Source organism: Thunnus maccoyii, chromosome 21 (genome assembly GCF_910596095.1).
Source record: "Thunnus maccoyii chromosome 21, fThuMac1.1, whole genome shotgun sequence".
NCBI classification, from domain to species: domain Eukaryota; kingdom Metazoa; phylum Chordata; class Actinopteri; order Scombriformes; family Scombridae; genus Thunnus; species Thunnus maccoyii.
The window spans coordinates 22190642-22262730 of record NC_056553.1 but is presented as its reverse complement, the minus strand read 5'-3'; the positions used below and the strand labels follow the sequence as shown (position 1 = coordinate 22262730).

Genomic DNA, 72089 nt, shown 5'->3' with positions numbered 1-72089 from the left:
AATCAGGTGCCAAAATTAACAAGTTATGTACGTATGTGTTTGGGATTCACGGATTAAAAAAACACTCCAGTGCTCTATAACTCAGAATTACACCTTTACACTCAAATAAGCATTTTGGCCACCTGACAGAAGCTAAAATAAACCCCTGCTTACATTTATCTTCACCAACACTCACCAAGCTCCCAACTTCCTTTCTCCCGTCACTCGCTGCACTTTGTTCCGAACTCCTGTAGAGATAAGTTATGCAGCAGCTGCTACATTTTAAGTCCATAGTCTGTATTCAAAACAGGAAAATAAGAAAACATCTGTGAAAGACAGCACACACCTGGGCATGCATCTCTCTTTGAGTATGGTTGAATAAGATCTGTGCTGTGTATAATGGATTTTGGGGCTACCTGTGTGTGCTGATAAACAGCAGCAGACACAGGAAACGCAGCAGCGGCGGACCGTCAACTCCAACCTGCTCACAACGCCGACCGGCCTCCATCTGTTGCCACTTTTGAAAAGACCGGCTGAAAACACGTTTGTGTAATTTGGCATGTTCTTTCAAATGGAAATAATCCGCCTGTTTTTCTTTCCGAGGGGAGGCTCCCCTCTGTCGTGGCTTTCAAGGTAAGATTAAGAGGACGTTTTTATCGCGCAGGGTTTAGCTCTCTCTTCCTCTGGTGATTTCTCTGCCTTCAATCTGGCTGTTTGAAATACACAGAAGGCTTCTCTGAGCAGCACTCTTTTGCCCACTATCAACCTGTGAATGCAAAAACTGTTTTATCTACAAAGAAATAAATGAATAAAAGTAGATTACAAAGATGTTGCATAAAAATCAAAAGAAAATAAAAGACCTCCTTCACTATTCCTGCATCCAATTTTCTCTATCATGTGAATGGACAAAAAAATCTGCCTCCAGTCTTTTGAAGTATGGTACGCATGAATGGAAACATCTGAGCTGCAGCATTACAACTTAAATTCATCATTTTTAGGTGAATTTAGAGATATTAGTATAATTTTCATAACCAGACCATCACTGAAGACTGTTGTTCTATTGTACTATCTGGGATAGATTTAGAAGAAAAATGCACAAAAGGACATTGTTTTACATAGTGGTTTTCCAGCTCCACTTTTAGTTTACTGATAGCATATCATTTAATATCAAATCTGTTACTGCTCTTAACCTTAATTTTGAGGAACACAGAATGCCACAAGTTGCACCTTCAGAACAAGAAATGTCGACCTGGAGACATTTTTTTTCCACCTCCTGGCTAGAAAACAGGCTGAACAGATTGGAGCTCTGTTCCTCTGGCCAACATAACCAGCAGTGCAAACAAGTGTGACTCAGATAGGACCATATGATAAACAGTCTGATCCCACTGATGAGGAAAGTGGAGGTCAAACTCTGTGTATGTGTGTGTGTGTGTGTGTGCTGTCCTCACAGCTATGCTTTAAACGCTGTGTAAGGAAATATTTTCATTGAACACACAAGCACAGAAAGCGTCATGTCTGCAGTAAGTGAACATGACTCTTTTGCATCCCATTAGAGGCTCTCAGTGTCAGCACTGAGCCTCCATCACATTAGCATTTTGTTTCCAGGGCAGCTGAATACAACAGCACGCAATGTGATGTTACACCATATTCTGTGACCTGTCAGATTCTGTGACTAAACTGAATTTAATTTTAATTATAATAGCACAGTAATTAGATTGGGCAACAAATTGTGATAGCTGCAATAGCAGGAAGTTACAGTAGTGTATAAGTGTATGTACTCTATAGAGCTGTAACTACTCACTTACCAATATTAGATCAACCAGTCTTTTTTCCATAGTTGACCCTCCAATGTCAGAGAATCTGACAGGTCATAGATGATCTTAGTGTAACACCACCTTTGTTTAAACCACAATTTTTTAATCCGGGGACATTTTCACAGAAGAATTTCCCAAATTTGATCATTAAAATAGCGAGTCTTTCTAGACTTCAACCAACATATTGACTGTATTAATTTATTGCAGGTACGTCATTATCAACGTATATAGTGGCCATACTGTAAGTAACAAGAAATGTCAGAAATAAAGATATGTAGATTGAGGTAGTATAGTGCAGTGACTAGTTTGTTGTTGTTTTTTTAGCTGTAAAATGTCCTGTTTGGAACTTATCTTGGTAGCAACTTTTTTAGAGACAAATGAAATGATCCTTATCAAAATGTTCCTGTGTGTTATTTATTATATTAAGTTTAAAAGAATGTATATCAGCCAATAAATAGTGGATTTTTTTAAAACTATCAAATATCTGTGTTGGTATCTACTTTACAAAATCTGTATTGGTCAGGCTGTAATTCCCTCTTACAAGTGTAATGCTGGAAAAACATACAATCCTTTGCCACTAATGCTTCTGATTAGCACACTCTTATGAAAGTACTCCAGTGTGCAAACACTGGAGTACTTTCCTAAAGTTAAAAGAATGATCAGAATTAAAGCAGCAGAGGCCTGAGTTTTTCTCCCTTGTATGGTTAAAGTTAAAAAAACAAATGTGGTGCAACTGCGTCTTCCATTACAGGCTGCCTACTAAGTTTCACCCACGTTTTTACTTGTTTGTTTCACACCTGCCTAACGGAACAGATACGCCTCATTTTTAATCAATACATCTGTCTAGACAGACGTGTAATAGCTCACTCACGCTTCATGGGGTTACGTGTAACAAAAATGTTTGTGGATATTGTAGGTTTGTGAGCACACTGTAGCTACTGTGGCTGCACACATTTGTACATATATTATTCTGAATGAAGCTATAAGTGGGCCTGCTAGCAGCTACAGTCACATTTCTGCTACAACAGTGTAAGTTTAATCCTTATTTTAACATAATATCTGAACATTCCAGAAGTCAGATGTAAAATCACTGCCCAACTGTATCTTTTCTAACTAAATGGTTTGGAATGCAGGAGGTTCTCACCGCCGGTCATTCATGTCCAGGATGTGCAGCTGCTGACACGTAGCGGCAAACATCACAGCTTACAGTATTCAGGAACACACACAAGCATTCACACATGGACAAACACTCAAATCTCAGACAGCTGAGTCTGTGTGGGAAAACGCCAGCGTGTTCTACCTCTGTATCACAACCACATCACACACCGGACCCACGATAACACTACAGCAAGACTCTGGCGGAACGACACACACTCACGCTACGCTTCTCAGGGGTTTGGAAGAGAACCTGGGCTCCAGTCTAACCCAGTCAGCCGGTTCTGACCACGCTGCTGGAGCAGATGGGAAACAGCAACACTCAAAGTTCAAAATATAACTTTTCCAAATCAGTGCCTGTGTTTGCCTGTACCAATGGGATGCTGAGGTTTACTTTCTGAACTAATACGACGCTTCCATTCATTGATTGAGTTGCAAAAGTGCCTCTCAAGTACATTTCTGGTTTATTCAGGACACAACCTTGTCATTTTTTGTTCTTTAACCAAGGAAAAAAAGATATTGTTACCATTTAGTGATGGTCATGTTCACACTGTCTTATTACAAATGATGTGAGAGGAGTAAACATGAAGTCATGTGAACTAACAGGTAAATCATTAATTGGACAGTTTTGTCATCCTGCATCATCAGCACCACATGACATTTCACTTTCTGTTTATTGAGGCTTTGCTAATTGCAATGACTCTGACCTCCTTGCTATGACTTTATATATAAGGATATCAATCACACTTTCTGGAGAAAAAACAGCAATTACATTTCCCTCAAAACCTAAAATAAAAGCAAGGTAGTAGTTTATAAGCATATTTTAAAGGAGACAGAGCTGCAGTAGTGCCACTGTAGTTTGCCTGGGTGCCCTTCTTTCAGTTTGGCCCTTTGCCCCTTACAAACTTTGTGTACACCACTGGACTTGACAATGATGAACTGAGATGTTTTGTAGAATGCTGTTTACTGTGGCCATAACCAGTGTTGAGGTTGTGGCTAGCAAACAGACTATGAACGTCTTAGCAACAGCGATGACAGAAACAAAACAAACCTGTTCAAAACCACACTGACCATCAGTCTTGCTTTTTAGAATGTTTCTGTTGTGCAGATTGTCTGTGTTTTCCATCTGTTTCTAGAAAATCTACAGAGGCTTTTGCCTCAGCCTCATGTCAGATGACAGCTTGTCAAGTTGAGTGACAGGTGCAGGGGTGCTTTAACATGTGGACGCATGCACAGAATATGTAAACAAGCTGTTAACACACATTCTCATGCACGCACACAAACACACACACGCATGCTCCTGCACCTCTATTACTCCTCACCTTCTGGTCCCTGCAGGACAGTTGGATATGAGCCTTCATCTTCATCTAGTAAACACACACTCTCACTGTCAGGGTAACATGCTTTCCAAAATCCATGCTGAGCCTGAACTAATGCACACGGCCTCACAAACGAACACTCACAACACCCTACAGACAGGCGTACAAGTGCACACACGTTGTGAACCCCACAGAGGAAGTGAGATTAGCTTTTTGCTGCTACTGTAATTCAGTTATCCCTCACTGCTGGAGGCCAAATGGTGGGCAGGGAGTAGGATTCTGCTGTGTCTGTACTTTGTGTTGCTGGCGGCTTGCTTATCCCTCCTGTACACAGGTGAATGCCTTTTTGCCTGCCTGTCTACTATACACCTCATCCCCCACTGTCTTCCCACAAACCTTGGGACACCACGGGTGCCCCCTCACTGTTAAGCTGCCATCTTTAATCCACTGTTGTGACGGGGAATTTCTGACATGGTTTCCCCTCAGGAATTTTACCATCGGCAGGGTGTGTTCTCTCATGCCACCTCTGCTTCCAAACAAGCGCCACAAATGCTGAAACATAAGTCTAACTTGGCAGAAGGGGGGATTTTTTCAACCAAGACGGTGGTGGCGACACTGTGACAAGGCCCACCAATGCTTCACAGTAAAATAAAAGGAGCCAGAGAGTGCTTGCCATGCCATAACCAGCGTCATTAAGCTGCAAACTTGCACGCAAAAGCTCACATACCATCCGAGTAGTGAGTCACACATATGCATGCATGCAGACAGTGGGAGGCAGCTTTCTGGCGCAGGTTAGCCACAATCCGGGGATTTTCCTCCCCCCACTGTGGACCCCTTGCCAGGCCAGGCTTGGAAAGAGGTCACATTCTCCAAGGTGTGTCTAAACAGAGATGACATGTGGATGTGCTGGCACGAGACACCGCTCTCGGCTCCCTACCACCGCATCAAACACCACTGCCAGAAAAGCAGCCGCGGTTGTTTTCTTTCCCCCTTCTTTTTTCTTCTCTATTTCTTCTCTTTCCCCCCGAACAGCAGCTCTCTGCCAGAGAAAACAGAATCATTGTTTGCTTTAATGGTTGTTCCATTCCTCAGGTTTATCCTGATTTAAAAATACCAATAAAGTGGAGGACGGGCTTGACAACTGGAATGATGCTTATGTTAATTCGGGTACGCTATTGCTTCTATTGCCTGAGGAGTTCTCTCTGTCATTTTTCATTAAACAGTTTTTCTACTGACTGACATGTTTGTGGAAGGCGTTCGCCTCAGAACATGACAGCGTAGTATTTACAGCATATGATGTATCTGATCTTTCTCAGGGCAAACATCTAATTACACATTGACAGACAGATATAATAACACATGCATGAATTAGTAAAATGTGTCAAGAAAACACAAACTGTTCTTCACAAAAAAAAAAAAAAAAGGATTTTAAAAATGATCTGAATGGGTGGATGTTGATACTGGCCAGATTCCCGATTCATGAGAGCAGTGTGATTTGCGAGTGGCACCTTTCTGTGAAACAGGATGTCTCAATTTAGACTGACTAAAAACACAAGATGAGCAGCACATATCACAGCTAAGATGCTCCTTACAAGCGCCTACATTCAGGGCACAAAATTACCATCAACCACCAGACAAATGCTGGTAAAATATGCAAGTGGCTGGTAGATTTGTTTCACTCACCAGCCAAAAAACAATGGTAATCTATTGAGTGGCTGGTAAAATTTGAACATTCGCTAGCCATTTGGCCGGTGGCATCCTGCCTACATTTTTCTAGATATTCTAGATTGTATTTACTTCTTTGATCTCAAGTACATTTCTGAAGTCTTTTATCGATGGCACATTTTGCTACTAAACCAGCTCTTATGAGAGAAATATCACTTATCGTCTCCTTTTCTTATCACCCTCATCAGCATTAGACTTTTAAAGGTCGAATTATCTTAAAGCAGCATTAATAGATTTTGTTTTTGGTCAAGTGGGGGCATCTGCACAAGCTGTAAACTCAGACGTGACACCTTATTAAGTTGATGTTGTGAACATCTTATAGCATGTGGCTGCAGTTGGTACTCACTAGCAGACATGGAGCTACATTAGCATTCATTTCGAGTTGTGGTTCTGCCCAACTGGCAAATATCCAATATCCACTCTACTTTTATCTCTGGTTATCTCCATCAACTCATGAGTGAATAAAGGGCTCTTTAGCTGCTAAATGTTCTTATGTTCATTAGCTAGTTGCTAACTTTGACTGTGTGCCATTTGGTGCTGGGCAGGTAATGTACAGTGGGTTTATGTATATGGTATATATGGTATATATATATATTTTTTTTTTCTGCTGGCTGCTGCTGTTGTTGAAAACAGGGTAGATGAGAGCAGTAAGACTCAACCAAAACAGTAAAGTTTCACACCATAAAACCAAAACAATGAGCTGAAAGATACTAAAACACAAGAAAGCTGAGATGAACTGCAGAGTTAGGTGATAATTCTCTGAGGCTTCATCATCTTCATGAGGGACGCCATTCACATTACACATAGATCCATTGTTAATATAAATATATTGATTCAGCTTTAGAGTTCAGCTTTAAAAGGTAAAAATAAAACAGCTTTTCTCTCTCTATCCCTGATATTTCAATCAGGCAAAGAATGACAGGGACATCAACATATACAAAATTCTGGATGCTAAAAGAAAGCATCCTCAAAAACTACAACATTAAACACTATTAAAATAAGTAATAAGTAGTATCTTAATTTTTTGAGTCTCAAGCCCAACACTGCTCCTGTACCTTCCTTGCTGATAAGCTTTATAAAGCTGACAAGGCAGGATCACAGCTATCTGGTAAATGGAAATGTGACAAACACTACCCACACTCAGCGGATTGCTTTGGCTTGCATCATTTTGCGTCTCTGGCTGAATTAGTGCTTACTGGGTGGTAATAAAGCAACTGCGAGCTGTAACATTGACTTCAGGATGAAGACAGCACAGCGTGGACTCCAGGGAACCTATAGCCCTAAGCCCACAGGTATGTCTACAGGTCCTGGCCAAGACCTGAGTGGGTGTCAGGTTCGTCGCAGATCTCATCAGATTCAGCCCTGTCCTGGTTTTGATTTACTATATCCCTGGAAGAGAGCACGAAACTTCACCTGCATTTGGTTTACACTGACAAATCAAACCCAGTTGTGGTGGGAGGGCACGGAGTTAACCAAAATAGGGACTTTAATCATTTTTATGGATGGTAGGAGTTTACAGGTTTTAAATATATATTTATGTGTTCTGGCCCTCAGGCACTGAGGATAAATCACAGCAGTGATCAGGCTGTGAGGAGGCCGGAGCTACAGTGAGCACACCAGGCTAGGTAGCACACAGAGCTGAACACACAGAGTAGAGATGCGGTGTGGCTGAGATGAGGTCACTGATGATAGCATGGCAGTGGACAGGATCAGGTTTAACTGTATATACTGTATTTCATAGAACTGCAATAGATGCAGAAACTGAAAGATGAGATGTAATTTGATATCTTAATAGTCAATAACTTGGATTTTATTTTACGGACAATGACGAACAAAAAGCAGCTTTAGTTGAAGTGTTTGTGAGGCTGGGACTGTGGCCATATAGTCGCAGATAAAAGGACACTGTAGTGTACTGCAATTAATGTAAGTGACTCATACTGATACACAGATAAGAGAAATCTTAAATCAGTGTGAACATGTCCACAAAAAAACCCAAAAAACAGCAAGGAGTATCACAAAAATGAAGCTGAGATGAAAGACTGTGTAGATTTATATCATAGTGACTGAAATAAGTTAACAGAACACAATATGTTAAAAATAACAGCCATGTGCTGACGTTGTGACATGAGGTGGATTTCAGTCTTATGGTTTTTAATAATTATTTGCTTTATAAATAAGAATCACTGATTTAACTTGAATGCTTGCTGTACTTTACAGACCCAGAACCATATTACACCCAGTCTTATTCCTTCATTTAATTCAGTTAAGCCCTCAACTCCCCTTTATTACTCAAACTGTTCATTTTTTGTTAGAAGTGTTTTTGTGTCAATGTCAAAATCTTTATTTCTCAAAAAAGTTTATAGCACCTACCTCAACTCCTGAGCTATGTGGGAAATGATGTGTTTTCCTTTTTGAAGCAATTGATCAAGAGCATTATGTTTTGTGACAAGTGATCAGTGAGATAATTCAGTGGCAGATTTTGACAGTGAGTATATCATGCCAGCTCAGAGATCGTCAGTTTGATTGCAGTGCACACATCCATGTTGCAATGACTACAAGACAGTGATTGTATTTTGCAGTTACTGTACTTTTGTGTTTGGTAAATGCAAGTCATTGAGCAGTTACAGCGGTCTACATGTATGTGTGACACAAGAATATATGTAGAGAAACATCAAGTACAAAAGACTCTGGAAGATATCAATACGTTTACAATAAGTTTTGAAAACGACAAATCATCAAAGTTATTACAAGCCATCCGATAACATGTTGAGATATTTCAATCACAACTGCAAACCTCATGGTGGTGCTAGAGGGGCTGTCAGGATGTCACCAAAGTCACTAGAATTCACCCTCTGGGCACCAAGAATGTCTGTATAAGATTTCAATCCATCCAGTAACTGTTGAGTACAAAGTGATGGTCAGACTGAGAAGCCATGCTGGTAGCATGAATAAAAAGTAATACGGAGAATGAAATGAATCTTGTGTTTGCACACCAAGAGCTAAATAATGTGATTTTACTTTCTTACATTGTATGTTGCATTATAGTGCACCTCCACAGAAATTACATTCAACGTTCTGTCAGAACCTTTCATTTCCACTTCTTTAACACAAAAAGTTTCCTCCTGTCCTCCAACTGCTTCAGAGGACAGGTGGAGGTCACACATTTTATCAGTCCAATCAACCTCCCAGACACTGCTGATCCTCTCCTCTTCTCTGATTAATTTCATTTAGCTATTGACTATTGAAGGTAAGTCCTTATTAGCCTCTTTTATTAACCACTAATTATGCTTCAGACAGCAGCCAGCTGTTTGCACACTGCAGCATTCCCTCCAGTTAGCATGCGAGTGTGTTGATGTGTATGTGTGGGTCGGAGGTGGGGGGGGGGGGGGGGATTAAATGAGCCTGTTTGTCACCTGAGGGTGAACTGTGCTGTAACAGTGATGGAAATGTGGGCCCAAGAGTTTTCACCTTGTCTCCTCATCACTCTAAGCAGTTGGAACAGGATAACAGGCGTCCATTTGGAGTTGAAATAAAGAGAGGAGCAGTGTTTTTGTTTCCCCGGCTTTTGGGTTTTTGGAGAGCACGACAGCAAGGAAAGCGAGTCTTGAGGCACTGAGTCACTCTCTCCTCTTGGTTACGCAGCTTTGTGTTTTTGTTTGGATCTCTCAAATTATACACCTGATCCTCCTCTTTTCCTTGCAAATACACACCAAAAACGTTTGATGTCGAACTCATTTGAGTTCTGACCGGCAAACTCCACATGTGCATGTTTTCTACATGACACAAGCAACCTCTTCCTGCTTCACAAATCCAAACCTCTGGCTTACTAGTCTAGGAGAAAATAACCTCTGGAGTAAGCTTGTGAACGGAAAACAACCACACATGTCACGTATGCCAGTGGAGAAGCAATTTTAGTCAACTGCTCCCCTTCTGTAAATCTTCTGCAAATCCCCACCACCACCCAGCATGCTGTCTGCAGAAGAGCAGCCCAGTCCACTCTCATCATCACCCACCTGGTTAGCAGCCCATAACCCCACCCTCCCCCATCCCCAAAATAACCATCAACTAGTCTGCTCTCCACAGCAGGCTGCCAGACCCGGGGGCTGGGCCACAGGATGGAGAGGTGGAGGAGAGGATGGATGAAGGGGCAAGAGGAGGGAGGGGAGTGTGTTTGTTGGGGTTGATTAGAGGATCAGAGGCTCTAATGATGCCAGGTGGCGGAGGGAGGGCAGTCTCTTGACTCCGGTCCAAAGGCTTCGATTTGGAGGTGTGGTGCGCACTTGGAAGTGCACACACACACAAACACACACACACAAACACACAGCACCTCTCACTGTAAAAGGCCAAGGTACTTTTGATTGATTCTGTGATTGGCAGAATCTTCAAGAACAGCAGTTACACTTCATCAGTCTGGATGGAGGAAATAATATAACCCAGACTGCTGCCTCCCAACTTTCATCCAAATTTCATAGTAAATGCTCTAACCAGGATGTGTGCTCACACTGGAACAACAAAACAGGAAATGAATGCCAACACGCTCAGCTTTTGAGAGTGCCTACACATGGACAGTAAAACTCTTGCCAAGGGTTTGTCAACGCTAAGACAGTTAATAATAATTTTAAAATGATTAATTTATAATAATAATAACTTTATTTGTATAGCTCTTTTTTAAACAATAGTTACAAGTGCTGCACAGAGCAATGGAGCACAGAGAGATAATGAATAAAAGAATTGAACATAAGAGGAAAACACTAAAATTAATATTTAAAAAAGCATTTCAGTTAAATAAAGGATAAATAAAGCATTCAGTATTAAGTATTTAGTCATTTGACAGTAAATTATTTGCCAAATATTTTGAATGTTCCAGCTCCTCAAATGTGAGTATTACTGTTTTACATTTTTGTAAACTGAACGTCTTTCGATTTTGTTGGATAAAACCAGCAATTTGGTGATGTTACAGTGGATGCTGTGAAATTGTGATGGAGATTTTTCACAAATGTCTGACATTTTATAGACTAAATGATTTGATTCATCATTTAAAAAAAACTAATCAACTGATCAAAATGAAAATAATCCTTAATCATTAAGTGCAAAGTAAAAATCAAGAACATTCTTGACATTGGAAATAGTAGTTTGACAAAGTGATCGTACAACTCAAAGTTCACTTACTAGGTTTGTGCTTTTGAGCTTTGTCTTCATCAGTAGATTGATCATCATGGTCTTCAGTAATTGAAGGTTTATGGTATTTTTTGGGTCCACAATGTTGTGATAACTTTTCTGGAAAGACTATGTAATATGGTACTAATTATGGGAAAAAGAGACAGTGCTGAGTTGGTACACTTCCAGGTAATTAACTACAATCAGTTGCTAACATAGCCAATAATAAATGAATCATGAATGAAAATGTACTTTACATGGTTCTCTTGGAATCTTCTTATTAGGATTATTATTGTCCGTGGTGGACATCTCATTTAGGTTTATATACATAGGGATAGAACCAGTTTAGAAGACATGTATTCATGAAAAAAATAATCTGTGTATTTAGCAGCAGCTGCCAAGATTGTATACAAAAATTAATAATTGACTGCAGTTCTATCCTTGTCTACTGTATTATTTTCCATGTAAATGTCACAAGTGGCTGCAGAGACAGAAGGTTAATTCCATCATAAACCTGTAGAGTGAATCTAAACTTCAGTAGAGCTCAAACTGTAGTGTGTGGTCCCTTTCTCCTTCAGCTGAGGAGCCTCAGGTGGTGCAGAGACTCCATCCAGCTTTAAAAGGGTCCGTCCAGGTCTAAATTGGACAGGAGACAGGAGAGAAAAAGCAAGCGAGGGGACCTGAGGCACGTGGCTGTGCTCCATATTATATAAATCCACACCACTTTTATGGGCTCCATCAGGGTAGAGATCTAAATCTGGGTTAACAAGCAGAGCTTACCACTAAGAGCCCAGGGCACCAGAAAAGAAAAAAAAAAGTAAAATTCATTTCCCATAAATCATCTCTGTCCAGAGTCCTTGAAGTGGCTTTCTTAGACTTTGGACAGGAAGTGTGAGGCTTAGAGTTTTTTCCAACCTAAAGAGGGAGAGAGGAGAGGAGGGGGGGCAGGGGGTTAGAGGAGAAGAGAGGTGTGGAGAGGAGAGGAGAGGAGAGGAGAGAAGAGGAGAGGAGAGGAAAGAAGAGGAGAGAAGAGGAGGAACCCATGGCCCTATTGTGATATTGTGATGCTGAGAGCAAGTGATAATCTTCACATAAATAGAAACTCTGAACAAAACTGAAACACAGCATGCAGAAGAATATGTGCTAAGCCTTATTTGGACTCTCATTGTTCGCTGCTTGTCATATTCTGTGGATTGAGGAGAGCAGGAGAGGGGAGGAGTGTTGTTGGGCAGGCACGCTGCCAAATGCAAATACTGCAGACTAAATGATGCTAAAGCTCAACTGTGCCACTTCGCACCTAAGCCTGTGTTGAATTAACACTGTTATCATAAACAAAACATTATGTTACAGTGGAAGTAGGCTGAGCGTCGACAGATGGTTAAGAGCATTAGGGAGATACCTGCCAAAGGGCGCTTTTCACCCCCTGTTTGGGCTATTAGAATTCACAGGCGAGCCACGGCTGCAAAAGCGCCCGTGGCATATGGCCCAGTAAATATTGACTGATATTTTAATTACCCTTTGCATAATCTAATAATTAATCTCAAACATTACAGTTTCACCTTTACCCAGCGCTGCTGCATAGGTGCAGAGCTCCACTCTGAGAGTCTCAGTATGAATGGCTGTCACATACTATCAAGGATGTTTTTGTCCAGCTTCCATTTACTTTGATAGTATGCTCCAGTATTCAGATCATTCACTTCAGTACAAGGTGCAATACTACAGTATAAACATTCAAAAATGTACTTATATGTACTTAAATATTATCATAAAAAAGGCAAGAGAGCGAATAAGCTTATTGCCCAAAATGTTGAACTATTGCTTTAAATCAAATTAAAAGAAGTATCATATTACAACTGATTAAGGAAGAGACAATTTTACAACTACGTTATATAATGTTATATAATATGTAGTTAAGGCTATAGTATTGCATCATATTTTATAAACTCGTCACATATTTTGTATGTAACTAGAAACTATACGGAAGTTATGAAACTCAAGAGTTATTTTGGTCTCTTGTCATAAATTAGAAACTAAAGTTAGGATTTATATCTCAACCATGCTGGACTACTGTAATGCTATCTTTTCTGGGTTACCCAAACAAAACACTAATACAATACAGAATCAACTTCAAAATCCCACCTGAGGTGGATGTGCACGTGGTTTTCTAATCGGACCAAGAATACTGGAAGCTCCAGATGTTGTGAAGGGGCTTTTGTTTACTTTGGTCGTGCTCTCTAACCAACTGCATGATGAACTCATATCTGTGTTCTCAGGCTCTTGAGAGTTACAGTTCATGCGTACACTACCTGTGTCTGTGGGTTTTTGCAGATGTATTTTAATGTAAAGTGATATGTAATGGATAATATTTCTCCCCAAAATGTAGTGGAGTAAACATATGAACTACCATGGGAAACACTCAAATACTTAATTAAAGTACAAATATCTCAGAACTATACTGGGGCTGGTTCATCCAATTTAGAAAAACATATTTACACGAGACAATGGAGGAGGTGTTGCATAACCAAGTAATAAAATTTCACATTTCAGAGGAATATGATGAAATTATTTAACTGGTTACTACCAAAGAAATAATCCCTTGAACAACTGTTGACAGTGTGTTCTGTGCTGATCCAGAGAAACCAGGACATTGTTTAGAGAAAAACATGAGCAGAACAAATGGAGGCAGAAATCTCAAAAACCTGAGCAACTAAAACCAAAACTATCCGCATGGTTAGATATCACATGAGGTACAGTGAGAAAAGTGAGAAAATATGTTTTTTTTGTAATTTGGGTGAACTGACCCTGTAAGTAGAGCACTTACAATAAATGTTCTTGATTACTTTCCACCACTGATGACAAGATTACAATTTCCCTGTTTTTCAAGTTTTCTTTGTGATTCTTATCAGACATGTACCTCGTAAAGTAATACTAACTTAAAAAACTCAGCCAATCAGCAGACGACAACTGCAATACAAAGAGCAATTTTCAGTCAGTAATATAAAAAAGTCAAAATGTGCTCTTTGTTTTTCATGATTAACATTTACTTTGCACTGTATTCTATTATTATTATTCATATTATTATGTCTACTATATACATACCGCACTGTAGGAATATAACAGTAGAAACTGTGTGTATGTATTTACATATTGTACTGTACATGTGTGTTTGTTTTATAGTGTTTTGCATTCATGTATTTGCCTCATGTAAAGGGATTGTATCAAAGGAAAAGCTGGTTGGAGCTGAGCGCAGAAACTGGGATCCGAGTCAAAATGGGCTCACAGATACTACACACACCTGGCAGAGTGTGTGTGTGTGTGTGTGTGTGTGTGTGTGTGTGTGCGTGTGCAGCAACGTACTGTACATCCCACTGTCTTCCTGGAGACAGAGAGGGGAGGGATGGAGAGAGCAGGGGAGGGGGGGTTGGTTGGTTGGGGGGTTGTAGCATGTTGCACTGAGTGGGTGGGGAGGAGTGGGTGGGCGGATACGCACCGTGTCGCACATCAAACTCCTCGCAGGCCAGAGGAGTTCAGAGGAGGCATGTGTAACAGAATAATCCAGCACAGGCTCAGCATCCAACAATTTAGCATGCAAGAGAGGGCGAGCAGATGAAAAACAGCGAGAACCACGCAGTGCCTTGCCAACCTTTTTGGAAAAAAAGGCAACAGCTTCTTCTTTCTCTTGTTGCTGTTTCGGGACAGGCTTTCAGTGAGGCTGTTAAGATATTGAGCAACACTGGAGCAACAGTTGGATGAACAGAGCAGTGCTCGATCGACAGAAACCTGCTGTGTATATTGTTCTACTGTGATTGCATGAAATTCCCCTCTAATTGCTCTTGTTCCTTGACACAGGCCAACGGCTGATATTGAGAACATCTGAGAGCTTTCAGCGTGTGTGTGTGTGTGTGAGTGTGTGTGTGTGTGGAGTTGGAGGACGGCCTGGAAAATGAGGCCGTGAGCTTTGACAGGTTGGACGGCTGATTGTAGCTTTCACCTGTGTGTATGTGACTTCACATAAGGTAATTGAGCTTTTATATCCTTTCAACTGAATCCATAATGCAGCCATATGGGGCCCATACACATCAAATGGTAGGTTGTTACTGCATATAAAAACCCATAGCAGCAGTGGTGATCACAGCCACTTACAGAGGTGTTAATAAGAGAATAACATGAACTCATAGTGACTCAGTATTACTGCTGCAGCAGCACAGAGAAAATGAGTAAAGGCCTGCACTGATTTGGTAAATGGACTGTATTTATAAAACCATCGTAACATTGAGCAATTTGGGGTTCGACGTCTTGCCCGTGGACACTTCCATATGTGGACAGAGGGCAGTCGATGGATGACCGGCTCTACCTGCTGAGCTCATTTATACAGATAGGTATGACTTTCTCTTCTCATCATGTTCCAAAGTCACTGGAAGAAATAATAGACCAGTGGTTTTCTTACATGGAAGAGGAAAAAATGTTAAGCCTCCTCCATTCCTCTTCCCTCCCCAATTGAATTTTTATCAACTGGTAAAGAAACTGGAGTTAAAAAAAAAAAACAACTTGGATTCTATTTAAAGTCTAAACATTATCAGAAAAGTGAAATGTTTCTTTTTGTGCATGTTGCTTCTTTATTGAAAAGTTTAAGTTTGCAAAAAATGCTGGAGTTTTTAAAAGCAAACGACACAAAGCTCTTCCTCCATACTGACAGTAAACATATTTTGGATTTGACTGTTGTGCTTGATCTATGAATATGACTGCTTTTCCATTTTGTACATTTGGTAACTGAATGTTGATTGCTAGCATCAGCATACTTTTGTTTCTTTATCGTTCTGAAGCAGTCCTTTTCCCCAGAAGACCTTTTGACATGTCACAGTAAGCAAATTGCAGGTGTAATAACAGAACAAATGCTGGCTGAATTCTATTTAGCTGCTTATAGAGCAGAGTCATTGTTACACCTGTGCTTTCCCTGCTATGACAAGTAGAATTGTCTGCTGTGAATCAGTTTCATTCTCATTTTGTTCTGCTCTGCGTCTTTCCTCTCTGCTCATGTGAGTGCTACAACGGCTCAGTACCCTGCGGTTTGGGAAGCAGTGACCCAGACGGTAGTTTTAAAGGAGTGGACAGAAAAATACATTTTCCCCATACAGTGTGTTCTACACTGACAAACATGAGCCGCACCAGTAGTTTCCAACCTACAGTATTTGGCTCGCAACCCCTAAGAATGAAGTGATGTCTATTTTCCCCCCGCTCTGACCATGGAGTGACTTTTTTTTCCTTGTTTCGTTTAAATGATGTTGAGGTAAAGTCAATTTCATAACCCCTCAAATTTGTCTTGCGACCCTGACCTCCTGGTTACTGTTACTATATATCTTATATTGTATATTCCTATTAATACTATATATATCATGTGTAATATGAGCTCTATTTAGTCAATTCTCAATGGTGAACCACAGAAAAAGATAAGTCTACATCATGCATGCGGTATTTGACTATAGAATACCGGTGCAAATACAGTGTGTTCAGTGTTGTTGAGTAATATAGTTACGTTATGTAAACCTGACTCACTATGAATCTATCTCACCATCTGAGTTTCTGTATCAGTCCACAGAAATTAGTGCTATACTGCCCTCTACTGGTGCTCACTGCTACCAGACAGTAGTAGTAGTGAATCTAAAGACTATAAACCATAATAATGCATAGAAGAGTGATGCATGAAATGAATTTTGTACAGTGAGGAGATTGTCAGTACTGTGTAGAATAGCTAACTGTTTGACAGGTAAAGATGACGAAATGCAACAAGTATTCTGATATCCAACTTGCAGGGTTTATTCCTCTAATAGTTATTTATATCACAAAGAGTCTTCAAAATGCAGACTAGGGTCTGTATATAAACTGTACACAAGCAAGGCACTATACACTGTAGGATTTAAAAATCAAATACATTTCAGAATCACTGCCTATCTTTGCCTTTAATCAAGCCTACGTCCTTTCTTCTATCTGAAACAATGACACTAGCGGCATCCAAATGAAGCTGCATCATTTTGATTTGTAAGTGGCAAATGGTGAACTGTACAGCAAGAGAGGATTACCTTCATATCCAATATTTAACAACATATGACACAAGTTTCCTCAATATTAATTATACAATTTATTTAGCTCAGTGATTATTCAGGAAGCTTTTAAAAAAAAAAAACTCCTATATGGATTTGATATAAATATAAATTATTTTTAATGCACAAACCTACATACAGGTATAGCAGAGAGTCTGATGAGGAGTGTGTCAAACAGGCTAGCAGACCTGCTGCAACTCCAACAGATGGCTGCATGACAATGTAAGGGCACTGGCTGTCCTGGGTATGGTACATATGTACAATACATTAATAGTGTGACTTTAAAGAAGCGCTATTAACACATCCACTCAGAGTTGCATCCACTTACATTTGTCTCCAACTTGCAGAACCAAAACACCAACACCAAAAGCAGAGGAGACAGAAACTGAGACGAGAAGCTGGCACACCTCTCGTCTTCTGATCGTCTCCTCCGCGCCTTCGTAACTCCTCTCGTCCCATCCTCAACCCTCCAATACAGGGTCGACTCAGGAGAGGCAGCCCCTGAGCCATTGTTGTGACCCGTAAACAAAAGAGGAGACAGAACAACATCTTGGTGGCTTTTTTTTCCTGATGTCTTCAGGTCAGCTCTCTGTTTCAAACCTTTAGAAAAGTCCTTTAGCTTTCTTCAAGTTCACCTGCTTCCAGCTGGGCAAACCCCCGTACTCTTCTCTGGTCATGTCCAGGGCTTTCTGTGGGAACAGCCATGCACACAATCAGCATCAAGCATACGACACTGTAAGCAAACAAATCCTGCAGCCTGCATGGTGAGGAATAAGTAATCTCGAGAACACACTCATGCGTCAGTAGGATTAAAAACAAATCCATCATTCTTCAATTCACATCCCCACAAAATAATAGTCTGTTTCAAGTTTGACTCATATCTCCAGGTCTCAGTATGATGTCCACATCAGCTTGTAGATTGTGAGTGAACAGCATGCTGCACAAATCGGAGAAGTTAGATGTTTTATTACTGAGAAAATTTTTTAAAAAGTGATGAAGTAGAGTTGGACAAAAATGGATGATGGTAAAGTTGAGTAAGGATGCTGTACAACATGAGCAATAGTTCAGGTCATCCATGCTCATATCAGACGACTCACCTCTCCATATGCCCCTACACCCTGGAGGGTGGAATGAATCAAACAGATAAGTTTACAAAAAGACAAGAGGATGGAGATAGGATGACAGCACATAATGAAAAACGTCTGCACAAGATGAAGAAAAGAGGAAGAGAGGGATGAAAAAGAAGGAAATCTGAAGGCTGAATGATCAATACAAGTTAGAATGAACATACAAGATTTTCCAGAAAGCGACGGAGAAACACCATAAAGTCTGACACTGTTTCACTGGGTGACTGATGTCTCTTCATTACCATGAGCACACACACTGTAGTTTATTTTGACTTAATCCCACATACACTGTCCTGCTGCAGTAAACACTCACTAGAGCAGTAAATGAGTATTAATCCACTGCTGAAAAGAGTCCCATACAAACGCACTATTTACTCCTGTTTGAGCAACGCTTACTAAAAACTACAGTGCCCACCTGTTTCAGGAAATTATTTAACCTTTTTACAAAATGAAACTTTATTCGTGAGCCAATTTTAAAGATGTATGCCTTCAGTAGGAACAAATGAGTTTAGGGCTGGGTGTCTGACAGGATATGGATTATTTGCAATAAGAAAATACAGAATAACACCAGCCTTAACCTTTAAAGGTGCCAAACGTATCATTTTTTAAAATAATATATCACATGTAGAAATGTTTTCTAATATCCAATTACTGAGATGTTGGCACTAGATCAAAAAACTACTGAAAGTACATGGTGGATCTACATGTGGCAAAAAACACGACTCCAAATAAATGCTAATGTTGCTCCATGTCGGCTTCATGTGTAAACAGGAAACTGTTTGCTAACGCGTAAGCCAAAACAACTTTATAAGATGACAATAATGTCATTTGTGTTTACAACTTAATGGTCACCTCTAAGTGGACAAAAAAATTGATTTATGCTGCTTTAAAATGCAAATTCCCACATAATCTGTTGTGTCTTGCTGTGTCTGTTCAAAACGTCTCTTCGTTTTACTGTCTAAAAACATGTATGTATGATTATCTGTGTTAAAGAGAAACATGTAGCACCTTTAAAGTCACATTAGAGACACTTCAGGTTCTTACCTCAAAGTCCTCATCAGACAGGTAGACCTCCAGGCGAAGAGGGTCGACACCCTCGGGCAGCGGCCGGGCTACAAGATCTGCCAGAGGGTATGTGGTCTTACACAGCCTGGCCAACACATCCTCCACCAGGATAATCTGGTTACACACCTCTGCCTCCTGACAGCACACACACACACACAACACGGTTTCAATAGAAAAAGCATGCAGAGAGTTGGATAGTAGATAATAAATCTAATTAGGAAAACCAATAAGAGATAATGGCTTACACCTGGGCAGACCTGTACTTCATGAAAATAATAAGTCTGCTGTTTTGCACAATACTGTACTGTAAGTGCACGTGTATGAGTGTATACTGATGGCTTCAAGCAGACACTGCTTCATATCAGATTATGGAGCTGGGAGTAATCAGATAATAGAATTTCTACCACACACCCTCTCAGTGATCTCAGCGATGTCCTCTCTGTGCTCCCAGCTGGGGAACATGTTGGTGAAGGTGAGTGGCTCCAGACCAGCGTGGATCAGATACGCTTTGGGAGGCTTTTTGTCATTCTTTTCTGTGGAAACAAAGCAAGAGCAGATCAGTAAATCAGCAATGATTTTGTCTTTTTTTAATTAATTTTTTAAAAAATTCAAGTCTGGTCATTGCTGTAGTTGTTTTGCAGTACACTTCAACATGAATCATAGTGTGGTCTGAGAATGTTCCACATCTAACATGAACTGGTCATGGAAGGAATAACTACAATGTTTTATTCATCAGTGACAGAGAGCAGCAAAAATAGTGCGTGTGTGTATCAAGTCATATTAAGAATGAAGTGGAATACCTCTACAGTACTGCAGCACTGTCTCCATGGCACACTTCCTGTCTGAGTCCCAGCGGATTTGAGCGGAGCCGGTGCTTTCGCTGTCCTGAGGCCACCAGCCCTGCCACAAGTACACCTCATGGTGGTTGTCCACCAGGAACAGGGCTGAACAGAGGACAGAGAAAACAAGATAATGACGCCACAGGTACTGTACATGCAGTAGATTAACATATTTTTAAGGTTTATAGAGATCTCTTTTTTCTTTTTTTTTGCACTGTAAAGGTAAGAGACAAACATTATGTGTCTGTGCTCTTGCACTTCTTTCTGTTGGTCTCAGATTTAATTGGCCTCTCATTTGTTTTTTTAAGTGGCTACGCTATGGTAAGAATTTGGTTTTGGTTATGGTAGGAGATAATTATGTAGTGCTGAGGGTTTATGGAAAACAAATCCTCCCAAAAGCTTTAATTTCTTTAAGATTAAGATTAGTTTTAAGAAACTGGTTTAGTCAATAGGACATAAGTGTCTTGTTTCATTTTTTGCTTGCTGTGAAAAGCATGTTGGAGTATCTTACTCATGGTAACACTTTATTTTATGGGTCCATAGCTTTCCAATAATTTTCAAATAATTTTGCAGGGAGCTTCCTGAAACGAAATGTGTCATGTGGTATTAATCACAGGGACAACATGTTTTTCCTTGAAATAAATCCATTTAAACCAAGCAAATATATTCATTATTCTTCCTGGGTTCCTTATAAATTTTAAGTTATAAGTTAGACTAGCAATTAACTGCTTCTAATTAATCAGAAGTGCTGAACACAGTCTCCATTTTCCTTATAATTAGTACCAAATTTTATAGTTCTTTCCAGGAAATGTTTGGAAATTACAGACCCATAAAGTAAAGCGTTACCACACTCACATCTGCACTATGTACCTGGTTGGGAAGCTGCATACAGGTCCTCCTGCAGGAAAGGCATACTGTTGACCTGCCTGGGATCTCTGGCCGGATAGAGAAACTCCACAGCTGCAAACTCTCCAGAGCTGCTGCTCAGCTGGTACAGACGAGGTGTGAAGTTAAACCTGCCTGGGTCTGAGGGTCAAACACATAACCAAGGACACTAGTTAATTACATCATCCACAGCCTTTACAGAACAGATACACAGCTGAGGTGTCTGTGACTGAAGTTAGACGTAAGAATATTTTGAAGTTAGATTTATGCTTCTCATACAGTGCTACTATTTGTACTCAGTACCATAAAACATCATTTGATCATTTGTTGAACCCAAATAACAGATGTCAAACAGAAATTTGTAACTACTGAAAAATAACAAAGTTTCTGATGTAAAACAGGTCTTTGGTAAAGTTAACTGAGTCGAGTTTGATGCTCTTTGCTTCACCCACCTTGCAGCATGCAGTCATACGCTTTTCTGTCCCTCCTCCCAAGGGCTTCCCAGAATCCCGTGGGCTCTGCTCCCTCATCACATTCCCGGATGGTCACCTTGCTGCTGCTGTGGAGACCTGCTTCCAGAGGACAACTGCACAAAGACAAAGGTGTCACACTGATTGATAATGATGGTGATATGAAAACAAAACAAAACAAAAAAAAAGAAAACCCTCTTGTACTCATTGTACTCACTAAATACTTTTTTGGGATAAAACACTCACTGTTCTTTGATCTTGTTGGCGGCGGTATGCGCAACCTCCCGTGTGTGAGTCTGAGACTTGCAGCCGTGCCAAAGGTAGATGAGGGCCTGGCTGACACTCAGCAGCACCATCGAGACCCTGGAGCGCAGGCTGCTGCAGTGACAGGCCACCTCCAGCAGGTGGCCCTCCACATCCACCTCCCCCCTCACACAATACAGACGCCAGTCATCTGGAAAGAAGAGGAGATGAGATTTTTGGGCATTTAGCTGATGCTCAAATCCACAAATGTAGAGGAAGAAAACTGCCTAACTTAAGACCTGCAGCCTAAGATGTGTTTATCCCTTCAGATGGTTTCTATTCTTCACATCCAATTCCATCATTCTTCATCTAAGCTACACTAAAGAGCCGCAGAGAACACACACAGCCTTTATTTGTCATATTGAGGACATGATAAAGCAGTACTCTGGACTTACTCGGTGAGTTTTCCTCCTCCTCTTCTCTCTTCCCTGAGTGAACGACCATCCCTCCTTTGAAGCACTGCAGGAAACATGGAGGCTCCTTGCCTTGCTGAACTTGAACCTGGAGGATGATGAAAGAAGCAGGAGGAGATGTGAAGCTTACGGAATTATGTACAGACAAATATGGACACATGAAGAGACGCATTGTGCTTTCATGTACCTGTGCTCCCCGCTCCTCATCCAGCTCCACTGTCATTAATGCCGATGTTCCTTTCTCGCTGACAGTAGCGTTGCGGCCCTGCCAGAAGAAGTAGCAGCACTTCTCCTTCCCAGGCCCCGCCGTCTTCAGCTGCTCCGGGTTCTGTCTCCTCCCAACTGATAGAGAGAGATTGGAAGAAAGATAATAAAGTAAGAGACTGTAACTCTTGAAAACTTGTTCTGCAGATTTGCATACTCTAGTTATTTTATTGTGTCTATAGTGGCAAAGCACTGGTGTCAAGAAAATTAAAACAGTCAATAGTCAATCTAAGTCAATCAACTGCTAAAGCTTGATGAATACAGAGATGTTTTGTAATTAACCACTCAAACTCTCAACATTTTCCTCAAATGTCCTCTCAAAAGGATAGGACCTGCTGTCACTGACAACAAATCCAATAAAAAGATCAAAACCAACATGTTCCTACTGAAGTCATACATTTTTAAAAATGCGTAACAAATATAAAGTTTCATTTTTTAAAAAGGCTAAATGTTATCCTAAAACAGGTGGGCACTGTAGTTTTTAGCAAACATTTCTCAGACGGGAGTAAATGGTATATTTGTTGGGGACTATTTTCAGCTGCGGATTAATACACATTTTGTGTTCCAGTGTTTTAATAGTTTTGGAGCTCCACGGCACAGGGGAATAAGATTTATCAGGCTTTGTTTATACAGACAATACTTTTTAGTAGATCAATTCATTGATGGTTTGGTCATTTCATGGCATTTGTTGACATTAAGAAACATTCCTTAAATTTGAAAAAAATATAATAATATTATATACTGTACATTATATTTTGTATCTGCCCTGTAAAGTTCACAAAAGGTGTCATTAAAGACTGAAATAAGCATAAGCAAATAGCATAAGAGGAGACTAAAAACAACATGTAGCAATGGGATCCTCAAATGTTGTGTTGACAAGAATGTGTATAAGTGACAATGCATACATGAAAATATCCCATGTACAACACAGGAACTCAGTACTGACCTGCAGTGCTGACCATGTACTTCCACTTCACCACGTAGGTGTCGCCCTCGTGGAACTGGCCGATGCTCTGGCGCGGCAGGCGGCTGTAGTCAAACTCCAGGATGTGCCACACCTCCACCGCCAGCGTGCTGACCTCATAGCTCCGCCACTCCTCCCCCTCCACCAGGCCATAGCCTCGCCCCACATTGAACCCGTCCAGTATGGTGCAGACTGGAGCTTGATGGAGGGGCAGCATCAGGGAGGCGTCGTACGCACGGGGCTGATCGGAGGTGGACTGCTCCTGGGATGAGGATTCAAGTGAAGGGCAGAAGTAAGCGACAGCTTTGTGCAAAATACTATAATACCATATTTTATGGTACTGAAGTACTTTTTGATACCTTCTGATCAGTGATGTGGTCGTTGATGTTTTTTGTGGGGCTGGGTGTTTTCCTGGAGTCGCTCCAGTCCAGGAACTTTTCTTTGAACAGGGTGGTTTCATTGTGTTGAGTCAGTCTGCCGAACACTGCCCAGTCAGGACGACCCTGGCCTTTCCTACAGGTGAAGATAATACAATAAGTCAACAACACAATAACAGTAACTCAATCCATGACAATGCTCTTGCTGCACTGCTCTAGTTTCAGTGATTATCTGTTGTATTTTCTTGCAAAGGACAAATATCAAAAGAGATCAAAGGTGACTGAAACACTAAATCTAATGACTAATGACATTCTTTTGAGTGGCTTAGCAGTATCTTTACCAGCTTATTCAATTGTAGGGTGAACTATTGCATGCATAACTGCATTTAAGCTAATCAATCAAAATGTGCCAGTGCTGTACAAATACACTGAATACATTACAGATAAATCTTGCGCTAATTTGTATAGATGTTTGATATTGAGACTTGTGCAAAGGATGGATCTTTTGTACAGCATATTTTGCCTTGGCATAAGGGGAAAAGCACAGACGTAAGGAGATTTGTAATAGCAGCATCCCATTTAGTTTTGCCAGTGCCAGGGTGTATGCTGTTTGTGGATGTTGGTTCACCATCATCATTTCCTGGGCCATTTAAATGTAACTGAGATATTGTTAATGTTATTAGTTTAATCTGCGAATGTGCTTCCATACTTAGGAATGAGTGGGTTGCACTCTCCCGGGTCGAGCGGGTTGATGTCACAGTTTGTGTAGTCGAAGGTGCCGTTCCACAGGTGCTTCGCAAGCTGGAAGGCCACCTTCCTCTGTGCCAGCGTCACTTCCTTCCCGTGCCATATGTACATCTCACTGCCAAAGTCAAAAACCAAAACCTGCACAGAAAAAATTGAAAGTTTTCAACCTACAATGATGAACCTCAAATGTCCATTTTGAAATAGACTTTTGTTTAGTGAGAAGTGAGAAGGAGGAATTCTGACCTCCTTTGGGTTGAGCAGGGAGCAGCGGGGCATCTTGGCCCAAAAATCATCATCTGGGACCAGTTTGTCATCCATCAGACGGTAAATGCAGTTCGTCTCCACGATGGCACCTTCATACAGCTCATCTTCATCTGGTGTTCCTGCCGCTACAGTGAGAATGACACAGAGGCAACTACTGTTATACTGGAATTTAGATAGGTATCAGATTGTTTAGATATCAGATATTAACCCTTACACTGATAACTCGTCTGGCCTCCCAGGATCTTCCAGAACTCTTTGGCGGTGTGGTTGTGCGTGTTGTTGCCCTCCTCGATAATCTGGACGTAGTTAGAACGGCAACCCAAATCTCTCTTGCTCTGGATGAAATTGGCTAACTCTGAAGCCTGAAAGAACAACATAATACTGATGAATTCTGTTCATCTTATTCCAAAAACACATCAGATTCTTGAAACCTAAATATAATTTTGGGGGAAATAAATTTCTCAGTATCTCTAAAGTAAGAGAATGTCTGCATAAGCTTTCTGTCAACCAAGGGACAAAACTTTATAATGAGCTGAACAAACAAGCCCTCAATAAGTAATGTGGGTCATGACTCAGAGCTTTTCTTTTTGTCAGATTGAGGTCAGCGCTCTGTTCGGCCAATTAAAGGTCATCAGACCAGTCTGGGCTTTGAACAATAGCTTTGTTTTGTGTCAGTTTCCTGCAGCAACCTCTAGCCACACACACACTCCTTTCCTCTGTATCCTCACACAATTCTTCCTGTGCTGTGCCACTGTTGCTTCCCCCCCAACGCTGTGTTTACATCCTGCACGTGAAGCCTGCCCCATGTAACAGCACCCTTACTCCAATCAGCTGTTGTTGAGAACCAGGGCTCCAGAGCCAAGACTCACCTTGTTCTTCTCGATGACGTTGGCAAACTCTCCAGTCCAGATGAAGCAGAAGTGAGGGGTGATGAGCAGGAAACAATCGCCACTGTTCAAGGAGGACGCTCTGGGCTCCACCAGCCTGGTCTGGACGTGCCGTCGGCCTGGTGTCGCACACACGCACACAAACACACAGACAGGTGACTTATCATTGACAGCTCTGATTATCACTATCAGCATGCCTGGATTATCATGCTAGGGGTGTCGGTGGTGACGATGTGCCAGCCATCACCATTTAACCCTGGACATATATGTACATGCATCAGCCCTGTCACGTACCAACATCTTTGTATTAAAAATGTCTTGATTTCCAACTTATGAATGGAGCCGGGACAGCTTAGCAGCAGTTTATCATAAATTTGTCTAAAAACAAACTCAAAGGGCCTTGTTGGCTCAGGATCTCATTGGCTCTTCAGGTGATCCAAGAAGAAACCAGTAGAAGCTATTCTAAAAGCAACACTGTCAGGTTGGAACAGTTAACCTCCTAACAGAGCAGTACCCCTGCTTTAGTGGATTTGGTCTGGATTACACACAGTGGGGTATGGAGGAGAGGATCAGCCCAGGATAGCGTGAGGTGACCTGGGGAGAATGATTTAAAACCACAGCTGTCACCAACAGACGTGTGGAGGAGCTGCAAAGACACCAAAATAGACCGTCTCTCGTCTCCCATTTTAGATATCCTCTGGAAAGGACAACACTGAAGCAGCATCCTCCAAAGCTTTGTGTAAAACGATAGCTATTTGTTTTTACAACCTGTTGCACAACTGAATGTTACTGCTGCCGAAGACACCTGGCAGATTGTATGTCTTCAAAAAACAAACATGATAGTTTAAAAGATTAGAAAAAACTGAGGTTTTGTACTTTTCTGCTTGGCTTGGTATCCTCAAGTGTTTGTATTGGAGGAAGGTGCCTTCAGCTTTACTTTCTAAGAACAACACTTTCAGTATCAAGGTATAATATGATAGCCTCAGAATGAACTCTCTGAGAAAAAAGGCTCATCAGCTCCCCACCAGACAGCACGTGTACCACTGTATGTGTTCTGTAAGGTGCCTGTCTGACATCTGGCCGAAGTCTAAACCAGTGGTTCCCAACTGGTGGGTCACAAACATTTGTTTCAATAATGACATTTTGAAAAGCAAGAACCTTAAATTACCTGCTGCAGATTAAGTAGTGAGTGCTACCTCATCCCAAAACATGGCTGCAGTCTAACACAGGATGAATTACATGTGGTTTTATTTACATTACAACCATTTTTAAAAATAATTCAATATCTTTTATGCAGTGAAGTACAGGACGGCTTGAAACCTTCTTAGACGATGACTTCTCTTTTCCAGAGAAGCAGCTGTTCTTTTTATTAGACCAACTGACTTGTTATGTTGTAAAAACTGTGTTAAAATCTGAATAAGCCTTAATTTATTAACTACTGCATATATACCTTTAATGTTTTTTGACTGATTTTAAAGTCTCTGGTCTTAATTAGTAGATATATAGATATACTGTCTACTGGAGATAGAGTATTTTATTAATACCAAAGGGAAATCTCAGTGTTACAGCAGCTATTTCATACAAATCATAATAAACAAATGGAGGTAGTTGAGAAACAATTACAATTAAAAGGCCAAATTTAAAACCATAACTAAAATAGACTAGATAATATATAATGGTATAAAATAAGAAACAATAAAAAGGAAAAAAAACATCCTAATGTATTATTATAGGAGTTTCACACTCAGATAACTTGCTTCATCAGGATTTAAATATTGCCAAATCCTGATAGGCAGTATGTGGAGTTACTGTGCGTGACATCATCTTTTTCCCCACTGAGCTGAACCCACTTCAAACCAGTGAGACGAGCACAGACAGAATACACAAATCTCTCATAAGACAACAACCACAACTGTTCAACCAACTGTTTGTGTATGGTCAGAGAGGCCCTATTGACTCAACTGACCTTTGATCTGCAAGAGCATGAGTTTCTTGTAAGGCACAGCGCTGTTGTTGGACATGTGCTCGGAGATGTTGACGCTGCGCAGGTTGACATTACTGAAGTTCTCCTTACTGGCGAGACCAGCCAGGGCCACCTCAGAGAAACCAGAGTTCTTATTCACTGCAGTGAACAGAACAGAGCACAGAGAGAAGGGACATGAGACAGAAAGAACAGGACATACAGTACTGTAATTCATTACATTTAACCCCTATATGCAGATAAGTAAGGAGACAACAGCCAGACACATTGTGTAAATGACCTTCCAGTTCCGACACTAAAGGTCTCTATATAACTGCAACTAATATAGAACACTCCAGAGATAGTTTAAGTGGTTTCATGCTGTCAGACACCACGAGGGAGGAAGTTAGAGGAGTAACTTCGTTGGTTCTCTGATGTCACTCTCAAAACAAGCTGCAGACTACGTGCAGCTTAAAAACAATGCATAGATTTTGAAGACTGCTCTTTACAAAGGCAGGAAACTGTCTGCAGTCCCAGATGTAGGTCAGGTAAAGTAGCTTGTGTAAGTTAATTCACAGCTGTGTGATATCATTGACAGTTACTTGTGTATCTGTGATTAAGACATATGTTCTTCCTCCCTATTTCACAGTGGAAGTGGAAACCATTAGTTCCAAACACTGCATGTCAGTATGAAGGGTCAATACATCTTTATGCCAGTATCATAAAGACAGAAATTTATTGCACTCAGTGATTACAATGATTCTCATTCTGCTGTCACAAGAAGCTCAAGCTGTTCATCACTGTATTTCTGCAGGGTCACATCCACAGAAGCGTGTACAGCAGTTCAGTGAAAATGTGCAAACTGCTCCATGTGATTGGCCAGATTGGGAGCAACAATTTGAACACTTTTACACAAATTGGACCTAATACACATGGCTTCAAAGCATACAGATTTCACATGATAGGTTTAATAATATAAAAAGTTGTAACCCTGAGTGTTTTCGTCTCATACACTCTCCAGCTCCTCATCATCCTCACTCACTCTTCTCTGCCTTCATCCTCTTGCTCTCCAGCAGGCCAATGTTGAGCCTCTGCTCTGTGTATTCGTGTCTGATGTCCTCTCTGGCAGCCAACATCTTCAGAGGGTTCCTGGATGCCTGGACATTACGCGCCGGGCGCACCGCTCGCTTGTGCTGCACCATCTCCGATGTCAGCCTGAGGGGAGGCCAGAGGTGATGGGTTATAGTTCACACAATCATGACTCAGTCAGGGTTGTTGCTTTTAAAAAAAAAAAAAAAAAAAAACTCTGGCAGGGAGAGCTTACTTTGCCACCTGGGGACCAAAGATGGCATCAAAGTTGTCATCTATCTCCACTTTGTTGGTGATGGTGGGCAGCTCCTCCACGTGGCGGTAGAACTTGGAAAAGGTTTCATCTTCGAGGCTCATCACTTCCTTTACCTTCTTCTCTGTCACTGTGATGGTAGCTTCTGGCAGTCCAGGCACTGTGGAGGGACAAGACACGGTGGTGTCAGGATCAGATATAATCAAGAATACATCCTAGTTACTTCTATGAACTATTTTCCAAAGCCTGTGCAAGCATCACTGGGCTCATGTATTGAAGTCAAAGTACTAAGAACTGCTTATTTATTGCAGCATTAGTGTTCATTTGGAGTCATACTTTAGTTAAAGATTCTCTCTCATTTTTGCTCTGGTTGGGTCTCCACCAACTCCTGAAGGAAACATCTGAATTTTTAGCTTCCAAATGTTCCAATAGGTTCACCTTTTGCAGACTTTGCCGTGCTGGGCACAAAGCGTACATTGTGTTTATTAGTGTTTTATCACCACAACAGCTGCCAGCTTTGTCTGGAAACAAGGTTAATGAGAGTGATGAGAGTGAACCCAAAACAGTTAGCTGTAAGTCGTAAAATGAAAACAGTGAGCTGAGAGACGCTCAGACACTGTCATTATAGCCAATGCTATTTCCCATTACACTTATGAATGTTAATGTAAAATTACTGACTAGTGCAGCTTTAAGGATCAGAACAGAAGCAAACACATCAGTTAAGAAAGAGATGGAAGCATTTTCCTCATCATGTAATCATGTGTGTGAAAGGCCCGTTTCCGCACCCAGTGAGCAACTATAGTGCCAAGCTGAAGTATGGTGAACTTGTAGACAGCGTGCCGAACAAGACTGACCTTTACTGTTGAGCTTGCCCAGGAATGACTCCAGTTTATCCAGCTTCAAGTCTGACTCCAGGTTCAGATCTGGTACGGCCTTGATCTCTGCACAATCGCACACCCACACACCCACACACAGCTGTTAGAGGCATAAATTTATACTGTGTTTGATTTTAGCACAGATCCCATCTCTGGACAGGCAGAGCAGCTTGAGGTTCTGTCACACACGTCACCACTGATGCTGTTGTTGACTTTGAACGGTCACAATGAAGCTAACCTGAATATATTTATTCATGACCACAGCTGTCAGTCACAAGCATTCAACAGTTAACAGCCACTAAATATTAATTCTTCTGCACTTCAGACTCATGCATTTGCATCCAAGTAAACACTATCCCATGATTAATATTCTATTAGGCTTTGACCTAATAGAAGAATCACAGCAACATCAGCCACATTAGTGTTGATGATGTTTGTGGTTTTGATGATGATGGACATTGCAGAGTGCAACACCAAAAAAAAAAAAAAGGGAATACACCTTCGATATCAGACATCTCGTCCATGTCTTTTGAAAGAGAAGCAAAGACAATCAATTACACAGTGTCCAAACGGACAAACCTTCAGCTCAGTGACTCAGAATCAGATATTATATTACACAAGAATCCAACTACATTCCTGCCAAAATTTCAGTTATTTAACCATATGTGCAGTTGGTTTTGGAGAATGTTTGTGACAGTTAAAGATGTAAGAAAGTCATGTCATTAAGCAGGGGTGTACTGAGAAAGAAATTCAGCCCTGACTTATTCGCTGGGACCGGCCGTGAGCCCAGTCCAGGGACACGCACGCAGCATGCTCTCATGTGCACCCCGGGCACACAGAGAGGGCTGGTAAGGAGACAGACAGGGCCGGTGAATACTCTATGGATTTTTCTGACGGTCCACTGGCCCACCAATGCGGTGGCCCATCGGGATTTGTCCCGGTACGCCCTATGACCAGTACACCACTGTCATTAAGTCTAAATCAGATTGCTACTGCTGAGCCCTCTAGTCTTCATTACTCCTGCCAAATGAACTTAAGTGCTCCACATGATAGCAGTGTGACATAACAGGTAACAAGAGGATACAAGGGTGTAGTGAGTATAAGGGAGTATAAAAAGTAGATATAGAGAAGTATAAAGCAGAGTAAAGGAATGAGACAGCAGGACAGAACTGACCTTCTTGTGGTTTGGAGATGGCAGGGCTGCTGTTCTTGGGTTTGGACAGCACTGGAGACTGCAGGGCAGTGGGGGAGGCCAAACCTGATGCATGAAAACAGAAAGGCATTAACCACCCATAGCCCAAAAAGCATAACATGGATATTCTGATCTCTATCTGGTACAACATTTACAATATGTGAAATATCCAAATATGTCATTACTGATTCTCCAGTTTCATTTCACTGGTTCAGACAAGTGTTGCAGAACATTTACACCACTGAACAGGTCAATTACTGTCGTTAGGCTTACTAGGCCTGTACAGACAGATGAAGTAGTCATGGAGCATTAGTGGGAAGTGCCAATCCAGAGAGCAAGTGTGATAAAATGTTTCAGTAACACTATGTTAAAGGTCCTTTCATTTTATTTATTATTATTTTCCACTCATTTCTTATAATTTGTACCAAATTGCACCACCCTAAAGATTAATCGTTAAATACCTGCAAATTACTCAGGAAATTTCCAGGAAATTAATACAAAATTAAAGGACCTGTAAAATAAAGCGGTACCAGTGTTTCTTCTCTGATGCATTGATGTGTGTCGATGATGGTAAAAAGGCCAGTGGCGTGTCTTGATGTCACCTTGTGCGTTTCAACAGGTGTCATATGCTCTATAAATGAGACACTATCTCACCGATAGCACATCCACAATAGTAAAGGTCTCCTTATGTTCAATTTTGTAGTTAAGATGTAGTAAAGACTCAGTGGAACTAGTGTCATCATTAGCCTCAAAGGCTGCCAAAGCTACAGAGGCACTGTAAGACATCTGTGAAGCTAGTTTAAGGATGCTAATCCTTCCCATGCCACTCTCCATTAGCTATAATCTGGCCCAACCCACCGACTTCACCAAAACACAAAGGAAACCCTCCATCAGCCGCCCCCTCTGGACCAGCTAATAGGGGAAAAACAGCAACCATTAAATCATTTTCTGCCTGAGCAGAGACCTCTGAGCTGCTACTCTGGCCCGATGTGTCTGGGCTTGATGGAGGGAAAAGCAGAGTCATTTTCCCCAAACTGCTCACTGAGAAAGAGGCTTTGGAGGATTTGGGGTACAGAGCTGAGACTGAACTGAAGGCTAAACTCTTATGAGAGATGGAGAAAGAGGACTGTAGAGAATGTGTATATGTTTGTGTTTGTGTGTGTGTGTGTGCGGGCTGTCCTCTGACCTTTCTTCACCATGCGTGCAGCCACAGTGAACTGGGTGGAGTCGTTGGCGGCTCCATGGCCTTTACTTTTCCAGGCCTCCTCTTGGGCTACTATCTGCTGTTTCCTCTCCTGGATGGACATGTGAGCATCGATCTGCTGACACTCCATCTCAGCAATTCTCTGGAAAAACAGAAGAGAAGACAGGGAAGTTATGTCAGTCACTCTGAATTCTTCATTTGGACTGAATGTTAAAGGAACAACCCACTCTAAGGGAACTTGTACACTGTAATATATCATCAGTTTGTGATGTTAGATGCATTCCAGGAATTAATTTGTGAGTAGGCAATGTGATTTAATTTAGAATTTTCCTGAACTGACATGGGCAGGAAGCACAAAAATACATAAAACAAACTTGTCTCTCTGGTTTTTGTGTGATTCATTTTTCTCTACAAGACTCTTGAATCTTGAGCTTGCATCATATATGACGTTAGCTCTATCATGGAAATATTTGACCAATTAACCACAGGGAAAAGAAAAATGCACCACCAACATTCACAAAATAGAATCAGGATTGCATGTTACATTGATAACAGTTCTTTTTGAACCGTGTTAAAGTGTTTAAAGTGGACTTTTCCTTTAACAGTGGGATACATTCACAAACAGACAAAGTAGCCAAGCAAAACAAGGACATCAATGGGGGGTAACTAATACACATGAAGCACATTAATCCCTGCCTCACATTGAAAACACACCCATTACTAACATCCAAAGCGAAACTGATTGACTGTGGGTGCACATGACTTCAGAGATGTGTCACCCATGAGGTTAAAATAAAAGAAATATTAGTTAAAGTGAAACCAAAGAAAAAGAACAATAGCAGACGATGACAAATGTTTAGTCACCAACTATATTGTGACTCATTTGGTGCAAATTCTGAGGAGCAAAATACAGCTGTAAAGTGTGCAAAGGCAGCCACTGGGTGAGGGGGTTGGAGGGTGGGGGGGGGGTTTGCATGAGCACTGTACACAGTATTGACAGGGTCACCTTCCGTCTCCAGGGGTGTCTCTCATCCACCTGCATGGGTCTGGGAGATCTGGTGGCCTTCACAACCAGAGGGAGGGAATGAGGAAAGTAAGACAGGTTGAAGGTGAAGAGATGAGGATTGAATGATGAGACAGTAGAAAACTCTCCACGAGCTAGAAGCTGCAGCGGCTGCTATGCTGGCAGTGACAAATTGACTAAGTGACAAAGCTTTGGGAAAGGGGTGAATATTTTGTGGCATGAAATAGGAGCAGAATGGCTGTTGCTGTAACTGTTTTGGCAGCTAAGAAAGCAGAAAGGCTTGAAGTGAAGGGCTCTTTAACATGAGAGGGTGCAGGATGGGGGATGGGGGTTTGTCAGTGCACTGTACACAGTATTGACAGTGCCGATTTCCCGCCAGCCATGGCTACAGAGTCTCCATAAACTAGTAATTTAAAATCAATGAATGACTGTGCATGTTCAAAAATAGGGGTTTGTGATTTGTGTGTAGGCGGGCAAAGGGCAAGCAGTGCAGGCAGCAAAGACCTGATGCAACTTCCTACCTGGCTGGCTGACTCATCAGGGGAAGGAGTATGGAAAGGAGGTTCAGGAGGAGGGGAGAAAGTAGAGGAAAAGACTGGCTCCTATAGAGGCACGGCCATGAGCAGAAGAGAGACAGAGGACATAATCAAGTGTACAGTAGCTGTAGGGCCACGGCAAGGATTTTAGAAATACTGAGGAATAGTTCAGCACTTTTAAAGGGTCACTTCACCAATTTTACACATGAAGATCGACAAGCCTCCATTATAAACTGGGGGTGTGGGGCCAGGAGGTTTTAATGAAAGACACTATAGAGTTGCATTATGGGAAGTGTAGGATTCAGTGGTTTTGAAGTTTTATTCATGCTAGGAACTAAATGTCAAAACATCTCCTGCTGCTTTGATTTTGACCTTTCCTCACAATAATAAATCACCACAGAACCCCTTCAAAACAATCACATTTTATTAATTCTTTTAACTGTTCATTTATATTTTATCTAAACTATCACCCTACATTCTGGTTAAACTGGTGCAAATGTGGTTTTTAAAGCCTTGTCTATCCCGCCAGAATACAAATCCCTTTTACTTTAAACCAGTATGATTTTTTTTCCTGCCATCTTGAGGCAGCGAAACAAGTTGTGAACAGAACATTGACATATTGTAACATATTTGCCATTAACTTGTTATGGTGAATGTGTTAGCAAACAACTGCCCATTTACACATCCAGCAGATGCAGAACAACATTAGCATTCATTTGGAGTCATGCTTCTGTCCACCTGACAAATGCAAAGTCCAATATTCATGCTCCTATAGCTGTTTTGGTCTCCTAAGAAAAATATCTGGCTCTTTAGCTGCTCTAAGTGTTCCACTATGTTCACCAGCTAGTTACTTACTTTGTCTGTCTGTCGTCTGGTGCTGTCCAGGTAATGTACAGTGGGTTTATGAGAGAGGAACTCCAGAGTCAGGTGATAATTCTCTGGGTTTGTCACTATGAGCAGCCCGCTTTACATTACACATAGTCATTTGATCCATTTTTCATATAAAATATCACTTAGTGCCACTTTAATTTATTTAGTTGTTCCTCAAAAAAGGTGAAATTTTATATCACCCTAAATTTCCAGAAATATTACAGAGGATATGACCCAAGTGTCCTCAATAGTAGCTGTGGCCCTGAGCAGCTGGAATGGAGAGGAAACGGGAAGCAGAGTAGAGATGTGTGCCAAATGTCATTAATCAACTACAATTTTAGACCTTGAGATTTCGGAAATGGGATAAGTAGTATAACCCTACTCTGACTTTCAATGACTTCTCACATTACCAATAAATCATTCTGGCAGAGTCTTGTTGATTAAAGACAAATTAAGTTTAAACTTCACAACCAAAAATGAAACTTTAAAAACATATACACATTAAAAAACCACATTCACAGATTGTGAGATCATAAATCTGAAACCCAACGAGCAGAGGTGGGATGGATTAGAGAAGCACACACCATCAGCACACCATCACCATGATCGTAAAATAGACAAACACAGTACCACCACCAATACCACCACATGACACACACACTAACAGTTTGCTGCAGGGTGGATTTATCAAGAGGGCGTGTTACTGTAGCAGCCAGGTAACACAGTTAAGGATGTAAAATTTAGATCACTAATCCAATTTAAAAGCACTTGATAAATACCACAGCTGAGCGTGTGTGTGTGTGATTCTGGCCTTGCACACTGGCCTTACCCATAGCTGGTCGGAAACAGCAAAGTCATCAATCATCATCAGTGCTTCATCGTCCTGCAGACAAGCAGCCGCAGGAGAGAAGGGACATGTTTTTTTGAAGGCTCAAGTGTTGCGACAATCATATCTTGAAGTTTTGATACACCATTTGGACTTCTCTAAACTTCCCTTCCTTTCAAGACTCCCTCAAGAGACGGTACTTTTCGGGTAAATATCAAGTCTACAGCATGGGTGGTGTAACACGAACGGCACTTTCATCAAAAAAACAGTGTCCTTGGGTGGAACAATGGGAGTCTTTATGTGTTCTGCTGCTGGCATTTGCTTGACTGTGCAGTTATGGCTCTGCCTGATCTTTAGTGTTGCACCTCTTTGATCAAAAACAGGAAATTGACTGAATTGTGTCGACGGACTGATGAATGGGAGGATGAAAACATGACGAGCAACATCAACTGTCCTTCCCCCTGACCTCCACTTAGCCAGCCTTTCAACTTGAGTAAAGGAACTTTTGTTTTTCCTGATTTGATATTTTGTGCAAAAAAAATACAGAAAGGGCAGTTGAAACACAGCAGATCTGACCATTCAAAATGGTATCAAAGAAATCAAAGCAAAGCTCTTCCTGACCTTAAATAACCTGAAAACCCAAAATGAGAATATGCATGGGCAAAGCTGTGGAGTGAGGCTGAACAAACTCTGATAAGCAGCTGGAAATAAAAACAGCTGGATAGTAGCTGTTGTGAATATGTCTAAACAGAGAGGTATGTGTAGCGTCCCACCCAACCCCTGTTAAAAACACACCCTGGATGCAAACATAGAGACACGTTCCACATGCAGAGGATGAAATGAGGTTTATTTTTTTTTTAAGGAAAGGGACATGCAAACAGAGACAAAGGCAAACAGAAGAATGAAAGATTACATGTAACATGCAGTTCAGTGGAAAGAAAGGTTGAAGCCAGACACCAGACAGTTAGTCATTACTGTCACTGACACTTGACAGTTGGTTGAACAGTTGTTGTCTCAAAGGTGCACATACAGTAATTAACTAAACTAAACTTTACATCTCAATGTATGTGTAATTTAGGCAGAATTAGGCTTTAAAGTTTGGCTTAATGTACTCAAATCTTGATTGTCTCAAAACAACCATAACAAATATACATCAGATACTAAGAGACAAATAAAGCTGCTATGTATGGAAGTTTATGGCTGCCAATATTTAAATGAAATCATTTAAACCCCCCTCAATTTAAAAATATGTTTTGCTTATTGTTACTTTACTTGGATGTTTTACCATGTAGAATGAAATATGTGCAGTTTGTTTTCACATTGATCTACGGAAGGAGAAAAGTTTCTCTGTGTTCACCTTAAGTTTAAGACGTGTACATACAAGATGATTTTGTCCGTTTGTCACGACTAGTTTGGTCCAGTATGCAACTTATACAAGTGTTATATGGAAACTTGATACCCCAGCGTACATACATCGATAATGGACTTTACAGTGAAATAGGAGATATCTTGTGTCTAGTAGTTAGTACTCTAGTACTTTCGAAATTTAAAATATTTGCATCTTCATAGATTGTGGCTATTTTTTTATGATGGAGAAGGACAAGAATGGATGTCTAACATGGTAATTCAGCTTTTTTTGTGTAAATTATAAAAATGTGTGTAAATAAAGCAATGTGTGTGCATTATGAACAAAATGTATAAATAATAAAATTTCAATTTTCATTCTCATGTGTCATGGATGCCACATTATGAATTGAACTGTTATTAGAAATTAGCTTAAAATTGTGAGGTAATTCAAATTCAAAGCAAAAGTCCAGTTTGCCATTTCATTTTCAAGTTTAGGTTGCATGTTGTCCTCCAGTTTTTAAATTAAGTCCATTTCACATTCATTTACATTATCATTGTCAGTAACAGAATTTTACATTAATTTTGGCAGTAATTATGCAAATGCAGAAACTGGATTTTAAGTTTTTAAATGTAATTTTCTCGCAGACAGGAATGGAAAACAACTTTTCAGTTTCATTAAATTGTGTCATTTAAATTTTGACAGCCAAAGACTTCCATACAAATGAAAACAGTGTGCACCATAAAAAATGTGCAACTGATCCAGATACTACAGTATTATTCTACAGCCATGACTAGAATAAATGCAGAAAAACTCTTGATAGAGTCCAAGCACAAAAACATGCAACAGATGATTATCAGGCAGAACAGAGAAAAGAGACAAAGAGCTCAAAAGATACAGACATTGACAATACACAACCTCTCTGTTTAGAGATATTCAAAGCTTATTATTTATTGGCTTCTGATTGTCTTCTGATATCCCTCTAGAGTTACATGTCAGCCACAGAAAAGATCAAGAACACCTCCAAAACTTGATACAGGAAATACTTGCTATCATAAAGCCACACCAGTCAGTGGCATGTCGCTCCCTCTGTATTAGTGTTGCATTCAAGTCTGATGGGCATAAAATGCTGGTGTGACTTGACAGTTCAAAGCAATTCCTTGGAGGTTCATGTGTTTAAACTTGTTTGAAGATGCAATGATTTGAGTCTAAAGTACAGTTTGGTTGCTCCTGATAAGCAGGGAGTAAATAACATATCTACCATCTTTTCAACATGATCTGAATGCAGCGTACTGCCATAACTATACATGACGTGAGAAAACATAACCGCCACAGGCAGACGACTGTGTGTCTTGTCTGTTGATGTGTTCAGTCAGCAGTGAGTGTGCAGGTCAGGTGGTTACCTTCTTCTTGAAGCTCTGCTCCACCTCCCAGAGCTGAGCGTGCTGTTCGCCCACAGCAGTCTTCACCACATCCTGCTTCTTATTGATCCTGTTCCTCCAGTCCTCCTCGCCGCTCTTCTTTAACAAGGCCACTCTGAGGAGGGAGAGAAAGCGAGGAGGGAAGAGGTTCAAACAAAATAAAAATAAATATAAACACAATTTAAATTAAATAGTGATTAAAAGTAAAATGTATTAATATTAAATTAACCAAATTATTATTATTGTTTTTATTACTGAGCTTAAGTGAGTTACATTTACAAAAGTGGCAATGTTCAGTGAGTTAATTATTTACATTGTCTGTTTGTATGTGTATAAAACAGAACTGAAACAATTAATTAACCTTATTTTTAGAAAAACATTTACTGGTTCCAGCTTCTCAATGATGAGTTTTTTCTCAGTCCCGCACTCCAGTAAGCCACAGCTTTACTTTTGAGAACAAGGAAGACGTACAATGCAAACCTCATTTTTGCCAAAACATAGTTTTTGTGGCTTTTATCTGACGATGACAATGTAATAACGTGAGCCATTTCCAAATTGAAAAAGAATCTGTTGTTGTTATCTGTTGTTAGTTACACCAACAATCAACTTCTAGAACTCCTATAAAAGATCTTTGGTGTCCATAAAACTCACCAAACTATTAAAATCTCATATACTTAACAGCACCTATAAATCTTAATGTTGTAATTAACAGATTGTTCTTGTTTGTTTGATCTGTACACAAACCAAAACGTAAAATCTTGGGCTACTCAGCAAAAAAGCAAATGAGCGTATTTTCCAAAATGGGCTCTTGTCATCACACTCAGATACTTTGGTGTAGAGCTGATATAACACTGCGTGAAATAAGACAGACTGTGCTCGGCACAAGGTTACTGCTAGGTTAGAAAGTGCCTCAGCCTTGCTTCCCTGAAGCTTTTAACACAACCTGTCACAACCCTGAACAACAACAAACAGTATTGTTTCCAAGCCTCCTTTCAGTCTCATCTAGTGTTTGCAGTGAAGACACTAAGCAGAGGCAGCCAGTGTGTCATTTAGCAGCCACACTTAGAAATAATGTTCAGTTCTGGATAATGGATAAACAGATTGGTGACAGCCAGAGTACAATTAGACGTAATCATCACTTGGAGATGTCAGTCGGTGTAAATGGAGCTGAGACTGTATTTGACAGGCTTTGGATTAAACAGGGAATTAAAGCAATAGAAAAAGGTGCTGTAATTTTTAGCTTGTGTAAATTTAGGCAGAACAGTGATGCAAGAGGAATATTTTGATTTATAGTCTTTTAAATGAGTAGTTGTGGAAAACTGTGATTACATATAAAGCACATTGAGGATTATGAAACCACATATTGAAGTATGGTGCAACAAGAACAGAGATTCAATTATCAGTCTCTCATGTCTCAGAGGGCAGCAGACAAGACCCATAGGGGAGGGGTCTGGGTGCTGGCAGTGCCCTCTGACCCTCTCACAACCACTCCTCTGTGACCCAGTGAGGGAAAGTCCTGTTCTGCCCCGAGGGCTCCATTACAATGCCAACAAACAGGATGAAAATGACACTGAATAGAAGTGGCCAATTGTATCTGCCATACAGATACTGCATCTAGTAAAATCATTTGAAAATGGGAGAGGCTCAAAGACGTCAGCATACACCCTTTAACACAAGTTTACATGTATTTCCATTATGTCATCAATCAATATAGAATGTCATCACTATCTGGTGTGTTTACCAGTCGAACCAGCAGGCTACAAAATGTGACATAACTTGATTTATGTAACCCTTTCATTGTTGGGAATCCAATACTGAGCTTCGGTTAAAAGTCAAACTTGAATTCCACTGAAATGATGAACAAGCACATTTAAAAAGTGCAGAAAACTGTGCTTTGCTTTGATGTTTATGTGTCATCCCTTGTGTTGGCACACAGGACCGCCTGCGAGATGTTATTATATTAAATTTATTATTTATTTAATTATTATATTAAATTAGTTTTTGAACTTCATGCATCAGAGTCCAATAGCAAATCAAGAGCCTCAGTATGAATGGAAATGTTCGTTCTATCCATCTCTGTGATTTAAGATCCCGAGTACACTGTGCTGCTGTTATGGCTGAAAATAACAAGCCCTAAAAACCCACTAACTCACTCTGTCTCCTCCTCATGATCTCATTTCCTTTTCCCCATTTAACCCACATTTCAAGCCAAGACAATGAAAGTGACTCTCCTTTTCATTCAGCTTTGATTTCGTTGGCTTTATTTACTGACCAGCTGATCCAAAAAGGAGTATATTTTAAGCCAAGCTGATGTAAACTGCATTCAGATCAAATGAGAAGTTGAGTGGTACTTGCACATAGTCATACGTGCAGTAAAACAACATCCTGAATACACAATATGTAAAGAAAATAACAATTCTACCCACTCCAATTAAGCTTCAAATCAATGACTGCTGACCACACTACCAGCCTCACCTCTCTTTGATGGACATGTGTCTGGCCGTCATCATGTCGCTTAGCTCGTCGTCCAACTCAGGCTGAAACAGGCTGGCTGTTTGTCCACCACCGTCTGCGTATGTGTCCGCTGCCGGAGGCTGACACACACTCCTGGGCGAACCAGATGGTGCTCTGGGTATCACCACAGTGGGCTCCGGCAGCTCTGCAACAGACAGACACACATAGGACGAGTATGAGTGAGCAAAATCAATAACCGGACAGCAACTGTATAAAAAGGTTCCCACAGTGGCTTAGATGTGAAATTACATTAGGAAGAGCTGAAATGAAGAAAAAAAAAGTGAGACAAATACATTATGCTATTATTCTGTAAAATGATTCCTCTATCCAGTCTAGGGTAAACCCCTCTAGAAAGCACAATATTCCAGAAATTCCATAACTAAGGGGCTTTGCATAAAAGTACAGTCATTGCTCTCAAAGTGCAAACTAAGCAGCACAAAACGGCGTGGGAGCAAACATCTTTCATGCTTACCAAGAGGCTCTCATCGGCCTGTGAGAAGCAGTTTTCACAGCTTTAAACCTCCCTTCCACAGTTGTAATCAAATAACCCACAGTGGAGCTCTTTGGCTGAAGCACAACTGCCTGTTCTTTGTCTGTTCATCTATTCTGCTCTATCATCACCCACTCCATAAACCAGCAATGACAGATTTGAATTTGTTGTTCATCCGACTGATTTCTGTGCTTTCCCAGACAGGTTGTACACTGATATAGACACAATCAAAGCGTTTGGTTCAGAGTAACTGCCGCTCAGACGAAAAGGAAGCCTGAAAACCACAAACTGAATGTAACATTTTCACAGACAGGAAATGTGGTTGAATGAGAAATTTTTGACTGTCGACTGAAATTAACTGTGGTGTTTATTACAGTCGCCTCTTTAAACATATCTCATCAGTTGTTTTTGTTTCGTTTTTTGGGTTGTTTTTTTTTTTAAATTTAAGATTTTGTCCCGTTAAAGAAAGCTAACATCTTGCAACCATTTATCACAAAATTCCTTGTACTTTTTTGTGGAAAAATTACATGAAAAACCTGATATATAAATGCTAAATGCTAACATGACAGTAATGATCATGACAACACCAACATGTTGACCATGTTTGTCATCTTAGTATAGCGTGTTAGCATGCTAACATTTGCTATACGTAGCACAAAACATGGTGATTTTCATCAGGTATATGTTCACCATCTTAGTTTAGCATGTTAGCATGCAATATTATGAAAAAAAAATCCTTGTATTGTTATGTGAATAAAATACATGAGAAATCTGATTTTTAAATGCTAAGCTAAATGCTAACATGAGAATAATGATAATGGCAATGCTAATGTTGCTAAAGTTTAGTGGGTATAATGTTTACCATGTTCACTATCTTAGTGTGTCAGCAAGCCAAAGTTAGTGAATTATCAGACATATTTCAAAAGATTTGTTCTTGCAGATACATGAAAACAGATTTTTACAAACATCTCCCTATATGCATAAAGCAATAATGCATAATAACAGTAATAATAATGATCTATATTAAAAAAAAGATAATGCTACATTAAAAATAAATGTAGAACTTCTGCAAATACATCAATAATGACTAAATCTGAAAACAGATGAGGTCAGTGTTGTATTTTCTAGTGTCAAAGTCTGATGTTGTAATAGTGACTGTGATTTATAAGTCTGCAAAGTGAGACTGATGTGAGATGATATTGAATAACTAGTGGAAAAGCGGAATATCACTTTCAAATAATGCAATTTGTTAAACTCTCAAAGAGATATCAATAGTTCACAATTGTTCACAGCGAACAAGTAAACTAGAAAAAAGTAAATGAACCTCTAACAAAAAAATAAACTGTTCTATAAGCTGAGACCCTTCTCTGTCCTCACCTCCACTGATGGTCCTGGCTGGGTAGTGTGCCTCCTCCCTCAGATACTCCCTCTGCTCCTGCCTCTCCTCTACCATGTGGCTCTCTGAGCTCTGCAAGGCTCTGTCTCTCCTCTGTCTGGCCAGCCACTGCTCCACCTCCACCACCTCCTCCTCCTCCTCCTCCCTCCTCTCTCTTCCAGACTGAGGCTGGGGCAGAGCTGCCTGCCTGATTGCTCCCTCAGGAGAGGCCAGCTTCCTCTTCCCTCCTCCCAGATCAGCTCCTTCTTCTTCCTGGGGCACTATCTGGTAAGGCTGCTTCTGCTGCTCCGCGGACTCCTGGGGCCTCCAGGCTGAGCTGTCTGCTTGGGGAGGGGGCAGAGACCTGTCAGAGCTAGGAGGGGCGGCCTCAACCCGGGCTGCTGCTCGGGGTATGTGGATGTCTCCGGCGTGGTCAGTAGAGACAGTGCCTCCGGCTCTCAGAGCAGAGGAGGATGATGAAGAGGGGAGATGTCCAAACCGAGAGCCGGCACTGTTTTGAAGCTGTGGAACAGGGAGGTAAAGAGACGCAGACAAGGAAAGAAGTGGGTCAGTCGGCCACAGAGGCTGAGAAACAGCTCGGGCAAAGTGCACACAGACATACACACAAAATTGCAGAGAATCATGCTGACTAATCACCGCCTGCCTGACTCACTGCACTTCCTGAGCATCAAAGGGCAGCCTATCTTGCCGGTCAGCATCAGCCCACATCACAAAGCCATGCCAGCTTACCCCCCTACACACAATGCATCCAGCTGTAGCCTAAAAACACACAGTCTGAAAATGACTTTACATTAAATACACGTGAACTAACCTTACACTCTTGTTGAGTAATGAATGAGAAGCAACATTTAACATCCATGGAAAGCGCAAAACTGTTGAGAAAAATCTTGCAATATCTTTTATATAAATACTGTAGAGTCCTTTAACTCCTTTAAACTTTTACTTCCATCTTCTTCCTCATGCTTACTCTCCCTCAAACAGTTGCTGGTTTCCAGTAAGCTAATGACAAATAGCTGCTTTCAGTCCATGTGGTGGTGAACACGAGTTGGACTGCTTTTGTTCTCCTCTCCTCCACCACAACCCCCCGCAGCCTCCTCACCGACACAGCGGGATGATGAGCACTGAGTCACAACTCACTCAGAAGCCGGGCCATGCACTGTACATTCATAATGAAATCACACAACGCGGAGATGGGCCCAAACATGAGATGCCATACACACAGCACGTGATGTTCACAGAAATGTATGGCCATTTCTGAGAAGTGCCGCAGCTGCGTCAGCCTCCACTGTCTCAGGCAAGTGCATGGTGATTGTTCAGAGGAACCTTACTTGTGGGTGTTCTACCGGTCTCTCACATAGCTCCTGTTCATCTCTGATGTCTATGTCTGAGGGCTCCTGGAGCAGAGACACGCACACGCTACAATGCTTGATTCATGTATTTTCTGTCTTGATAAAAGGAACGGATTATTTTGTACCGGCCTGACATCATTTGGTTTAGTACACATTTACTTATTATATGTTCAACACTTTATTTACTTTATATTTTATTCAGTTGCCATAGCTACTTCTGTCTAGTCTGTATCTATCTATTGCATGTGTCTGTTGTAGAAAAGAGATCCCTCTTGTATTGCTCTTTCCATTCCTCCATTTTTCCCCCCATTAAAGTTTTTTTGTGAACGTATCTTATTGTGGACTTTTCTCTTTCTTTTTCTTATTGAACAGTCTAAAGAAAGACATGGAGTACAGTAAGTTGTAAAGCCAAGTGTATACGGCATAAAAAGACATACTGTGGCCACAAAATGCAGCGATATGTTGAAATGACCCTAAAATTTTACAAACAAAAGAAAAAGAGACATGTTCACATTAGTGCAAAGGTGTCAGTATGCTTCAAATGAAGTGCTTATCGGTTCATGGGACGGCTTTTGAAACCCACTCCCACCAGACCTCTGTGACGGTGGAATTGGTCAATTGGGTCAATTACACTGACCATAGTAGTATATTCAGACCACAATCCACTTGTATTCTTGACTTGGAGACAAACAGTGTAACATGCTAGCATTATCAATTTAATTAAAAAGATATTTTCTTCTTTTAAAGAAAAATTAACATTCCACAACTACTAATTTACAGCATCACAAAATTCCTTGTAACCTTTTGTGAATAAAGTTAATGAGAAGTGCTAAATACCAACAAGACAGAATGATAATACCAGTGCTCATGGTGATGTTTAGCAGGTGTAATGTCAACCATGTTAACTATTTTAGTTAAGCATGCTAAAAATGTCTAATTAGCAGGATTCAATATCTGATGCACTGCTCCCTGTTGTTTCAGGGCTTTATTATTGACATTTGTTACAAGAAAAGAGTGAAATGTCGATGCTCTGTCACACTTATGTTGAGTAAACATTTATGCTAGGGAGAACTTCTCAGTGTCACATCTTGAGGCTGACTTATGCACACAGCCTTTAATAGACTTTTGCAGTTATCCGCGCTTCTGTGCTACTACTGCATCTGACGATTTTTGCAACTTTCAAAAACTGATAATCAGAAAATCATGACCATTTTACACAGCAATTGGCCATATGTACAGAGGTGAGAGGGTGGAGAGTTATAAACACTTTCCTGTTAGATGTGGTCAGATGATACTGTACAAAGTAGTTTGTTTCAAGCATATCCCAGCCTTATGGTACACAGAATTACAATGAGTAAGTTAAGATTCAAACTTCAAGTTAACTACATACCTATAGAAAGAAAAGAAAACTGTTAATCATCCTGCTTCTGCCCCACCTGCTCCATATCTCCCAGTGTGATGGGTTGCGTCTGGTAGCGAGCGTTGGCCCTGCGCTGGCGTGTGTCCCCTCTGGTGCGAGTAACCCTGCTGGGAGGCTGAGCCAGCCGGTTAAACAGCGCCATCTTCTCTGCCAGGCTGAGGGTGCAGAGGTCAGGCTCGTCCTGACTCTGACTCTGACTCTGACCCTGACTCTGGTCTTTTCCCTCCATTTTGGACACCTGCTTGGAGCCCTGAGCCTCCTGGGTTTCCTGCACCTGCCGGGCCTCCCGCGCCTGCTCCCTGGCGGCGGCGTTCTGCTGCGAGGATGCCTGCAGGCTGAGGGGAGGATGACACCCAGTAGACAAAGAGGTAGAAGAAATGGAGACTTCTGGTAAGCTCATGCAAGCTAGCAAGTGGCATGCTGCGTATCAGGCAGCTTTGTGGAGATAATTATGACAAGGACATCTAACAGAAGTTTAAACCTTCAGCTTAAATGTGTTGTTACACATGCAGGATGAGTCATGCCCACTACAAACAGAACTGTGACATCAAGTGGAGTTGAAGTCATATTGGTGTAAAGGTCATGTAGTTTCCTCCAGTCACACAGGAGGGCACCAAAACGTCAAAAAACTGTGCATTAGGACTCTATTCATTACTTAAAGGAAAACCTCATAATACATCAATACCACTCTGACAACTATGCTGTGGTGAATGAGCAGCATTCAGGGAAGATCAATCATGTTAGTCACACACTGGTAGCTCGGTGTGAGCGTTCGTGCACACGCATGTGCCGTGTACCTGTTTGGTGGGAGAGTACTGCAAACTAGGGTGGGGCTAGGGACGCGTGCTACAGCAGTGTGAACAGTCACCGTTTGTGGCACGTGAGAGGGGATGCTACAATAGTCAAGGACAGGGACATAATCACACACACACATACAGATAGGTGACAGAGAGAACACAGGTGACAGGGGGAATGAACCAGATGACCTCTAGGTGATGAAGAAAAAGGGTAATTCAAGCAGACACAAGAATATAAAAGGATGTCGAGGTGTTCAGAGAGATGGCTGGAGGCTTAAACCAAAAATTTCATTTCAGTATTCATGGAGAATTTCTCACAAAAATGAAACTTTGAATCACTTCCAGGACAGAAAGGGTGATGGATTATGTTTCAGGTTGACAAAGTGAGGAAATGTTGCTACATCGAAGAGCTTGTTCATAAAAGTTTCAAATACTTAGAGGGTAGGTTCAAGTAATCCAAATTCTAAAAAACATTTTGTCTCCCTTAATCCCACTGGTGTCTAGTCACTGCAGATAGTTTATTAGTCTTAGATTTCTGCCTCCAGAAGCAAGTTGCCAAAAGCAACTTGTCTTTCCACAGTTAGTGTCACCTTTTACTATGAGTAATCTGGGAAAACTAAAAATCAAACCAATCTGGAAGGTTAGATACCAGTTAAGGTAAACTAGAATATCTATGTTTTTCTTTTGGTGAACTGACCCCTTTAAAGCACCATAGGTGTGCTTGATTTAAAAGAATACTTGCCATTTTGGGAAATACACTTGACAAGAGATAGTGATTGGATGAGTTTAGACTGTAAACAGGGAAACAGCTAGCCTGACTCTGTCCAAAGTTCAAAAATATACCTACTGGCTCTAAAGCTCACTAATTCACATGTTATGTCTCATTTGTTTAACTGATACACAACTAGAAATATAAAAAGAAGTACATTTACTCAAGTACTGCACTTAAGTACAAATTTGAGGTACTTTACTTGAGTATTTCCATTTTATGCCATTTCCCACTACAGAGGGAAATATTGTACATTTTATTCCACTACACTTATTTGATAGCTATAGCTATTTTTTTTTCAGATTAGGATTTTACATTAAAAACAAATATGTTAAGCTTATAAAATACAACACTTGGACTTTTACTTCTAAAATTGCAGTATTTTTACATTGTGGTACTTTTACTTAAGCAAAGGATCTGAGTACTTCTCCCACCACTGATCGGGAGTTACGTGCTGTATCTATTTTTTGGCAAGGCCATTGACTTCCAGTTTTCCAGTGTTTATGCTAAACTAAGCTAACCAATTTCCAAACATGTCAAACTATTCCTTTAACTTACTTAACAGCATTAAATAAAAGACTTACGTGGCAGCGATGACCACCTCCTCAGTGGTGACTGGCTGAGTTCTGGATCGGTCTTGTGTACGTCTTAGCCTCCTGTCTACCGCTGCATTCCTTGACCGCGGTTTAGGAGCTCCACCATCAATGCTCTTCTCCAGCTCCTGGATGGGAATGTTGGGGTAAACATGGAAAATCATTATAAATCACTGTAATATGTAAGTTCACCTTAACCCTAGAATAATCCCGGGGGAGAGTTAACTCTGTTGCTCTGTGGTTGGGTCAATACTGAAACATGAGTACAAACTTTTGACAAGGGAATTTTTGCATGCAAAGAGACAGAGGGTTTGATGACTGAATTGGCTACTAGCGGAGATGAATGTGTCATAAAATTTGCATAACTGTGATTAAAGACAGATGACTGAGCACATTAAGATCACATCTGTTACCAAAGCTGTTTGGAAATTTAAGTATCGACTGAATTGAGCTCAAGCAATCAGGACTACAGAGCATGCTTGGGGTCGATTTCACACATGTGCAGAACTGAAATGTGTTCCAATAAAACACTTGTTGTATAGTTCGTGTAGTCTGATCCACGCTTGCGATGAAACTAAATCATTTCCAAGTTTTTAGCTCCTCGCAGTGACGAGAGGGCAGAAAAGAAAAATCAGTCCTTGATTAGAAGCACATTTTTCTGGTGCTTAGTGTCCAGAACCAGCATGTGATCAGCTGACATACTGTATGCGGTGGAAGAGGAATGCTCACTCACCACCTGTATGCATGTGCGTAAAAGGTCAAAGAAATGAGAGGACAACCAGGCTGAAACTGAAGCTCACCCTGAAGAGAGAGCGCTTGGCTGCCACGCTCAGCTTGGCCCGGTCATCTAGCTTCTCTTCATCAGCTACAGTGAGAGAGAGAGAGGCAGAGAAGAAAGGAAGCATGAAACCAAAACGCACAGAGCACAAAACAAAAACTCTTGATCTTATAAGTCTTGTGATCTCTCTTTTTTTTATTTTGTCCCTGTTTTATGATTTAATTATGATGCTGTAATGTATGTGCAGAAGTGTGTTCATTCTCCTGTTCTGATTAATCAAAGTTGTAAAAAAAAATAATCTAAGCCTCCACGGTGTTGATTTTGACAATGTCTTGTGAGTTCTTCAACATTATGGATGATGCAATACCAAATCTCTGGAGAACTCCTTAAAATACAAATAAAAAAGGTACAGTGCATACTCCTTGCTTAAAACACAACTTTTTACAACAAGTAGACACAATACATTTATTAATTTTTTATTTTTTTTTTAAAGTTTTAACTGTAACACCCTCTTTTGGGCAACTTGAATTATACCAATACATAACAGCAAATGAATTTTGGAGTGTTGCACCTCAACTGTGCAAGAAATGTTTAATCTATTGTGATACAAGAAGACTTTCTTTCCCTTGAGCAACAATTGTTAAGTGTAATGTAGTAAAAAAAACCTCTGATCACCATCATTGTGTTCACTTCATCATTAGACACCATCTGGCTTCATAGCTGGGAGCAAAGATAAACCACCAAACCTGTGACTGGCGTCATTGGGGAGACTATGCAGAGCTAGACAGGTGTGAGAGGCACGATTGCACTTGCACTCACTCACACACACACACACACACACTCACTCTGTGTGTGCAAGACATCTCTGCAAGACATATGACATGACATCATCAAACAACTATTCCCTTTGACTGACGCCGCTGTGCTGAGCTCTGCCCCCTCTAATTCTCAGTACAAAAAGCGGCCCGGCTGAGTGTGTGCTTATAAAAAGCAGATGAGTTGGTTCTGCCCTCTGTGGAGCTGCGCTGTTATGCTACTGTGAGCACCAGTAATGACTCTATAAACACCACTACAAATGTTGTGCTTTCCTGTTAAAAAAAATAATGCTTTAAAAAAGGAGATTTGAGTCATTTGGCCTCAACCCTCACGTCTATTTGTGGAGCTTTGATATAAGGCTGCTGGAAAGTCACATTTTATTCATTTGTGGTCGACTTTAACTGTGAGGCTCAAGATAATCATGTCAGTCATGTTGTTTTTAATCGGCAAATGTCCAATCTAGATATTATTCAGCATAGTTGAAGTACTGACCTTTGAACAGATGATATCCCTGACATACTGCGAGTATGATTCAGAGTAGGTTTAAGTGGTAAGCAACAAAACTGAAGCATAAACTTAATGAGATGCTTTTAACATCACCGTGATCTCATCAACTCTACTCGTCCAAAGACAAAGGGCTGATGAAACTCAATTTTCTCAGAGAACTGTGGTAATATCTGAGAGTTACGAGTCCTCCAGTTGGGTTTTGGTGACATTCTTACCCTTTAAAAGAACTTAAATATAGTGTGAATGTTTGCTTTTGTTAGCATTAGCTCATAAGTCAAAATTATACCATAAAACTAAAAACATACTCCCCATATGATTCACTATCCCCAAACATAACTGTAGCACTTTTCACTGCTATAAATATGCCACCATTCATTATGCAACTGCAATCTGATTGGTCAAACACATAAAACAGTAATGCTAATAATTCCACTAAAGCTAGCTGTACTTAATCCATTACTTAACACACATGTAAGGAGGGAGGCTACAGCAGCTCATGATCTGTACTTCTTACTTGATGTATGTACACTACATGTGTTTGTGGAAAAAGTGTTTGGTGCAATAAATCTAAATGTCTATAACCAAAAAACATGCTTGCATTCTACCTATTTATGTCAATGTGTTAGTGTTTTATGTCCACTTACTGCTACAGATATATATTCTGAAAATCAAGTTCTATCCTAAAACTGTCAAATCTTTGCGAGTCACAGTAAAAAGAAAACTACTTACCTTCAGTGGAAACAAACTCTGAACTCACACAGGACCTTCAAAAAGTGCAAAAAAAGAAAAAGATAATCAGTAAAACCTGCAAATATCCATGCAACAATACATACCTGATTATTATCAAAGGGTGACGAGTTGTTAGGAACAGGAGCGAGAGAAAGCTAGGGCACAGAGAGAGCTGAAGAGTTTCAGTAAGAAGCAGTCGTTTATGGTTTGGAGTATGGAGTGTTAGGAGAAGAAATGAAAAAAAAAAAGGGAAACAGTCGGTAAAGCAGACTAAGCTGGAGAATTAGACAGCATTACAGAAGTCTGTTCAGCTCCATGGTCTCAGGGAGTGATTACCAACAAAGGCCAATTCATGCTTTCATTGGTATGGTCACATGTGATGACCACTGCCAAGGCCCAATCAGAGAGACCTTTGGCCTTTAAGCTTCCCTGTTTGCTAATGTTGTTAAAGCGAGGGGCAAAATCAAGGATAAAGTGAGTGTGTCCATGTACATATATGTATGCATGTTTGTGTGCATGTTTGTGTGAATGTTTGTGTGAATGTGTGTGTCACAGCAATCAGCCTGTGGTAAACTATGATCCAGCTTGTGGTATTAATCTGATTATGGACTTAATGCATACTATAGAATTATTTATTGTATACTAAAAAGCAAACATTTATACTAAAATTACCACTGTGTGATGATTTCCTTGACATGCATGATCATATGGATATTTTATAGCATTCTTCACTCTCAGCCATGCATTCCTGAATCCAGAGCAGTACCTATCAGTCTCCTGGCGCTCAGCAGAAGTGATGGGCTGTGTCCTAAACCTCTCTGAAGTCTTTCTACTCTCCCCTGGATAGATATACTGTCGGGGCCTACGCCCCTTGTCCCTCTCCCCTCTCCATGGGGCCTCGTAGCCTGCAAGTGCCCTTTCGCCCTCCATCTCACTGGAGAGCCCACACAGGAGAGAGACCAACAGATAGAGTACCCAAAGGAAAGAGAAAATACAGTGCGGTGAGGGAGAGATAGAGAGAGATGGGTAACAACAATGGAACTGTTAAAAAACAGAGGTGAAAAGTTTGAATATTCAGTCACACCCCTGGTTTTTAAGCCAAGTATGTGAGCATGACCAAGCAAATTTATTAGCGGTTAAGGCATGTGCATGTTCACTGGCCTCCCAGAGAAGTCACAGTGCCAGTAAAGAACAAAAAACAAACATCATAGGAAGCTTAGAGTTAGGCAATTAATGCATGAATGCCATTTCTACTGATTAGCAACTGATAGAATCATTGCGCTTTGATGTTAACGTAACACCAGACTTGGTTGCTTGTTAGTCATTCAGTAGCAGCCCATGTTAGGTAACAAGCATCAGTGTGAGTTCCACAGCAGCCAGCCAGCGAGCATCGGAGGTGCAGTGTCTTACTTTGCAACGTACAGTTCAGACCTGCGGCTGGTTGGGGGGGTGGTGGTGCTCTCCATGTAGGAATGTCTGAGCTGGGCCACAGACACTCGTGCGTCCTGGTGACTCTCTCCATTACTGAAACCTTCACCCTCTTTGACCTCTCGGGGATCCTGGGCCTGCTGATGCAGGTTCCTCTGACTGGGCGCTCGTGGACCTCCAGCATCTGACAAAGAGCGGTTCAACACTGTGCTGGAGGTGGAGCTTCCTTGGCCTGCATGTGCCGCTCTGGGTTGGATGTGGGTGGTGGCCACCCCTTTGTGGATATAAATGGCATTTTCGCGCTCTCTCGGCCTGTTCTCCGCTGGTTGCAGATGGGTGGTGTGCTCCGTGTGCCTGGGCGGCTCAGCTGTTTCCTCCCACCTGCCTCTGCGTCCTCCTCTTACAGGATCTTCTGTCTCAGCCTGCAGCCTGGACATCCCCAGCTCCTCTTCCCCCCTTCCTCTCCGTGGATCGTCAATGCTCCTCTCCCTGCGGCGGATCTCTGAGGGCAGTACTGCTTTCCTACTCTTCAGAAGGCCCTCTGTCTTCACACCCTCTGACTCCTCAGTCTCTTCCTCCTGCTGTTGCCCGGCTCTGGTTGGAGCTCCAGAGGTCATGGACAGGTAACTGGGATAACCGCCAACTTCTTGTCCTCCTGGTGGCCCAGATCGGGTGATCTGAGACTGGGGGTGATGGTGGGGTTGGTGGTGAGAGTAGACCTGCTGGGGGCTTGGAGGGTCTGTGTGGTAGCGTGTAGAGGTCTGGGACGGGTGTTGAAATTGTCTGCGGTACATTGGGACGTCCGTAACGTTTCCCAGCTCTGGGCTCCTCTGGCGACCTTCCTCCCTCACAAACCTCTCCCTAACTCTGATTCTTCAGGGAGACAAAGTGTGGGTTAACATTTGTACTACATGAACATACACAGCTTAATTGTCTTCAGCTCAAAAAGATTACAATCAAAATTGGCTTACAAAACAAAAAAAGAGCAAAACACAGCACTCAACTCGTACTCTTGACCATCTCTTGTTATTATGCCTATTAGCATGAAGAGGGGAACTGATTCTGTGCTTTGTTTGATGTTAGAGCTGGGTATTGAACCTCAATACATTTTGAGTAAGATCAGTAATGCATCTGTAGAACAGAGTATCAAGAACTGTCAAGTCAAGTCCATTTTATTTATTCAGCCCAAAACCACAATTCTGCCTCAAAGGGGAAATACTGAAAGTTTTCATTGAATGCTTGGTCAGATTTTTAGCCTTGTTTGATCAAACAATGATTTAAATCCTAGTCTAAACTAAGTGTTTACAAGAAAACTCCACAGGGCATCTTTAAATGCTGATGCACTGCAAAAAATTGGTAGAAAAACATGTTTTTATTTTCATTGTCAATTAACCCTTAGGATCCTAGGCTTTTTAGAGGATACAAAAGCCTTAGTAAATAGTCAAATAAAAACAGCTAATTTTAATGAATTTCGTTATTCCTGTTGATTATTCCTTTGCTTACTTCTATTTGGGATACTCATACTCTAAGTTTTGGAACTACAGTCTATTTTTTAGCCCATATTTGTTCAAGTTTTGAAAAGATTTCACCCTGAAAAGGCTGCTGAATTAGCTATTGGCAGTTCCTGTTTGCACTTTAACCATGGATGTACAGATAACTATAACTGCATTACTTTTGATACTGAAAAAACTGCCAAACATGATGAGTTTCAGCTATAATTGAAACAAGCGAATTTCAGCCTAGGTACCAAAAGCTCATTGTGTATTAGCACTGGTATTGAACATATTTAAATGACACCCAGCTGTATTTGAGATAGCATCTACCTCACCTGATTCTTGATAAATAAATAGAGAGTGGCAGAGAAAAGGAGAAGAGAATCAAAGAAGAGAACAGAGTGGAAGATGCATACTTTAAGCATAAGCCCCAAAACTACAGTCAATGATATAAAGCCACTGTTAATCTTGGAAAAGAAACAACACAGCAACTTCACTATTTGTTTTATCCTGCGTTTATTACATTATGTTTAATACGATATGCTGCTTAAATTAAATTTTAACACAGGGATTAAATTGAACACAGCAACATGTGCATGGGAAATTAAGTTATGGTCTGAAGCCAAGGGAAGTTGAGCTTGTGACAATGAGGATGAGGATAATGTCAGCTGACTGTCAAAGCTCAAAAGCAGAGGTTCTTAAACACGCATGTCTTTCAATCAGCTCAGGACCCCCGACTCAGTAAATGTATTTTCACCCTAAAAGATAAGGTAATTAAAAGAGAGAAAATATGGTGATGTTGTGGGGAATAGTACTGGGTCCTGTCCTGATCTGTGGTTTAAGAAGCACTGCTCATAAGGCTTGACAGGTTTTGCGAAATCCAGCCGAATGGGAACATGGCAAGTGATTTTGGGGTGAGACACGACCAGCCTGGTTGTACCTCGACGGCCAGTTGATGAGAGAGTGGGTGTCGCCCTCAGCATCAGTCTGGAGGAACCAATCAGTGTTCATTTTCGCTCTGGCACTGTACCAATGGAAACCCGGTGGGAGATGTGAGTGAGTGACTATGTGAGTGAGTGAGTGAGTGAGTGAGTGTGTGTAATAGTTTAGATTCAGCTTTTTTTTTCTTGGTGCACACACACAGACACATAACTGCATTACACACACCACTGACTTCACATTGAGCTTGACCAGAATGAGAATAGGCTTGGCCACCAGCAGGATCCTGCTAAGAATACAAGTTCAACTCTCTGGTGAGACATTTCATTGTTATTGTGGTGTTGGGAGAGGCATCACATGCAATGAAATATGAATAATAAATCTCTTGTTTAATGTTTATGAAATGAAGAGAAATGGCTACAAAAACACAATATCTCAGTTTACTTATATTACGTCAGATTTGGCCACAGACTGCACTTATGTTATCAGTGCATCGTTACATCTAGAAAAAATGTTCACTAAAGTCAGAGTGAGGTCTTATCCACCGAAGCAGATATTCAGAGGAAATGCCATCTAACACCACCAGAGCCAAAAGACAGATGGGTCATGCTGGGCCTCTGATGCTGTATAAAGACAAATAGCTGGAGTTGTTCTGCACAAGCCTGGGTTCAACAAAATCAAGGAGAAAGGTCCTCTGCCATAAATACAGAAAGGGTGCTGGGAGGAAGCAACATATCTGCATTTCACAATGGCAAATATAGGACTTTCTATTTAAGACCAAATTAAAATCAAACAACACCAAAAGGTATACATCATGTGAGCATAACTGAATAAAGCAATAAAAAGGTTTTGTTTACTCTTTTCTATGACTAGTTTAAACCAGTAATTTTAAAATGCATGCTACATGCTGTCTTTTGTTATGCTTTTAAAATATCAGGGTAATGATAATGACCTACAGTCTCCAGGCGGAGAGCTTTTCTTTTCCTAGAAACTCTTAATTCTGTGCTTGCAAGCTGCTTCTAAAAAAAGCCTGGATCTCCCAACTACACTACACACAGCTAATAAATGGACTTTGAGGTGAGATTGTTTTGTCAACTGCTGTTTCTAAGGTCAAGATTGAGCTTAGGAACTCTAGGGCAAAAGTGTGACTTTTGTTCATGACATTTTATTATTGCTCAAATATAACCATTCATGTCAGACTTGTCAGACTGAAAATTGTTAAGGACCAGGAGATACCCTCAAAAGACGGAACTCTCTCCTATTTGTTTCTTCCCCTCAGGCCTCACTGGGCTTGATCAGGCCCAGCTGTGGGTCAGAGATGTGACCGTGGAGTCACACTGAGCCACCCTTCCTGCACCACCGACACACACCCAGCCAAGTTTTGAAACCTGAGAGAGGGACTGAGGAAGAGAGAGTGGGGGTGATGCATACAGGAACAGAGACCGATAGGGAATGACAGCCTGGTCGGGTGTAGAGTCGAGAACACATCTTATCTGTTCGTTAGCAACAGCAGACCATAAGGCCATAGCCTGTAGCTGACCTGGGCTCGACCAGCTGGTTGATGCATTAAAAATAAGGAAGAGAGATATACAGTAAAGAGGTGCATGTGCTGATACTATGTATTATCAGCACTGGAGCCAAAACACTCCTTAGTACTCATCCTCTGCAGCAGATAATACCACTTACTTTTTCATACAATCCCTTTACGGTTATAAACATCTGCTGCTGTCTGTCTTTCCGATGCCACAATCAGATGCTACTAAGTATGAAGCAAGGGCTCTTTGTCAGCGTGAGCTAAGTATAATTTAGATTTAATCTCTCATTGCTCAGGAAACTGTGTGGCTTTTGCCAGGGCCAAAGTTGAGCCAGGGTAATAAAAACTACACAAACAGGACTAAACTTGTAATAAACTAAAACTATTCTCTAAGGTAGCACTTAGTGCTCTGATCAGCACTGGTGAACTTCAAAGAGTCTGTAGGTGTTTTAAGACCTGTGTTGTTTAGTCCGGTTGCATTAGACTCTTGTTCATTTTCCTTCTTGGTGTGATTTGTTTGGCCAGATCTGGACACCGCAATCATACTTGGGTGCGGACCAAAACAAACACAAGCCCCTTTTGAGGAAGTGGTCTCAGTCCGGATACAAACAAATTCTGCAGTGGTTTGTCTGTAGGGAGAACACGATCCAACCTCGATCTGACCCAACTAAAAGGCCTTCTCTGTAAGTTTGAGCTAAAAGGCTCATGTAGCCAGATGCAAATGAGCTGGGATATGGATGAGCGAAATTTGTAGTCGCTAGCAGCTAGCCAGAGAGTGTATCGAAATCTGAACTGGACTAACAACCAAGTACGTTACCTTGATGGGACCTTCTTCAGAACCTTCTTCCAGTGTTTACATTCTCATTCCCACCCCAGACACAACTAACCAATGACCGGAGTGAACATTCTCATGTGGAATTTAGTCCTGCATTTTGCTTTGCTTGAATATTTTTGTTTACTCATCCGCTGATTCAGACCACAGCAAACCACTTATAGGTTTGAAAACTCCTGAGGAGCAATTCTGTTTCAGAATGTGGGATTAACTACATAGCCAGTTACTTCATCCAAACAGCCTCTGAAATAGCTCTTAGCAAAGAGTTCCTTTTATTTTTTATTTATTTTATTTTATGTATAAACACAAACATTTTGTATTAATCTCCCTGTTTTCTGCAAGCCCAGCTGTAGGTCTCAGTGGGACTTGGCCTAACTCAAGGATAGTTCCAGAACAAGCTCAGGTTGCCTGACCTGGTATGAAACCACAGTCCTGCCAACAGGTTGACCTTGGACATGCATGACCGAGAAAAGGGACAGAGACAGAGATAGAGCATGGGAGGGTGAGTCAGTCAGACGCATAACGCTGTCACAGCGAGTCAATCTTTTAAAAGACAATGATACAGCAGTGTTCTGGTCCACGTGGAAACCACGTTTGAACCCTGTGTATATGAATTTGAAGGGAAGCTGGGTCCTGGGCCCTAGAACAAAGACGATCTGCTAATGAGATATCAAATACACAAGTTGAGGAATGATCATTTTTCCATAAAGACTTAATATGTACTCTACTATGTTTGAGATTTTGTAAAGCCAGACAGAGAAAACTACTTGGGGGACAATTATAGATCAAAAAAGGTTAGGCCAAAAAGGAAAAAAAGCATCAAGATCACTCACCCCTGTCTGCTGAGGATGTTGTGGGCCTGTTGCTCGATGAATAGGTCCCCAGGAGACACACCATGTTTAGGTGAGGAGAGGGAAGCATGCCTGCTCAGCTTCGGTGAACTGGGTGGCACCCCTGTGACTGAATAGTCCTTAGCAGGCACCCTAGCAGTGGAGGACTGTGATGTCACATCCATGTATGAGGAAGAGGCTGGCAGCTCAGGAGGAGCAGCCCTGCGTTGATTTTCCAGGTTCATCAACCTCTCTCTCTCTGAGAATGAGTCCACTCTTACTCTACCCATCTCATAGCCTGGGTCAAAGTGGCCTTGCTGGGGCACTGTGCGTCCTGCCCTTGGGCTAGTGGCAGAGGTGCTGTTGTAGGAACTCAGGGTGATGTCTCTCCCTTCCTCCTCAACTGACTCCCCTCTATTACGTCTCTCTGAGCCTTCAAACTCTTTTTGGGTGCGAGTGTAGCGGGAGGGAATATCCACATCTGGTTCGTGATCCAAAGAGATGCCATAGCGCTCAGCTAGCTGCCGGCGCCGCTCCGCCTTGTAGCGGGCAATGCGTTCGGCCTTGGACTCCAGCTCCGGGGCACTGTTGGTGGAGCCTGAACGGTAGACCGGCTCTGTGTGGATGGAGGACTGAGGATCGGGCCTGCATCGAGCTCTGGACTGCCGCTCTGGAGCAGTCACCTGCATTTCTGGGCTTTCAAATCCCTCCATGCCATACCGCTGGACTGTGACTATACAGCAGACAAAAGAACAGAAAGCAGTTATTTGGTTATTCCTATACAAGCACACAAAATAAATAAAAAATACTGCCTCATTACTCTACATGTCTCACCACCACAGGGCTCAAAGGGGTCAGAGGCCCTGGTGTATCGTGGTGTATCCTCCTCCAGAAGCCGGTTGGCCACCAAGCTAGGCAGCAAAGATGGATGCACCTCGCCTTCTATGCCCTCCAAGCGTCGAGCAATACGCTCCTTTCTACACACACACACAGGCAGGAAGGAAGAAGTAGTCAGCCTCAGACATGTTATTATCCTCCTTAACATTATCATTATCAAGAACGCTTGCAGCCTTTTTATACACAATCATCACCTCACCTGTTCATTTCCCAGTCACTTGCGCTTGTGGTAATGCCTTCAAATCGTTTCCTCAACTCAGAGACTAAAGGGAGAATACATAAAATACTTCTATCAGTAAAACAAAAAAAACAATCTCTCAGCTGTGCTGTCTTATGAAAATAAAAATACTGTTCCATAAAAGACAATTATGGGTATTCACAGGCATTCTCACAATAATGCAGGTTGTAAAACAGCCAGCAGTTTAGCCAGATTTTGTAACCACCTTATTTTTAGGTAAACCTGAAAGTGAGCACAACTGTAACAATGCTAATAATCCTTCATTGCTCAGTAAAACCATGAGTGTGCACAACTATAGAAAGTATGGTAGATTAAAGTTGAACCACAAAGTCGGTCCCCAGGAACACACTGGGGTATAGTTTTGGTGTAGTGGCCACAGTCAGTATTGCAGGTCACATGACACACGCTGGCCAAAAATAAGTTTGTGCCATATACAGCCACAGCAAAAGAAACTGCTGTGAAACAGTGAATACATTTTTGAAGCATCATAAACACCCTGAAAGTAAAAAAAAAAAGTTTGAAAGAGTCTTTTCAGTAAATTATGTGTGCAGACAGTAAACACAAAGTCAATCAGCTCAGCCAGATGAAGATTATTCTGTGCATGTTCTATGGGTCCAATAACGCAGAAGCCCAAAGGACTCAATGATACTTATTAAGAAAAACGGTATCCGACATGACGGCATGGATTCACATTAAATACACCTTTTTTGGCAGTGTCATTATAAAATTAAGTTTCCACCATCAGTTACATTCATTCAGTTGCAGTTTTTAGGGACACAGTGATCCCTTGTGTCATGTTACATCACAGAAAAACAATTCCAAAAAGTTCCATGCAATGAAGTATACAAATCTCAAATTTTGGAAAAGAGAGTGTTGGTATCAAAATGGTATTTGGTATCAGTAGATAGCCAGAGTTTAGATAGCCAGCAGTTCACTTGTTGCTGCTGCTGCTGAATGGCTAAACATGCTGCTCACACTATGTTTGCTCCAAATATTTGTGCTTTGTCTGTTGTGGCACTTCACAATCACCACAATCTCGGAACATATGAGACAAACTGGTTTTGAACTGCCCGTGGAAAGTATTTGCTCCGTTTTATGTGCGTGACTACAGTCATTGTACACAATGCACCTGAACTCCTCCTATGTAATCACTTGCTGCTGATCTGCTAAATGTGCTGTTAACACTATGCTTTCTGTCTAGACATGGGGTAAGAATGTCCATTCTTGATCAAAAGCTCTGTTTTTGCTGTCTACTTTTCTCTTTTTAGAGCACTTTTCTCTGACTTGTGTCACGCCTCGTCTCTGGTCTCTCCCTGACATGCTTGTTTAATTCGGCAGAGCCCTGAAGTTCCGCCCTGCAACTGCACAGAGAAGAGCGGCTCGCTGATCACTGGTTTATTCAAAGTTTATTAATATTAAACGCATCACGTGTCAAAATTGCACCAAAACACTGCACTCCCTTGGGTCCCCAGCCAAATGTGGAGTCATTTGGATGAACAGTTCAAGAGATACGTGAAGGACATACATACAGACAGACATACAGACAGAGATTCCTTCCTTTAGTAGATAGAGCCTGTCAAGACAATAAAAACTGCAGTCATATTGTACAATATGTGAGGACTGTTCTTGTAGAAAAACTGATTTAAGACAAATCTGGACATGAATCCACCTGGCAAAGAGGCTGCTGTTGCACAACAGCAACTTTCATAAACCCTGAGAAAAGTGACATGGTGAGGGTCATCTGCAAGCAAGCACAAATAAAACTTACAAACTCACCTTTGGGGAGATTGGACAAGAGACTAACATCTATATCCTTGGTGCTTTTGGCTGGGTCGTCTTTTTCGTCAAAGGAGAATTCTTTCTGGAAGCTGAGGGGTGCAGGAAAAATACCAACTGTTATTGAAACAGGGCTTAACTGTGGGAAACTGGGTTTGTTTATAGACTGACAGTGTAAGCAGTTGTAAAGGGCTCACTGAATCAATCTGAATTTGATCAAATAGTCCAAATAAAATTCTGCTTGGAAACAGGATAATTTAAATGACAGTCAAGAATCTAGTTAATCATCCAATAGATTATGGAGGAAGCTACAAAAACAAGCAATCAATCATACAAACAATACATTTTGGTATTCAATCTGTAAATTTCATCATGTTTTGAATCCCCAAATATTTATCTTGAAATTATGAGGTTTTAACGCTGATACACCCTCCTACACAGATGCACAACAAATCTCTCTCTCTCAGAAACATACTGAAGTCATTTATGGATTTAATTCAAAACCACAATGTTACAAGACAACTATAAAAAAAAGAACTGGCAGTAGATTATTGGTGTGAAGAAACAGTCAAGAATTGGGAAAATATGACTTTGTGGTTTTGTCCATTCCAGCAACCACAGAGTTGTGAACACACTGATATACAAAGACATTGTAGATCCTTCTCTATCATAACAGAATCAGTTTTCATGACAAAATATTTTCCAACATCTGATTCCTACATGACACACTCAGAGTTTGGCATCAAATTGGAGTCACTATGCCTGATGTCCTCACTGCTACTAAAGGAAACTTCATAGATTAGAGGCTAACATGTAGGCCTGGTGGAGTGTTTGACACCCAGCCAACAAAATGATGCTGAGCAATCCTGCTAATTCTGCAGCAGGGCGGTTTTACACTGGCAAGCAGCTAAGTGAGCTTATCTTTTACTATCTCACTAAGCTTGGACACTTGACCTGTTCAAAGCACCCAAGCTTTGTCTGATACCTTGTCTGTTTATTTCCGCAGTCAAAGTATTACACTACGGATGTGTTTAACAGATATCTCTATTCAGTATTGTTTTCGTCCCAGATAGGACTTAATTCCTGTCAAGGAAACCAGCCTTAAAGTGAGACTATGTGTCTTTTGAAAAATAAATAGCACATTCTTTATGTTACAAATAAAATGCTGAGTTCATAAGCAATAAAACGTACCCTTGCTCAGTTCAACTCGTACAAGGGTTTGCTGTTAAAGTGTTAAGCATTTACCATTATTCCATACCACTTATCCTTTATCACTTGTGGCTACAGGGACTGCTATCTGGCAAAGGTTACCAAGTATTGCTATATATATATATATATATACACATACATACACACACACACACACATTTCTACTATTGGTGCATTTGTTTTCTCTGCATTTGTTTTCTCTTATCCTCTTTGAAAGATCCTCTTAGACTTTTAGGTTGGTTTGTGCAGGACATTGATCGTCCTTTTCTTCATGTCCTTTCCATCTTTTGCCTTCAAAATCTCATCTCTAGTTCTTTGTTCAGCAGATTCCCCACCCAGTCAGATCAGTTGCCACACAATGTATTTATACAGAGAAGGCAGTAAAAGAGGGTCACCCTTCTTGGAAATGATCTCATCTCATCCGTTTATGGTGCTTAGACTAACATTTCAAAATTAAAGCCCCCATGTGTACAATTTTGTCAGTCTTTTGTTTTGTTTTTACGATATTGTCAAGACCCTGGACAGAGATGTTGAGCCATCTCATCTGTGTTTTGATGAGATTGTATGCTAATATAACATTTTTGAGTGCATTGTATGGGGGCATTCAGTCTCTTTTGGGTTCTGTTCCTTTAACCTCACCAAACTAAATGAGAAAGAGAAATAGAAAAGTTGGTCACAAAAAAAAGGAATGAAAACATGATGAAATGTGTAACAACCATGTCTTTTTGAACATCTTACCTCAGAGCTCTCTTCTGTAGCAATCTGGGATTGCCAAGTTTAATGGGGGTGTCACTCCCAAGTCCTGAGAACATAAGAAAAGAGTGTAATATTTAGTCACATCACACTGTTCACAGACTGACTCCAACTCTGTTCATTAAAACCTGAAACTGAAGGCGCTGCTGTCCAGACACACACTGCAACTCAGCATCTAAAGGTGAACCAGCCAGTCTGTCTGCAGGTCCTTGGCACAGAACCACATTAATTAAGTGGACTTCAACAGAGAAAACAAATGATGTGGAAAACAATAATCTGCCTGCCTTAATGAATCACATCAAACAATAAGTGATCTGTAGAGTTAAAAGGCTTGCAGCTCCCCCAACCTCCACCCCCACCCATCCCCACAATTGCAACAGACACACAAATCATTACTGCGCATACATCCAGAGACACTGACTGTCTCCATCTTAAGTATCAGTCTGTGTGCCGTGAATGAGGTCATAGCTCAAAGCGTTTGATAGAGGAGTGACTGTCTGTGTGTCACAGGCGCTGTAAAGTCTGATCACACGTCAAGGTTGCCTTGCAGTGCAGCTGGGACGATGCCAGGAAGAGCCAAGCACATCATTGTCGCTGGGCAGCACTTCTATACCCGGCATGAATACAGATAGGGGACAGCATGAAGAGACAGAGAAACCATACTGTCCAATTCCTAAAACCACACAAACACACTATTATGAAGCTATGTGATAAATCTCAATTAGACACGAGAGTTAACAAACCTATTAAAGTCTGGTGTCTATTAGGAAAACGGCCAAAGTCAGTAAACGAAGAAAAAACAGGACATAAACACCTGCCTACAGAGAAATATAGCCTCATTACCAAGAAAAAGACATTAGTGGGTATTAAGCATCATAAACAGTCATGCAAAGAATGCGGGTTCTGTAGAATATCTCTTTAAAGAATGTCTGCGTCTGCTTTACTTATTGACTCCAAACCTCAAACGTGCAGTTTTGGCTGCCCTGGACCTAAGAATGGCCATAGCTGTGCAATTTTGGGACAAACATGTGGTCCCACTTCCATCCCCTCTAAGTTCACCTCAGGGCTGAGTGACGCCCCAGCTCCCCCACTGCTCCACCCAAACTCCTAACCTCTCCCCCGAGGCTGCCCACCCCTAACCCCCCATTCCAGATCTGTTAGTCCTTATTAAGGATGTTTGGGTTGATGCTTTAAATCCCTCCTACTTAAGCAAAACATAATTTGAGAAGAAAGAAGGCTTATTTGGAGAGAGCAGTATGCCTGGATGTGTTTGGGGATAGTCGTGTATTGTTTCAGCTGGGCGGAATATAGCTGGTGAAAACACGGCTCATTCCTTGCAAGCCTTGAATGATAATCCTGGTTATCTAAGCTGATTGTGTTTTCCTTTGACAACAATCCAAAGATTAGGTTGACACCATTCTAGTAGATATTTCAAAGTACAAAAAAAAGTTAGAGAAAACCTGAGCACACATCTTTTCTAACTGAGACAACAACATATTACGCAGCAACCTCAAACACTTACCCATGTGTTCATAACAGATGAAAATCTCATCTCTGTGAGGAATTGTCTTACTAAGAATTGAAAAAAAGTATCTGCTACCAGAATGAGTCTCATAAGCCCCAGGCAAACAAAACTTCCTCTGCATAAATTAACATATAAATTTCAAATATAAATATTTCAAATGTATCTACTTATCCTAAATTGACATCTCAGATCTAAAACTAGAAAGAATAAGTCACGCTGATTCCCGCAAATTTTGACACAAATTGGTTGAAGGACAAAATAGAACCTAAGCAGACTTGCATGAGAAATTCTGGTATTTGTCAACCTGTTTCTAATTCTTATATTTTTGGCCATTATAACAATTAGTCACAATAACATTTCACTTGCCATGACCTTTGTAGGCTTTGAAGTTAGCATAGGCACTACAGATCCACTTACTTGACAACTTAGCAGGTGATTTACCTGCCTTTATGCATGCACACCGGTCTGTTTATGTTAATGTGAAGCGGCTATATAGCTTGTGTGCCTGTTAGAGAAGTAGCAGAGGCAACAAGATGGCTCTTGTTTGCAAGTTTCAAAGTTGCAAAAATTAAATGATAAAATATAGTTTTAAAACCATTATACAATAAATGAAGACCTCCAGTTGTGGCTAATTGGGATGCAATTCCTGTGCAGTTTTCAAGCTACAGCTTTCCAGGGGATAACTTTCTTTACTTCTAGTAAAAGGACTCAAAGAGTGTTTGATATGAATTCTGCTGAATTAAAAAGGTCTTTGGAAAGCAGTAAGAGGCTCATGCTCCTTGCCAGAGGCCGTGTTTCCCAGATCTCTACAATGCAGGTGGCAAGTAGAATGTTATCATGACCAATACTCATAAATGTCAAAAATGTAAAAACACACAAGTTGGCAAATACCAGAATGTCCCTTTAATTGGTATTTGAGTGTGAAACAAAACCAGATGCCAAAGTAAAGGTTAATTAGCTGCTAGTGTCAAAATAACAAAAGTATTTGTCCCTCGGGGGGGCAGCTGTCTGAGGCTTTTGTAAGGTCTAACGTTATCCAAAACCCAGACCTGTATTCCTTTTACACCTCATACAGCCTATATGTAGCGGCATGTGAGCCATCAGGGGCGACCCTTCAGAAAGCCCAAGTGCCCCAATACATTCATCATTCCAGACACAGGCATAAAAACCTTCACAATGATCACAGATGTCGCAGAGCCTTTGATGCTGGCTGTAATCTACAGAAAAACTATGGTTGCTATAGCTGCAAGGGAATGTGTTAGGAATTCCTCTGCACCGTGCCCTGGTGTGTGTTGATGAGGCTGTAAAAGCGGCTTGACACTGATAAAACATGGGGATAAAATGATTTAATGATTCAGTGGAGGGTCATTCAGGCTCTGAAGTGAGGAAAGCCTTTTATGTGATGGTATCAAAGGTGTGAAGCACAAAGAATGTATTACACTGTCTGTACACAAAGAAACAAAGTTGTCTTTGGGAACGCTCTGCTCCGATAAACTCAACTTTCACTTAAAGCTAAGGTCAAACAGGTTAACTACATTATTAATAACTGGGGGCCCAATTTCAAGAAAATTTGAGTAAGTACCAATCAAACACAGAGGCTTACTCCAACATCTTAAAAGGTGCAGTGTGTGGAATTTAGTGGCATCTAGCAGAACGGAATTGGCAGAAATGGAATATAATATTCATAAGTATGTTTTAATTAGTATATAATCACCTGAAAATAAGAATCGTTGTGTTTTCGTTACCTTGGAATGAGCCCTTTATATCTACATAAGGAGTGGATCCCCTTCCACAGAGCCCGCCATGTCGCACCGCCATGTTTCTACAGTAGCCCAGAACGGACAAACCAAACACTGGCTCTAGAGAGGGCCTCTCATGTTTTTCGCAAGGTTTGCGGCCACTGTACGTTGTCCTGTATGCTTGGAAGGGGCGGGCGGCTGGGGGTGGGGTGTGGTGTGGTGGGGTGGGGTGGGGTGGGGGCATTCAGTTCCTTGCAATCTGCAACCTCATCGCTAGATGTCACTGAATCCTATACACTGGTCCTTTAACACACAAACACACCCAGAGTGGTAACCAAAGAGGCATCAGGGGCTGAGCATATGTCCAAATTGAGATACAGGATTAACTTCGATGCCTGGGATTACAGCAGGCCCAAAAGGAAATGTGTCACTCTTTAACCGTCTGCATTACATCACACTGTGTATGTGTGTGTGTGTGTGTGTTTGTGTTTGTGCATGCATAAATCTCTACTACTCCTAAAGTTGCCCACCTACTCTGCCTTCACCCTGCTTTCTAGGAGAATCAAGTTGTGACTAAAGCCTCACTGAGAGAGGCTTAAGAAGTAAAGCATTGAAAAACAGATGGGGAATCAGAAATTAGGTAAGACCAAGACTACAAACAGTGGACTTAACAAAAGGATGTGACAATAAGCCAATTATGTCTTTAACACTAATATCAATGAGTAGTATACAAGCAGCTCAGTCTCAAACTGAATCCTGTGAAGGAAACTCAGGGCAAAGGACAGGTACGCTGGCGTAGCTATGACTTAAACTCCCAAACACGCTTCAATACACAACCCCTTCCCCCAAAAGGTCTCCATGCTCACATAAAAGCCTGGAACTGTGGGCCACCTGTTGTGGATTCCCAGCCAGTTAAGCATGGAGAAGCCAGATCTCAACACTCACTTCTCACTCACAAAATATTACAGAGAATGGTGGGAATTAGAAGCATTTACAGAGAAACAGACATGGACCTGTGGCAAGTCAGCACTGTATAATCAGTAGACGCACAGAAAGGTTGGTTACACTGGGGCTGGATGACAGATAAATGATGTTAGATTTATCTCAGTAACCATTAACGTAAGGAGAAGTATGAAGTCATGATATTTCCTTTCTCATGCTGACTCACCTCTGATGTGTTTGCTCTGATTAATGAACGTAATGAATAAAAATAATTGGCGTGTCTTCATGAAATAGAAGCTCTAGAAGCTCGGTGACACAGGGACTACTCACAGGGCTAGTTTATGAATTATTGTAGCGGTTGAGCTAACAACATGCTAGCAAACCAAGAATAAGCTAGTCAGTCACAGTAAGTCTCCTGGCCTCTTTCTAGTGCGCCATTTACTCTCCCCTGGCATTTTATTCTCAGGATTTTACATCATTTCATTCAATGGAGAGTTTTTGAAAAAGGGGGTGAAACTAGCTAGCTTACTCTTGTCTCCTAACTGTCTAAAACTATGCCTCTTTTGTGGAGTGGGGGTAAAATAAAAGTGGATGGTGCGACACAGCTAATAAGCTACGATAAATTCATTAATTTAAGCATTTTGGACTCAGGACTGTCGACTTGAACCTGACGCAAAAATTTCAGATTTACTTTGCTCCCGCAAGTCAAACTATTGAAATTAACAGATTTCATTGCCAATTTTCGCCATTTTAAAAAACTGGTGTGACCAGCCCTTTAGATTTTTTATTATAAACTGCAATGAGAGTAAATTTAGGTCGTTAAGACATTCATAATGTCGCTCATCCAGCCCCAGTGCACACATACACAGCCATGAAGGCAACAAAGTCTGAGAATACATCCATACATGCATCTACACTTTCCTAACTAAGTCTGAGTCCAAGTAGCTGTGGGGCTCAGAAATAGTCGCCTCTCTGAAACAGCAGCCTGAACTGTTAAGAGTCCCTTATCTCTGCTTCGTTGTGTCCTTGGAGGCTACAGCTGCAGTGCAAGGACAGCTGGCTGGAAAGCAGGACAGTGAGCAGAGAGGAAGGGAGTCTGCAGTTTGTTGCCTGCCAACTCCCAAGAGCTCAGATTCCTAGCTCCACAACACGAGTAACCTGTCCCCAGCTCTCAGCCTGAGCTCCAAATCTCAGCTCTGCCCCAAGCTGCAGAGTCCCAAGTCTCTGCTCTTACCTTGGCTGCAAAACTTGACATGACTCAGGTAATTTGAGATCCACGGGTTCCGGTACATTTTGGCAATAAAGTCAGGGGGAGAGGATAAGACAGGAAAGAAGTGAAAGAGATGGAAACACAGGGTAGAAAAGAAGGGTAGCAGAAAGGCAGCTGCGCAAGAGGTGATGCAGCTACAAAAGCAGTTTGTCAGTGCTCTGGGACAGGCAGGGAGGGAGAGAGAAGGGAGTCAGGTAGCGTTAGAGAGAGGCAGAGGAGGGAGGGAGGGAGGAGAGAGAGAGAGAGCAAGAGAGAGTAAGAGTGAGTCCCAGCCGCAGTGCTGGTACAAGCAGAGGTGGTCCTGGTAGGCAAACAGAGGAGTGGTGAAGCTGTGGCTGCAGCTCTGCCCCTTTGATATCCACTCCTCCGCTCTGGTTCCTCTCACTAGACGAGAGCTAACCAGTGCCCACTACAACAACAACCTGCAGGGCTAAAAGCTGCTCAGAACTGGGTAAGCTCATTAACCAAGACAAGCAAATTAGGCCCCATCCTTACTATGCTACCAGATTGGAGCAAAGTGTCCTGCATGCTACAGAATGAGCCTCACAGACACAGAGAAAGGAAAAAAGATTGTGTGTGTGTTTAAGAGACAGAGATAGTTAGTGAGTGTCCCAGGAGAGTGCTGCCTTCCCTTGGCTCAAACACACGAGCGGGATGCCAAAGAAACCGGTGCAGAGCATCAGAAAAGGGGGGTGGGGGGGGGGTGGCATGGGCGGTGAGAGAAAAGTGCGCAGGGTGGGTGGATGGGAGTGGAAATAAAGTGAGCAGGGGGAGAGGAGAAAGTTAAAATGACCCTCTCAGCAAGATGAGAAATTCCAGTCATCTCTCAGAAGGGACAAAATAAAAGGAACAGAGCACAGAGAGAGAAAGAGAGAGAGAGAGGGAGCGAGCAAGAGAGAGAGAGAGAGAGAGAGAGAGAGGAGGCGGGAGGGACAAAGAGAAGGTAAGAAAGATAGCAATAGTGAAACCAATGCAGCAAGAGGGAGCATGCACCGATAATGAGGGAAACAGAATGCCAGTTCTGGTACGGCTGCTTGAGAGTAACGCTATCAATATGCTAAACACTGTGGTTCTTCCTAGAACAGCTGAAAAGGGGTAGAAGGGGAAGAAAAACAGGCTGATTTATAGACAGTCCTTTTAACACACTCATCAAAAGTGTTTGCGCGTCCCAAAGCACACATAAACCGATATTCCCCGTGAGTCATGGTGTGTATAAACCCATTTCCTAGTGTGATTATGCTGCGAGTGAACACCAAGAACAAGAACAAGACACGAGCACACGCGCACACACACACACTTCACCTATGCATCAATGTGACGATGATGCGTTTATCATTGTACTGAGAGGGCACTGCAGGGAGGCTGGCGCAGAGCCCGACGCTGTTTTTCAGACACTGCTGGGAAAACAGTGAGCAGTATCTTATCTTTCTGCAGCATACAGAGGGAAAAACCTGTCACCGCCAAACATGCAGGCATCAACATAAAGCAGATCTAGTGGAGAGAAGCGGTCGCAAATGTCAGTTTGTCAATTCGGTGGCTGCAGAATGACAAGAATAGCAGTCAGAGAAAGGCAGAAAACATTGATCTCAGAGGACTTCTTCTAAACTTCGTATAAATGTGAGCCAGGTTGTTAGACTATTTCAAAAGCACCAACGCAGAACAGACTTATTACATCATAACATTTGTTAAATCTCATAAATCTATCAAGCCTCACCATCAAGGGCTACCCAGGTGTATCAAGATGCAGCCTGCCTGACTCACTCACTAGGGTGTGTAAACTTCAGAGATGGCATGTTTGGATCCTTGTCTGAGATGAGCTCATCTGGCTCAGCATGTGAACTGTGTGCATTCACACACTTATGCACACACATAGAGAATACATCACAAACCTGTCATTTCACACCGAGGGTGAGCGGACGGGAAGAGCGCTACCTGCACGCAACACTATAACTCTGTTACTTTCAACACAAGCCTTCGAGGGATAACAGCGTAAATCATCAAACTATAGTCAGACGATTCATAATGTAATGTGTAGTTATTGATTATCATTTGAGTCTATCTGGTGCTTAATGCAAATTGGAGTAGTTTGTAAATGGTATATCAATTCAATTCAAAGTTGCTTTATTGGCATGAATGTCACAACATCAATATTGCCAAAGCATCAAGAATCAATAAAACAAAATAAATACATTTCATAAAATAAAACAAGAAAAGAGTAGCTCAGTATCATTAAAACTTGCTCTGTGTGTGTTTGTGTTGTGTGTGTGATTTTGCATCTGTGTGTATATAAGCAAGAAATAATCGTTAAAAGAACAAATGATAATAATAATCATGATTATTATCACAAATAAGTTATTAATGGGTCTTGTTTTGATGTAAATAAATGAGAACAAAATTCAATTCAACTTTCAACTTTTCAAATTCAGGATATATTTTGGTTATATTTGGGAAATGTTTCTCCCTTAAAGTTTGGAACTTTGAACATGAGGTGAGAAAGTGTAGCTCTGTCTCTACCTGTCCTGTGTCACACTGGGAGCAGAGTCTCTGCTCCTCTGGCAGCCAGCTCTGTCTATAGCTGCTGTTCACTGACTCTGTACATTGTCGAGACTTTTCATAATTTAGGAGTTTTTAATTGTGATTAGGTAATTTGCTAATGTGAATTCTCTTTTGAGGGCCAGATAACATTGTAATTTACTCTGTATTTTGGCTGTTTCTTTCCAATATGCAATATATTTTTCTTTCTGATTGTTTATAATTTGGTTTGGTCTGATTGAGTTGATGGTGCTGTCCAGAGGTGGTCTGGGACATATCGGGTTGTCTCTATCTGCAAAGTTAAATTCAATCTCTTTGGCTTGCAACCATTTAACACAACTTTTGCTTGTGACCAATCACCACAGGCAGCTCATGTAGACAACCTGTGTTTACCTTTTCTGATGGTTACATTTGAATTTCAACTGTTTTTTTTGTCCAAAAACTTTCATCTCCTGCTCTTCTAAACTTCAACTGACATTTCAGCTGCTTTCATCTCTTACACTTCACAGTTCAACTGCTTTAACATATAAACTGACACCTGCATCAGATTTACACTTGAAATGTCTAACACTTGACATGTTAGCTTCATAATACATCCTAATAGCCTGAAACTGGTATTTTTTAAATTAAATTTAACATTTTATTAACATTTGTTCAGCTGTCACTGCTTACATACCAACTGACACTTACGTTGACATTTCAGCTGCTTTGGGTGCTTACATGTAGACTGACATTTCAACTGCTTTCATCTCCTACTGTTTTAAGTGTTAGTTACTTGTTCAGGGCATTTACAGACTGACCACTCAACTACCAACAGGGCTTAAACTCAAAACTTTCAGCAAATGCAAAACTTTCAGCAAATGCACTTATGCATTTCAAACTATTTCAGTGCTTCAACTTAAACCACATCTCCAAAATACAATATTTCACATGCAAGAATTTACGTTTTAAGACATTTCAACTTTTTTACACTGGTTTGTTTGCATCTCTTCAGCAAAGACAAGCACATTTAAATTTTCCTCATAAGACATAAGCCTTTATGAGCAGTAAAACTATACTTAGAGTACAGAAAAGTATCTTTAAAAAATGTTATTTTATGTGGCAGCAATATGTTTTGTCATCTTTTCTATCCCAATTCTCTCACCCCTGGGTGGCAAAATGATTGACGAAGCACCTTTAATGGCATAAAATATGATCACTGATGATTTTAAGTAAACCCAAACCAAAGCAGGGCTTACAATCCAAGCTGTCATCATCGCCTCTGCACCTACCACCGTCTACCATCTGGCCGGCTGATTTGTAGGTAATGTTTGTTTCTTTGACTCATCTGTCACAGGGATGAGATCAGACCTACAAAACCACGGTTACTACCCTGTTATTAACAATGATGAGACTTTACTGCTAAGGATGGACAAGACCTTACAGGTTGCTGCAATGATGTAACGCTGTTCTTGTTCTCTAATCTTTGTGGTGGATTGTAGGATCTATGCAGACAGTAATATAGGCTCCCCGGAGAAAAGACATGGACATAAGCAAACAAGCAAGTG

The 72089-nt window shown here is 41.2% G+C and overlaps 1 protein-coding gene across 6 annotated transcripts; it reads right to left on the bottom strand.

Moving 5' to 3' along the window:
- Positions 1–16939: 16939 nt before the first annotated feature.
- Positions 16940–68211, bottom strand: svila (supervillin a). Of its 6 annotated transcripts, none has more exons than XM_042398826.1 (41): positions 67975–68211; positions 62520–62583; positions 60573–60664; positions 58758–58821; positions 58496–58638; positions 57665–58394; positions 52016–52906; positions 51372–51539; positions 50606–50640; positions 48576–48640; positions 47767–47903; positions 46414–46509; positions 45633–45951; positions 42829–43348; positions 40923–41106; positions 38430–38562; positions 35685–35738; positions 33971–34051; positions 33432–33488; positions 32408–32567; positions 31204–31287; positions 30009–30095; positions 29137–29314; positions 28855–29027; positions 27819–27974; positions 25835–25971; positions 25180–25327; positions 24945–25090; positions 24664–24839; positions 23937–24090; positions 23560–23839; positions 22537–22691; positions 22332–22437; positions 21880–22087; positions 21616–21749; positions 21149–21304; positions 20240–20383; positions 19851–19972; positions 19419–19574; positions 18345–18365; positions 16940–17936 (listed from the first exon to the last, which is right to left on the bottom strand). In XM_042398826.1, exons 1-41 carry the CDS (start codon positions 68030–68032, stop codon positions 17850–17852), a joined length of 7059 nt encoding a protein of 2352 aa, XP_042254760.1. In that variant the 5' UTR covers positions 68033–68211; the 3' UTR covers positions 16940–17849. The 6 variants fall into 6 exon arrangements, with proteins under 6 accessions (XP_042254760.1, XP_042254761.1, XP_042254763.1 ...); XM_042398827.1 differs by having other exon boundaries at positions 52028–52906; XM_042398829.1 differs by lacking the exon at positions 18345–18365 and having other exon boundaries at positions 67975–68210.
- Between the last annotated feature and the right edge of the window lie 3878 nt (positions 68212–72089).

Bases quoted from the DNA above. Each gene is read 5' to 3' on its own strand.
- svila (XM_042398826.1), bottom strand. From the start codon at position 68,032: ATGTACCGGAACCCGTGGATCTCAAATTACCTGAGTCATGTCAAGTTT. The intron at 33,489-33,970 runs GTAGGAAGTTGC...CTGGTTGTGAAG, and splicing joins CTGATGAGTCAGCCAGCCAG to GCCACCAGATCTCCCAGACC. The intron at 30,096-31,203 runs GTCAGTTCTGTC...GCGATTGTGCAG, and splicing joins CATCTCCAAACCACAAGAAG to AGATCAAGGCCGTACCAGAT.